General features: G+C 33.2%; 2 protein-coding genes across 2 annotated transcripts; both read left to right on the top strand.

Moving 5' to 3' along the window:
* The first annotated feature begins 16,698 nt into the window (after nt 1–16,698).
* Nucleotides 16,699–32,313, top strand: LOC123920169 (sucrose transport protein SUC4-like). The gene is made up of 5 exons (XM_045972361.1): nt 16,699–17,479; nt 22,585–23,318; nt 23,634–23,697; nt 23,784–23,827; nt 31,738–32,313. Exons 1-5 carry the CDS (start codon nt 16,915–16,917, stop codon nt 31,894–31,896), a joined length of 1,566 nt encoding a protein of 521 aa, XP_045828317.1. The 5' UTR covers nt 16,699–16,914; the 3' UTR covers nt 31,897–32,313.
* A 5,802-nt stretch (nt 32,314–38,115) lies between these two features.
* LOC123920168 (protein DETOXIFICATION 48) lies at nt 38,116–40,521 on the top strand. The gene is made up of 2 exons (XM_045972360.1): nt 38,116–38,516; nt 38,720–40,521. The coding sequence occupies exons 1-2, from the start codon at nt 38,361–38,363 to the stop codon at nt 40,244–40,246; spliced, it is 1,683 nt and encodes a 560-aa protein (XP_045828316.1). The 5' UTR covers nt 38,116–38,360; the 3' UTR covers nt 40,247–40,521.
* The last annotated feature ends 21,506 nt before the right edge of the window (nt 40,522–62,027 follow it).

Raw genomic sequence — 62,027 nt, 5'->3', positions numbered from 1 at the left:
ATATCGGTGACTTTTAAATTTCAAACGAGAAATTACTTTAAATTTTAAAAAAATTTGTTCGTAGTAAGTTTAAATTTCAATTAAGAACCGATAACCCTAATAGTGGACTTAGATGTATGATCCCGGTTCCGATTAACGAATAATGGCCTTATCTATTGATCCAACATATATCGGTGACTTTTAAATTTCAAACGAGAAATTACTTTAAATTTTAAAAAAATTTGTTCGTAGTAAGTTTAAATTTCAATTAAGAACCGATAACCCTAATAGTGGACTTAGATGTATGATCTCGGTTTCGATTAAGGACTAATGGCCTTATCTATTGATCCAACATATATCGGTGACTTTTAAATTTCAAACGAGTAATAACTTTAAATTTAAAAATTTGTTCGTATTATATTTCAATTAATAACCGATAACCCTAATAGTAGACTTAGATGTATGATCCCGGTTCCGATTAACGAATAATGGCCTTATCTATTGATCCAACATATATCGGTGACTTTTAAATTTCAAACGAGAAATTACTTTAAATTTTAAAAAAATTTGTTCGTAGTAAGTTTAAATTTCAATTAAGAACCGATAACCCTAATAGTGGACTTAGATGTATGATCTCGGTTTCGATTAAGGACTAATGGCCTTATCTATTGATCCAACATATATCGGTGACTTTTAAATTTCAAACGAGTAATAACTTTAAATTTAAAAATTTGTTCGTATTATATTTCAATTAATAACCGATAACCCTAATAGTAGACTTAGATGTATGATCCCGGTTCCGATTAACGAATAATGGCCTTATCTATTGATCCAACATATATCGGTGACTTTTAAATTTCAAACGAGTAATTACTTTAAATTTTAAAAAAATTTGTTCGTAGTAAGTTTAAATTTCAATTAAGAACCGATAACCCTAATAGTAGACTTAGATGTATGATCCCGGTTTTGATTAAGGATTAATGGTTTTAAAAAATAAAACATCAACAAATATTAATTTTAAGATTAATAGCTAAAAAACGAGTGATGTATCCAATGCAACAACTGCTAACGTGTTTACATCATCCAAGGTTCCATGTCGATTCGTTTTAATCGGACGGTGATTATTTTAGGAAGTCAGAAAGTAAACTTGTTAATGTCAACCATTAGATGACAAACGATGTTGATCCTACGATCCAAAACATGTGTTGCATGACACTGTAAATGTTTGTAGTCTCAAACCAATTAAACGATTCAAATTACAACTTGATACAGTGTTACTTCCCACTTTCCAGTACCAATTGTTTCATCGCGCCTTACCAATAACACAACAATTAATTTTGCTAACCAACAATCATCATTACAAACCATTACATTTCTTCTCCCAAGAAAGATCATTAACCAAAAATCTTTTCTTCCTCTCACCAAGACTGAACCAGTCCCTTCATATCTCCACTCTGTCACACGCCATTTTTCTTCTTTTTCCCTTCCTTCACCTTCAACTTTCGGCCGTCTTTCAAACTTCCTGCGACGATAATCAATCAAAAAAAATGGTGGAAACTCTTGCCGATGTTCTTCGAAAGCCAGCAAGGGATTATTTTTTGACTGTTCATGTTGCAGGAGAGGTAAGTTTGATAGTATGTTTTGTTGATTTCGTTGTTGATTTTTTTGACTGTTCATGTCGCCAAATATGATTTTTAAAAAATCGCATGATGTTCAAACCATAGATTAGAAAACAGAGCATGTTATATGTTGATTTATTTATTTATTTTTATTTCGTTTTGAAACTGGATCTAGATCTTTCACTGATTTAGACAAGTTAAAGTAAAAAAATTGTCCTGTGTCTGTTTTCGTCAATTATGCTTAGTTTCGGTTTGTTTTTTTTTTAGGTCCAGGGCGAGGTTGAACGAAGTTTTTACGAAAACTGCAAGGCTGAGTTGGGACAATTTTGGTACCTGTTTGATTCCAAAGGTCTTCAACTCTGCGTAGAGTTCAACAATGATGATGATGTCCTTAGAATTACGGACGGTTGGATGACTATACGAGAACATTACCAATTTCAAGGTCATCATCCAATTCTCTTCAAATATTTGGGGAACGATCGTTCCAGATCATTCCCAAAGAGGACCCAATTACTCCTGATAAATTCCCTACTTGGCATACCCGATCACGAGCCCTCCGGAAAGCTGTTACCTTCGAAATTACTATGAAGGATGATCCAGAAATTGTTCCATATTTGGTTGGTATCTCAATCCAATTGTTTTTGTTAATGTTTAAATTGATTATCCGAATTTAAGACAAATTGATGCTTATCAAATTTTCTTTGATCTGTTGCAGATATTGCCAAACGATATGGGGGAGTATTTGTGTGACACGATGTTGGATGAGATCTACATTATTGGAACAATCAGAGAAAAGCATAAGTGTGAGCTAGAGTATCAAATGGATCCGTTCGTGGTATCGATCTTTAGGGGATGGAGGGAAGTTGTTGCCATTAACGGATTTAAAGTTGGAGACCGCCTACTGTTCAACACATCTAGCATATATGATGACCATACCTTTTATGTGAGGAGCTTAAGTTGATTTCAAAGTTTGTAACCATTAGTATTTTGATTATATTTTGGAAAACTTGATGTTTGCCGCCGATGTTGTATGTATTTTGGCTCCCATGTATTTTAGTAGTTTGTTCGTAGTTTGTCATTATAATGACAATTAAAAACTTGTAAAACCAAGTTTTCTAATTTAATGATTACTATTTATAATTATTAATTTTTTTTTAATGATATTTGATATATTAATTACGAAGCACCGACACTCCTCAAATTAGGCGTGTCCGTGTCAGATACGTGTCGGTGTCCTCGTCCGAAACCGACACCGACACTTATGAAATCATACAAATATAACTCAGTGTATAATCACATACGACCAATAGCCCAACATAAGGCCATAGGTTAGTAACTTATTTAAAAATAAAAATAAAAATTTAATATTCTTTTTATTTGAAAAAAATTAATTACGAAAAAAAAATGATTACTATTTATTATTAATTTAAAAAAAACAAGGTTCCATGTCGATATTTTAAAACTAAATTAAATAACGAATTCAAAATTTAATAATTTTTTATAATTATTATTTTTTTTTTTATGATATTTGAGTTATGAATTAGGAAGCACCGACACTCCTCAAATTAGGCGTGTCCGTGTCAGATACGTGTTGGTGTCCTCGTCTGAAACCGACACCGACACTTATGAAATCATACAAATATAACTCAGTGTATAATCACATACGACCAATAGCCCAACAAAAGGCCATAGGTTAGTAACTTATTTAAAAATAAAAATAAAAATTTAATATTCTTTTTATTTGAAAAAAATTAATTACGAAAAAAAAATGATTACTATTTATTATTAATTTAAAAAAAACAAGGTTCCATGTCGATATTTTAAAACTAAATTAAATAACGAATTCAAAATTTAATAATTTTTTTATAATTATTATTTTTTTTTTATGATATTTGAGTTATGAATTAGGAAGCACCGACACTCCTCAAATTAGGCGTGTCCGTGTTAGACACGTGTCGGTGTCCTCGTCCGAAACCGACACCGACACTTATGAACTCATACAAATATAACTCAGTGTATAATCACATACGACCAATGGCCCAACATAAGGCCATAGGTTAGTAACTTATTTAAAAATAAAAATAAAAATTTAATATTCTTTTTATTTGAAAAAAATTAATTACGAAAAAAAAAATGATTACTATTTATTATTAATTTAAAAAAAACAAGGTTCCATGTCGATATTTTAAAACTAAATTAAATAACGAATTCAAAATTTAATAATTTTTTTATAATTATTAATTTTTTTTTTATGATATTTGAGTTATGAATTACGAAGCACCGACACTCCTCAAATTAGGCGTGTCCGTGTTAGACACGTGTCGGTGTCCTCGTCCGAAACCGACACCGACACTTATGAACTCATACAAATATAAGGCCATAGGTTAGTATTCTTTTTATTTGAAAAAAATCAATTACGAAATAAATCATGCTTACAATTTATTATTATGGACAACACATTAATTCATGTTGGTTAGCTTACATTGAGCACATAAAAACGTGATGCTTGGCCTTCTACTTACACACATTGCACTTGCTAATTATTACAACTAAAAAAGCCTATTGAAACTAATACCTAGGTAGCTACAACTTCCAATACTTATCAACCTTCCAAATTGTCCAACTCTTAACTTTACTCATGCATAATACTCTTTTGCTTTTCTGAACACAAAAACCGTCCAACTCTAAGCAAACTTCATCATCCAGCAAACAAAACACAATGATAAACACTGATCCACCAAGTCCAAGCACAAAACGCGCCATGCCTGAAAGAAAATCAAAAACCAGTAAGAGAGGAAAAGAAGCTACAAACACTACTTCAAACACTACCACAAACACTACAACTCTAAAGACAAAAACTCAGAACACTAAGACTGAGAAGACTGAAACTCAGCAGCATTCTGAGACTACAAAAAAGAAATTCAAAGCTGAGATTGTTTACATATCATCCAGGTATTGACTCATTTCTTATTGTGAACACGCATGAAATATATATGATGTGTGTTTGTGTCTGAATCTAATATTTATATGATGTGTGTTTGTGACTGAAACTTATATGAGGTGTGTTTGTGTGTCTGAATCTAATATTTGATTCATAACCAATCAGATTTGTAGTACCTTATATGTTGTGTGTTTGTGTCTGAATCTAATTTTTTAATCTAATAATTGATTCATAAGCAGTCTGTGTGTGTGTGTGTGTGAATCTATGATGATTCTAAACAAATTTATACGAAAAGTACCATCAACATTCATAAAGAAACAGTCTTTGGATTTGTATGTGTATGTGTGTGTTTGAATCTATCATGATTTTCAACAAAAATATAATAAAGTTTACTGTTTTATTTAATAATTTATATTTCAGCTACTACATATGACTTAATGGTTGTATATACCAGTAGGTAATTTTAATTTATTTTGTTAAATGGTTTGAACAGTCACCACACTACCACCCAAGGGTGGAATGACCAGGAAGATTCAAAAGATTGTGACTCAACAGCATCAACCCCTGTAAAACCAAAAGCAAAGGAGAAAAAAAAATAATACCCTGCCACAGAAACAAAAGCAGCCAACAAAAAAATCTGTCACAATTTGGGATCAACATCGGCACCTTCGAGATTGAAGGATATCAAGGAGTGGACTGCATTGCTTGAAGCTAAGCAATATAAGAAGATTAACAAAATTCTGTTCTGTCAGCCAGAAGAGGAGGATGACAATGATTTCCACATTAACTACCATCCATCGACACCGATGGGATATGAATTTTTCGACACCGGAGTCCCTATTCCTGAGGTAAGTTATTTAATGGTCTTATATTTAAACCTAATACAACACTTTCATTTAGTACTAATAAAAATATTTATTCCACGTTTGTTTTATTATAGTGGATGCCTGTCACATTTAGGCCATCCCCAAAAATGAATCTGAATGATATTTGCGCTTACACTATTGCATACGCCTTTATGGGCGATGATGAGCAGAAACATGGGTATGTGTTTTTAATATATCTTGCTAAACCTAACTGTAAATTTATTTAGCCCATTTAATTTGAATACATCTAACAATTCATACATCTACCTGTTGCAGTGGTGAGGTTCTGATTAAATCTACATCAGGTGTTCATGGGGACAGGAAAGCAATTAAGTCGTTGATGCCTAGGTGTAATGTGGACCAAGAGGTTATATTTTGACCTAACATTGTAATTATTTGGCTATGACAGATGAAAGTGAACTAAAATTTTACATAACGTTGTTTTCATTTGGCTATATAGGTTATCAACTTGGTTGTTGCACGAAGCAATTGGCTGGTTGAATCGTTAGGAAAAATGAAATCTGTTTGGTATTTGCCTACATATTTTGCGGTAATTACCTAACTAACATTGATTTATTTTACATTTACATTTACATTAGTTGAGTAATAACCACTGACTTAAACTACATTACTTTTTAAGCAATATGCTCTGGATGACAAATACACAGCTGACTATATCCGGAAAATATAAAAGGATAAGTTCATGCCAACAAACTCTGTGGTTTCAAAGGTGAGTTTTCTATAAATTCTGCTTAGTGTGTGATTTAAACCTGAAAATCAGTTCATGCCACTAAAAATGATTTCTATAACTACAGATTTTTATTCCTATGAATGATGGGGGTGCACATTGGTTTTTGGTGGTTGTTGAGTTTACTGAAAGAAAAGTTTATTGGTTGGACTCTTTACCTTCAGATGAAAGATATCATCCTAGGCGTCATTCAATTATTAGATTGGTATGCATGTGATCTATAGTTTGTTTTACATTCAAATTTATTGTTCGATTTTTTAATTCAAATTTTATATTTACTTTATATTTACTATTGTGGCAGATTGTCAAGCTTGAGGAAATCCTGCTTCTTCCTTGTTTTGTTAATGTTGCTAATCTAATTGGTCATGATAACCTAATCACAAACTTCACCAGGATTGAACCTACGTGTCTCCCGCATCAGCGACCTGGATCGTAAGTATTGTTAACCCCTATCTCTATTAATGATTTTACTTAAACTACATATTAGTGTCGTACTAATGCAATTTTATGAATAATCATAGGAATGATTGTGGAGTGTGGGTTGCTAAATGGATGATTGAATGTCCATACAATAGTAACTATGGAGGCATAACTTTAAGTTGAATTAATGTCATGGTTTTTTGTAAAACATTTTTCAATCTAAGCAAATTTCTAATTCATCCACTGTTTTTTCATTATATGTAGGTTAACACTGCCACAAGGATGAAGCTTGCTTTATATCTCTATCATTCATCTAATAATATGTTGTTACAATCACTATTGGCAAATGCTGCAAAGTATTGGGATGATATGCACAAGAAAAGGAAGGCTTTGGTTGATATCTGAAGTTTCAAGTTTGGTTCTTAGACTATGGGATGGGTGCTTGAAGATTGAATTTTTATTTTGGATATTTTGGTTTATTTTCTCTGTTTTGATTTTTGGTACTGTTGATTGTTAACCAGTGGGTTGTATTTTGCACAATATGGTCTTATATTTTGGATATGCTGTTTTATTCGGTTTGAAGTTTTATTTTGGATATTCTGTTGAATTTAGTTGACAGTGTTCTATTCTGGTGGATATTTTGGAGATTGTGGTTTATTCGGTTTTAAGATTTATTATATGTTTGTCTTAAGCTGTAGGTATCTCATGCTATTATCCAATTTCATGCTATGTTTTTGACTTAAATACATGAGATAACTATTTGATTTATTTGTTTGTTTCATACAATTTTCAAAACATTATATATATATATATATGTTGGGAACATACCTCTTAGTTCTATGTCTATGTAAAATTGATATGAATCACCTTTCCTTCTTAACATTTTTGACTTCAAGTCTAATCACCATGTTGCATGCATATTCATGTAACCTGTTTCAAATTGCAATAAAACATAAGTTGCTGTAATTATCACCTAATAAACATACATTTGGCATTGTAACAAAAGTTGGTATTGGAAATAGACATTTTTCATGTATTTAATCAAAACTATTTAAAAATTGGATAATCAATATCAAAAATGTTATTGTCCAAAATTACACAACATTGTTCTGTAAAAGTTGGATCATCTTCGTTAAAGTTACCAAAACTTATTAAAGTTACACCTTTCTCATGATAACTTACAAAACTTATACATCTTTCACATCAGGTACATTCAACAACCTTTAATGGGACTTGTGTGATCAGTTAATGTACATTGAACAGATTAAAAAAGTTGCATGTTTCTCATTACATGACATAAATAATAGCTTATGAATAGTTAGGTAACTTAAGCTTGGAGCAACCTTTAAAAGTTAATTGGAATTGTTTAAAAAGTTTCATCTTTCTCATTACATTGCATAAATCATAGCTTATCAAAAATTAAGTAACATTGAATAGCCTCCAAAAGTTAATGTACCATGTTTTACTCAAGTAAAAAAGATTACAATATTCAATTTGAAAATTGTTACTGTACTACAGCTTAATTTGGTATATATTATTCAACTATAACACTGAGCATTAGCTAAAATATAGCAATGACTTCATATCATTAACTAGTGCTTATTCAACTCAAATACATATCACTAACTATAAACTTAACATTACAAAACTTGATTTGTTTACCCTTCAAGCCCTTCTACATTGTCTGTTTTCCAGTTCAAACCTCGTAAACACAGGATTCCTTAATTGGGATCAGAGTGGAATATTGCCATCCATTATTTATCTGCATGATATGTGAACAATAACTGATCAAATAATTCAGAATAGCACACTAATATCACATTCAAATTAACATAAGCACACTAATTAAGTGTGAATAATATCACAGTCCAATTTCAACCCTAATCACCAGCTCAAATGACATCAAATTCAGAATTTTAAGATTTTGATAACACAGTATTCCTCAATTGGGATCAGAGTGAATAGATTGTCATCCATTACTTAACTGCAGTATATATGAACAATAATTGATGCAATAAGTCAGGAAATACCACACTAATATCACAGTCAAATTCACAATACCATACTTATTTTTTCTATGAATAATGTAACGACCCAAATTTACTATTCACTATTTAAGTGTTTAATTATTTGGTGATGTGGTTTTTAAGTAAGATAGTAACTTTAAGTTATTTATCGAGAGTTTTAGTTAACGCGCGAGTTAGTGAGAGTTATCGCGAGTTGGACGTGTTAGTGGGCTTTAGGCCCAATGGGCCTTGGACTTATGGAAGGGGCGCTATTTAAGCCCATTAGAGAGAGAAAGTCACATTTTTATCTTTGTTCTTGAGAAAAAAGAGAGAAGGAGGAGAAGAGGAGAGCTTGAGCAAGAGAGATCAAGAGAAATCGTTGAGCTTTCGTCGGATCTAAGGTAAGAGAGTAGATTTCATATTCGTGGGTGACTCGAGGAAGGGGAGAATGTCGATTTCTCCTCACCCGAACTTCCTCCACCCCATTTTCGTTTTAGTTTGAATGGATTTTCTTAAAGGAAATCGATTATTATGTTCATAACATGTTTGATATACTCTTGGTATGATGTATGAACGAATTTAACAAGTAAAAACATAAATTGTAGATGTTTGATCTAAGAACTTTATGTTTTTATGAGTTTTGAGTAAAATACATAAATCTCTTACTTTATGGCATGTGTTGAAGTAGATCTGTGAATCAATATGTTCTTTTATGTTTATGTATGTGTAGTAGACATGAAAACAAACATATTTGGGTTTTATAACATGTAAAATGGGGTTTTTGGGCCAAATAAGTGAGTTTTGGACCATTTTTCGTATGAACATGAAGAACATCAGATCTATCACGCCCAGCGTGACTTTTCACGCCACCAGCGTGACTGTTCCTCAGCAATCACGCGCAGCGTGATCCCCATCACGCGCAGCGTGATCCTTTTGGAAATGTTGCTGGTCGTCTCGGGTAGCATGATTCTTATCACGCGCAGCGTGATCATTTCCACGCGCGGCGTAGCCTTGTGTCACGCGCAGCGTGAACCTTTCACGCCCAGCGTAGTTGAACTTGAACTGTGTTGACTGTTGACTTTTGGGTTGACCATTGACTTTTGACCTATTGACGGTTTATGCAACCGGAACCTATTTTACTCGATTTTTCGCGTAGATTCCGATTCCGGAGTTTGTTTTATGATAAGATGCATGATTAATACACTTTACTTATATTATTAGTATTGTGTTAAAAATGTGAGTAAATGCATTGTATGTGTTGATGATTGTTGATGATGTTTTTTTAAATATCAAAGAAGTATATTAAGGTGTTAATTAACTTAATAAAGAAGGATATTAGGATTATGTTATTCTAATAAAGAAGTATATCGAATTATGTTATTCGATAAAGACGGATATTAAGGTATTGATTATCTTAATAAAGACGGACGTTGGATAGTATTCCACGTTATTGTTGATGGGCTATATGCCAAAATTGTTGATGTATATATTCATGAGTTTTGAGTGCATGCATCATGAATATTTAGGGATATTGGCTTGTCCAATAAAGAAGGATATCGAACTATATTTGTTTGATAAAGAAGGATATCAGAGGTGAAATACCCTAATAAAGACGATGGTACCACATGCATTAGAGGTGTCTAGAGGACATAACATGAATGTGAAGCATTAGATTGCATTAGGAATTATGTGTGCATTTTATAATAAATGATGTTTGACACATACTTGATAAATGTTGATTCTTAATCCGTATGTGAGGAGCAGAGTCCGTCATGACTATAAAATGAACAACGCAGAGTCCGTCATGACTATAAAATGAACAACGCATGGTCCGTCATGACCATAATCTGAACAATGTATTTGTGGTGTTAGATTACATTAGGAACTTTATGTATATCCCTATTTGTGATTGAGTTATGTGATATTTGTTGATGTTTTGGTATTGTCCGAGACGACGTGAAACTATATGTTTGGTGTATTTTGTGAATGATTGATTATGTGATAGATGAAGTATATGCATGATATATGAATATGCATGAATGATGGTGATGTATATGTATAATGTATGATTATGCATGTTTTTATGAAGGAGTGTTTAAGTACCATTTACTTACACTTATATTTTGAGTATGTTGTCTAACTCTCTTTTATGTGTTATGTGCTGGACCGTTGGGAGTCCAGATTTTACAGGATTTTGTGGTATTCGATGTCGAGTCGTCGGTGAAGCTCTGCTCTGATTGTGACACGGGAAAGGGTTTTATATTGTATATAAAGTCTATTGTCTAGGTTGTTTTGTATAATCAATAAATACATTATTTGATTCAAAGATTTGTATAAACACTACTTTTACTAATTAATTACATTAGTATTATTTTGATAGAGGAGTGTAATACTCGAACCGATATTCAATAAATTAAATATGATTTTCCGTTGCGTGTTTTGAAAAAGATTTTACTAAAGGTAGAAATAAATAAATAATGGGTTTGGGTGTTACAAATAATATCATAGTCTAATTTCACAATTAAAATGGCTTACAAATCGTAATCCCCAATTCAAATGAAACCATAATTCCCAACCCATAAATAACAGTATCAGCATATATACATTCAAAAATCAAATGAATTCAAATAAAATTGACAAACAGAATTTAACAATTTGATAAATACAAAACCAAATCCCCAATTCCAAACTTTATGGTTGAGAATTGAAATCAACTACAATATATATAACGACCCTAATCCCCAAATGGATGGTTTATGTAGTAAGAATTCAAAGCAACTTCAATTAAAAATGCAACCCTAATCCCCAATTCGATCGATACAGGGTAACAATTTGAATCAACTTCAATTAACGATGTAAATCCTAAATTGATAATTTCTGAGGCTAAAATATACGAACAATTACCTGTGAAGTACACTACGATGCTTGGAACCATAGAACAATCTTGCACTGAAAATAGTTGTTGGGTGAAGACAGATACGAATTACGCTTTAGTTTTTGGCGAATTACAAACGACCAGGAACCCAGATACGACATTGGGTGAGAAGTCGATAATGCTTTAGTTGGATATCAATGAAATAAAACGAATAAGACGAAGTCTGAGAGAGGCCAGAATAAAACGATGGATGACGAAGAAGAAGAAAGGAATGAACAATCGAAGAAGGAGAAGGACGAAGAAGGATGAACAATCGAAGAAGGAGAAGGACGAAGAAGGATGAACAAAATGGAGAACAGGTGGGAATTTGGGATTTAGGGTTTTCACTTTCAATTTTAATTTGTTCAAATAATAATGTTAAAAATGATAAATAAAAAAGTGTAAATGATTTATGATTTTAAATTGAAATTAAAAATGTTTTTGATTTGTATTTTTCATTTGATGGAGGACTCATATGCAATAAACAAAAGTTTATTAAGGAAAAAGAGACTCACCATGGACCTTAGTTGATGTGGCAATTAAATTGAATTCTATTGGTTAAAAGTTTGGAATGCACCCATACATTCCAAAGCTGGAATGCACCATAGAAGCTCCCATTATTTTTTATACAGACAAAAAATAAAATTTAATAATTTTACAAAGATAAAAAACATATTTAACCTATTATAAAAAAAATATTTAACCCAAATATTTAAATCAATTAGCAGATTTTCAAACAAAATGTAATTACTTAATTAACCCTAAAAGAGAAGAAAAAGTTAGCCGACCATGGCCAACTCATCGTCACCTTTTTTATTTTAAAACATTATAGGACAAAACTACATATCAACTACCTATCATATTAACCTATAATAAATGCATCCTAGAATTTTAAAACAAATTCGTTCTCATCTGATTCTGTTGTCGTTTTACCCATAAGCCACAATCAAAGTTGATTTCTAATTGCATCAGTCCCCACAACCTCTTTGGAATACCGATATTTTTTGTGGAAGATATATTTTGTATTCAATATGTAATTATGCTAATTATTTCAACTTTTTAATAAATTATTTATCTATGATGATGTGTCAGTATAGTATTTGATGACGGTAATGGTGTCTCAACGCTTCATAGTTCAGAATTTTTCACTTAAAATGCTTTTTAACTCTATCTACAAAATGTTAAAATAATTGACAAATTATGATAGAGGAACCAATCAAACATTGCACTTGCTTTCACACACATGGTGTTTAAATTAAATATATGCAAGTGAGCATGGATTGTAGGTCCGAAAGTATAATTATATGTTGTTTGTTTACACATGAACCATGTGTTAAGGGAGGCAAATTTAAGTAGCAGATTCTTTATCTTAATTTGCTCATTCTTTAGACTCGTTTGGTAATATCATATGAGAATAATATTTGTATGTGAGAATGATAAGATCGAATGAATAAAAGTCATTAAATTAAAAATAAAGGGTTAAAACATTCACTAAAAATATGACAAAATCTCAGTGTATTACTTTCTCTCGTAAATTTTAATGCATGGGCAGAGCTAAGGCCTAGGAAGCCTGGGCAGTTGTTCGGGTTCAGGCAAAAAAATTTAATTCTAGGGTTAGTTTAAGGCAAAATTGAAATTTTTATTAGTTAGCTTAGGGCAAAATTGAGATTCTTTTTTCAGAACTAATATTTTTAGGAGTTAGTTTAAGACAAAAAAATTTTTGTTGACTATTTATATATTAAGCACATGTGAAATTTTGTCCATACTCTATAATTGTACTCTCTCTGCCACTGTTTTAATGTACTTTCTCCATTTTGCCCCTATTCATAAAAATTGAAATAAAATAAATGAGGCGTAATATTTGAGGATCCAGATTTCTTGTAGTAAATATTTGATACAGTTTTTTTTATAGTAACGAATCTTGTCCGTTTATTTACTATCAAATGGTATATATTTCATACACGGTTTCATTCATTAAAACAATTTGAACTACCAATTTGAGATCAGACCATCCAAATATGTTAGAATAGGATGTTGTAACAGTGTCAAATCTTATACCCATATTTGAGTCCAAATGGATTATGGATGATCAATCTAGGGAAATTCCAACCAATCGGCCCTAATACAAAGACATTAGGAATCAAATGATTGTTTCGCTATTCGGTTGATAATGTTACAAACATGTTATTGCTTCCCCAATGTTGAGCATTTGCTTGTGAAATGTAGCCTCCACCAGTACGATACACCATTGATCACTACTAGGATATTATTAGAGGGACTGAGATTCAAACTCGAATTTTTCATTTTTCCACGCTTATACTGCGTGAGTGTAGCCAATAGACCAGTGAACAAAAACATATAGATGTATATATAAATTTTAATATACCAGTGTGCCACCTAATCTATTTTTTATAGAAAATTAAATAGGTCTTTACTCTATTTTAATGTAAGCAAATTTTGTTTTACCCTCTGTAATATTTTTTTCGATTACCTCACTGTAATATCAAGATTTTGTCCTTTTATCCCCTCATTAAATATGTTGGCTTAATATTCTGTCATTTTGCCCCCATGTCATGTAAGCGAATTTTGATTTACCCCCCTCACTAAGCATGTCACATCATCATTTTTGATGAATCTTAAGACATCATATTCCATGAGTGGCTAAAAGGACAAAATATTGACATTACACAGGATAATTGAAAAAATATATTACAGGGAGTAAATCAAAATTCGCTAATATTGTAAGGGTAAACACTATTTTACCCAAAAATATATGCTATTACAAAAAAGTTAAGCACAAGATACTATAAAGAGTAGTTTACAAGAGGTTAAAAAAAACGCAAAAATATCAACACCTTGAAAATCAAATTAAAATCCTAAACAATATACAATGAATTTAACCACCACCACTATAGTCTTTTCACCTTGTTAATTAAACAACATATGCACAAAAAAAAAATTTATGAGCAAAAATCTTACTATTTTCTTTCCTTCTAGAGAATCCAACAACAAGTAAACCAAACAACTTGTAAACATGATCGAACTGTTTTACGTAAAGCATAAGCATTACAAAAGTTGTGAAGCGTGATCGCAAACAACATTTGATAAAAGACCATATACACACCTAACCAATGAAGAATTTTATTCCAAAAAAAATGAGAAAAATTGCAACAAAAGAACAAATGGATGGAAGTTTAAGGGACTCTGCAACCACCTGCTCATAATATCGAGTTCAAATGAGTCATTCATGATTCATTGACGAAGTAAATTATCTCTTGTAAGAAGAATGTTATTTAATAACCTAAAAAAAAAACACTTTGATTACTAAATTACTAAATTAATCTTTGATTTTGCAGGACATTTTTAAATAGGTCCCTGATAATATACGTATTTTCAGAAAGATCCATCATCTATATATAGATCCTTTAATATCAATTAAGTCATATATATATATATTAACAACTTACATTTTTTTATTTAGCAATAGAGTTTTCAAAAAACTCTCTAATTTTTTTTAGAGAGTTTTCTTCTTGTTCAAAAATGGGTGGTTTTGGGTTGTTCTTTGACCCGTAATCACCCATGTGCATCTGTTTTCCTCTACTTTAATCTAAATAAGTGGTTTTCACACAGATTAGAGTTTTCTTGTTTTATTTTGTGATTTATTTGCCTTAGTGTGTCCCGTCTTCGTGCGGTGTTTGTTTGCTTTCTTGTTTTTTTACGGTGTTCGTTTGGTTTAGATTGACAGATATACTTTGATCAACTACAGATTCAATCAATGACATGGTCATCAACGATGAAGATCCGAAGACATGAATATTTCGGTAACTTTTATTTTGTCACATTATTTGTAGGCCTGAGTATGCCGTCATTAACTTGGAAGCTGTGAGTTTGTTTGCAGATTCATCCTTTTCGTTTTTAGTTCTATTGAATTTGTGGTTGTATCTGATGTATCTATCTATTTGAATAATGAATGTTATGTTTTACTCAAAAAAAAAAAAAAAAACTTACATAAATTTAGCCTCTAACTTTATTCATTTATCGGCAATTCAATAACAATTTTTTTCAAGGACTATTTGAGTGAGTCTTATAAAATAAATAACATCAAGTGGTTTACCCAAAACTATAAAAGAGTGTTTATATTTTTTTTTGTTGGTTAAAAGAGTGTTTATAATAAGTGAAGGAGGTACGTAGCTTCATTATTTTGAACAAAAGCTATATATTATTTGGTTGTTTTAATGAACAAAAACGTGTTAAAATTAGTTCTACTTTGTTCCCACCAATAATTTAATTACATGAAAAACCCAGTAAATTAGTTATTGACTTTTTAAGACAATCTCAAATAAGTTACTGATTTAATAAGTATTTTATAAGAGTTTTTGAATTTTTTTATTTTTACAATGAGCGGGAGTTCGAATCCAGGACTTCTACCATACTAACCAAATATTTTAAACTATCAAATTAGTCCTAATATTTAAGTAGTTACTATAAATTCATTATTTATATTTAACTACTTAGTATTAATTTAGTCTTTAAATTTATCCGCTTATACACAGTTTAGTTCGAGTCGAGATCCACTCCATTTTCTTATCCTCCATTTCCTCCAGTTTTTTAACTGATGAATGACACATGGCAACTAAAAATTTCAATGGTTGAAATTAAAAATCCTATGAACAAACAACAGCAGCATAACAAACAACAACAGTCGTGTTCTGTCGACTGTCGCTTCACCATCTCTCTTTGCCTTGATCGCCGCCGTTGTAGCGCCGCCATCCTTCTTCATGCAATGAAATCCCACCGCCATGTCTGTCAGACAATCTCGCCACCATTGCACTTCCTTCTTGCATCGTTCATATGTAGTTATTTTGGATATATGTTTTAATCAATTTTTAGGATTCAATTGAGGTTGATTAATCAGAAGAAAACAAAAGTAAATTTAGGCTTTTGGCCGTGTGATTCTAAGCTTCATCAACAAAATTTAATAAAAACAAATACCTTTTTATTTTTTATTTTAAAATAAATGAATATTTGAGCGTGTCTTACGTAATCAAATTCATCAGTTATTCAATAAATTTAAAAATTAATTTTTTATATATTTAAGAACTGACGGAGTAGTTTACTTCAAATGACAATTTAGTTGATATTAATATGAAATTTTTATCTTAATACTTCATATATTTAATAATTAAAAAATATAAAATGTTATTTAAATTAAACTTCTCACACAAGGTCAATTTCGTCACACACACCACACCACCTTTACAGAAGAATCAATCACACTGAAGTCTTCCTTTCTTCCTCACACACACCACACCACACCACCTTTACTTCCACCTTACTCAAAAAACCCACACCCCCCTTTCCTCTACTACACCTCACAAAACCATTTTCATTTCACAACCAACACAACACAGTAACTAACCGATGCCGAATCCCAATACAAATCAAAATCATCCTCATCCACACCGTTCCAAAACTCGACCGCCCACGTCATCATCTCGACCATCCACGTCATCATCCCGACAACAACAACAACCACCACCACCAGTTCAACCACGAGTTCCGTTACGGCAGTTACTCCGAGTAGCATCAGTAGCAAGCGGAATTCAATTCGGTTGGGCTTTACAGCTTTCACTATTAACACCATATGTTCAACAATTAGGTATCCCTCATCAATGGGCGAGTATAATCTGGCTATGTGGACCGGTTTCCGGTTTATTTGTTCAACCGTTAGTCGGTCATTTAAGTGACCGATGTACGAGTAAATTCGGTCGCCGGAGACCGTTTATTGTCTTCGGCGCCGCTTCGATAGTTATTGCTGTTATTATTATTGGTTATGCTGCTGATATTGGTGGATTGATTGGTGATGATGTTGAACAAAGCTATCGTCCTTTTGCTATAACTGTTTTTGTTATTGGATTTTGGATTCTTGATGTTGCTAATAATGTTACTCAAGGTCCTTGTAGAGCTTTACTTGCAGATCTCACAAGTAAGCACTTTTCTCTTCATCTTCATCCCTAATTTCATGATGCTTAATTTTTAGTTTATTGTAATATTTTATATTACTATTATTATTATTATTGGTAAAGTTGGTGATTCGGTTTGAATTGGCTAATTATAATTTTGTTGTATTTATATTAAAATAAAATATTGAATTTGGTGTTTGATTTGGGAAGTTGGTAATTGGTATGTGTGCTTTCGGTGTAGATTAGGTAGTAGGTAGGTAGTACTCGTTAGTCGCTAGTTGTACGTAGATATATAGTACCAGTCCCAGACTACTAGTACAAGATTTAATTATATAAAAAAACAAAATAATGCCATGTGGAAAGTGATAGGCTAATATTTGCATTCTACTATGTTTTTTCATTTAGTTTTTTTTTTTTTTGGAAATATTTTCATTTCATTCTGCATTAGCTATTGTAGCAAGATTTTTTTTTTTGGAAATATTTCATTTCATTCTGTATAAAATTAATTTTCATAGTTGCCCTTGCATTATGTTAGAGTTTCTTAGTTTTTTTAGTAGTTTTATCTTAGATTCTCTTTTAAAATTAATTTTCATATTTTTGGATACATTTTAATTGGCATATGTGTCTGGACCAAAAAAAAAAGACTTTTTATTATAAAAAAAAAAATAGAGAGTGGAATTTATTGAAAGCTACATTTAAAATGTAACCAAAAAAAGAAAGCTACATTTAATCACTAATAATCTAACTGAAGTGGAATTTAATGAACTCTCTTAAGGAATTATAAAAAAAAACCTCATCTAAGGACGAATTATTCTAGAGAACTCAGGTTCGATTCCTGAGAAGAACAATTAATCCTAGATGCATGTAGGAATATGAGTAAAAATGTGGAAACTAACTAGCAAAGTGGCCACTCTAGCAAGATTCTGAGCAACCTCATTTGTTTGTCTTCTAATAAACTCAACATGATAGTTTGTGAAATAAGAGGAAAATACACTCTAACACTTCTTTAATAATGTCACCAAACTCAGAGTCATTGATAGCATTATTATTGAAACTATTGATAGCATCATTAGTGAATAGTATTTTGTTTGCCTGAAATTGTTTGATTTTTCTTTTTTAGATTATGATCTGCTGGATTAAGTTGTTAATATTAATCATTTATGAGTTTCAAATTTGCAATCTCTTTGTTGAGTATTTGGAATAGTGTTAGATTTGAAAATTTTGCGTAAAAAAACTCGCATTTCATCCTCTATCCATCACAATGGTTCACTTCAAGAGACTTACATCTTCTTAATAGCAAGTTAAAATGAAGTAATGAACATATATATTTTAGAAAATAAAAATAGAAAATATTTTCACAAAGTAAACATGGCCTTAGTTTTCTATTTTGGGAAGTCGTGCTACTCCAAATATATTTTGGAGCAGATATGGAAGGTATATTATCAAATTGGAAGATGAGGGAATTCAATTCATTTAAGCATGTTTCTCCCTCATCCATCATCATGAAGAGTTAACTTTGTTCAGTGTGATATTTATTAAATACTGACTTTGGTATTTGATTTGGAAAGTTGGTATGTGCTTTTGGTGTAGATTAGGAACTTGTTAAACGAAATGATTAAGCTCAAGTGGTTAATGAATTTCCCTTAAGGACGAACCACTCGGGAGAGCCCAAGTTCGATTCTTGGAAGGAACAATTCTTGGTTAGACTTTAGTTACCTCCAGGCCGAACTCCGGGGAACCAGGGAGTTAACACAAAAAAGAGATTAGGAATTTGTTTATTTTCATTTAGGTCATAGTATATTAGATATAAAATACAATGATTAATTAAGTGACAAAAAATAGTTATGCGACGTGTCAAGGGATATGGCTAACATTTGCATTCTAAAAATTTTATATTCATATATGCTATTCCACCAAGATTTGTTGAATGGCTTTTTACTTTAGTTGTGGCCTTGCATTTTTTAGAAATATATAGAGGATGCATAAAATTTAGAATTTTTTTAATTCACAAATAGTTTGTGACATTTGTTTGTAAGCCTAAAGGAGACAAGGGTTAGGTCTCATTAAGTTTTAGACCAAAATAGTTTGGTTTTGTTAAGTTATGCATTATTAGTATGTATGGTTTATAACAGAATGAGATGGTAACCTAGCAATCGTTGCTTCTGATGAGTCTTTGGAAATTCATTTTTCCTTCACAAGTTTATACTTTGCATTACTATCCATTTTAAGTTTATACTGTTCTTAGGTTTCAAAGGTACGTCTATTGGAAATATAAATTTGATAGTTATACATTTGTTAATGCATTGCCCTGCAGCCAATTACATCTAGTATTTGAAATTTTTAGGTGTTTAGATTATTTGTTATGGCTAACTGCTTAGATGACATAGGATTGGACAGGACTAGTGTGCCAAATATATTTTCTTATACTTGCTAAGGGGCAAGTTTTAAAGCCTCTCTGTTCAGGACACTTCTGTTACATGGAGTCTCAAGGTAGTTTGTTGAATTGCAGAAGAGTGGAGAGCGGTTTTGCTTTATTGTTTGTTATTTTATATTTTATTTTATTTAGGAGCGTATCTTGTCATCCTTTTACTTCATAATTCTACTTCCATAAAATAGAAACTGTTGCGAAAATATTTTTTTTAAAAAACTTGCTCTCTTTTCCATTTAGGCTGACTCTTCATAGTCAAGATTAGTCAGTGTCTAATTTTAGCATGAGATTTCTCTAGAAGGTTTTAGAAGCAATGGAGCAGAGAATAGAGATGAATAGAGGAGGCTTGGGGATAGAATTGGCACTTTTGAATCTATTGGTAACAATCTTGAAAGATTAATATGATAGTGATTGATGGAGTCCATAGTTGATAGTTTGGCGTGCACTCTTCAGGAATTGAGAACTCAAAGTCAGCTATGGATGAATGTGCTAAAATAGCTTTTGCAAGGGAGAGCTTGCACTCGAGGTTGACCTTGACGTTGATGAACTATGGATGAATGTGCCAAACTTGGGTGTTGCATTCACAATCTAGACGAATGGAGGAAGATTGATCTTGTTTATATGATGTCTGAGGAAGCTCAGGATTCTGGTATAACCCTTCGGACCTTTGTTGAGCAGCAAAGTGTGTATAGGGCAAAAAGATCTGAAGATCCAGACAAAACTGAAATTGCCGGACTATGAATTTTGACATGAGTTAGGGGACCAGGCAGTCCTGCTGGAAGGCAATGGATTCTGAGTTGTGAAGGCAAGAAACAATTGTGGAAGAGAAGGAAAGGGGTAACATTTCTTGCATGGGCGGATTAATCCGTGCAAGCTGGACACCTATTTACAAATTACAACCGATGAGCCAGACCAAACTCATGCCTAGTGACGAGCAAGTTAAAAAACTTCTCAAAACCCACTTCAGTATTTTGTTCTATGATAGATATTGTGAAGGGCTGTACAATTTCAATTGTCACCCACATATTCCTCAACATTTTCCTATTAACCAAGATAGTGTTAGATTGAGAGTTATACAAACAAACCATGCTTTTAAGGAATTACAAAGTCACTCAGTGTGCATTGAGCATGGTCAAGTGCTTGAAGCTAGATGTCATTCAAGCATGAAGGGAAACAACACCTAAAGACGATATGCAACTTTATCTCAGAATTGTGATGCTTCTGCTATTTCCCAGAAGCTGAATATTGCAAAATTTGCAAGAAAAGGAAGGGAAATCGAATGCTTTGTTGAGGCTAGATTAGTTGAGATTTAACTCCAAAATCATGTTTGAGATCAAGGAATGGAGTTTCCAGCTAGCACACTACAAGCCATTGGATTCTAGTAGAAATGGCTATACTCCTACATAAGTTGGTGCTTTTGTTTCCAGCAGTGGGATCCTGAGGGAACACATTGCTGGCTGCTTCCTGTACATTCACCCAGGGAACAAGGTGAATTTTGAAGAGGGGTGATTTGATGCGGACCAAAGGTTGAAAGCCACTGAAGTCTATGTGAAGAGGTCCAAAAGAGTGGGGTACCTAACCTGATGATTAGGAGGGAATGTTCTTACGAAATCCCTGGTTTGCAGTAGTCAGTTGGGGAAAGCATGTGTGAGAGTTGTCAAATTGAGATATAGTATATGTTAAGCAAGGGGGGATAAGGAAGGAGTAGGGTTGGCTGGAATTAATTAAGGCTTGGTAATGAATTGGGCATTGTCAAATATGCCCTGAAATATAGTTTGTCTTGCTTTCTGCATTTCTTAAATCTATATTTTGGTACCTATCACCAAGCTTGCTAGAAAATAAGATGTCTTTATTAGATCTGGTGGCATGTTTTGTTCCAAAACACAGGATAAAATGATCCCCTTCAAAAGGTGGGTATTTGACAAACTTAATTGAAAATGGATTAGTTCTGCATTGATCGCTATCAGAGGTCCTCTGTCCAGATGATCTTTGATATTGACTGTTGACCACAGTTCTCAATTAAATTTGAATTTTTAAAGGATATAATAATTATCATTTCACTTTCATCATATCTTTACCTGAATTGCTTTGCAAAGGTAACCAAAATGCGAGAATAAATAATTCAATCCTAATGCTCATTTCCTCCTGGTCTGTGTGAATTACATGTGCTATGTCAACACGTCACCCCTCACAAATAAAAGCACATTAAATGTATTGTTTTTATGTTGGTCATACTTATTATGCAAATGGATGTGATCAATTTGGAAAGAAAAACAAGACATGGATTCCCCTCTTCTTTCTTTTCTATGAGCATCTCCAATAAGGGTATTTAAGAGAGTTTCATATACTAATGATACGGTGCCTTATTTTTTTTATCATTGGAGTTCCATGATGTGGCACGTAGGGTATCAAAGTTGATGATACCGGTACCTTAAATAAGGTACCGTATCATCAATTTAATGTTATTATTAGCTTCCATATATGTCAAAATATTACTGTTGACATTCAATGACCAGATCTTCTTTATCTTTTTTTACTATAGGAAAGTTTTATTTCTTTGTTATTAATGTATGATACTCAAAAAGTGGTATCACCATTGAAGCAAAATATGCATGAGGGACCACTTGTTAGTAATGTATGATACCCAAAATGGTATCACCATTGGAGATGCTCTAATATTTTTCTTCATATAAATGTTAGGAAATGATGCTCGAAGGACACGTGTTGCAAATGCTTATTTCTCCCTGTTTATGGCCATTGGTAACATTCTTGGCTATGCAACCGGGTCATACAGTGGCTGGTACAAGATTTTTAAATTCACACTTACCCCTGCTTGCTCTATTAGTTGTGCAAATCTCAAGTCTGCTTTCTTTCTCGACGTTGCTTTCATTGCGGTAACGACATATCTCAGCATTGTGTCAGCTCATGAAGTGCCTCTAAGTTCAAGTGGAGCAGTACATGCTGGAGAAGGAGCAGGAGAGACAGAAGAAGCTTTCATGTGGGAATTGTTTGGGACATTCAAATATTTTTCAACACCTATATGGATAGTACTGTCTGTAACTGCTCTGACATGGATTGGGTGGTTCCCATTTATTCTCTTTGATACTGATTGGATGGGTCGGGAAATTTACGGTGGTGATCCAAATGGAGGCCTTATTTATGATACTGGAGTTAGAATGGGAGCACTTGGTTTGTTGCTTAATTCAGTTGTTCTTGGAGTAACATCATTGCTTATGGAAAGGCTATGCAGGAAGCGAGGGGCTGGTTTTGTGTGGGGAATCTCAAATATATTTATGGCTCTTTGCTTTATAGCAATGTTAGTATTAACCTATGCGGCAAATAGCATTGGCTACGTAAGTAAAGGTCAACCACCACCAACAGGCATTGTGATTGCAGCGTTAGCAATCTTTACCATTCTTGGGTTTCCACTGGCAGTAAGTTACTCTGTTCTACACTAAATGCAGATTGTTCATTGAAACAGAATCTCAAATTCTATTCTTCAATTCTTTTTTGAAATTATAGTGGGCAATACACATGAGTTCTGTTAATTAACTTGTACATTTGCTGCATAATCTCCTTAGCTCAAACTGATTTGTCTGCTTTAACTTTCTTTCGGGTACAACTCTCAGTGACTCGTTTCTATGAGTTAACATGATATGCCTGAAATGGAAAGGAAGTTGAAATCATATAGTCTATTTATCATCTTGACTTTGATTTATATTATTTATTTAATCATTTATTTATTGCAGATCACTTACAGTGTTCCATATGCCTTAATTTCTACGCATATCGAACCATTGGGACTTGGCCAAGGTGGGTTTCTATATTAACGGCCTTTGTTTATTCTTTCTCAAAGATTTGACTACAAGACTAATTATTTGGATTCTTGGTACTTACAGGGTTATCAATGGGTGTCCTAAATCTGGCTATAGTGGTCCCACAGGTATTTCTTCGTTTGTATTCCTTTTATTTTTTTGGGATTGTGTATTCCTTTTATTTTATATAGGAAAAATTACACTCGCCTCCCCTAACGTCTCTTTAAACAACACAGACACCCCCTCTATTTTAAAGTAGACACTTACTTCCCCTAAGGTCTCTTAAAATAGATAAAAATCTCCCTTATCAACTTAACACCGACTTAAACACCTTTTTATTTTTTACTTGACATTAACCTCCGCTAAGTTCTCTTAAAATAAATAAAATCCTCCCTTATCAACTTAATTATTTTATTAATTCATTAAAACTAAAAACCTCCTTCAGTAAGCTAGAGTTAGACGACTTAGAAATTACAATCACAGTTTTAATTACAACAAAATATCAGACCACTCCTTAGCATATCTTGCCATCAATAGCTCAAATTGATCTCTAATAAGGATGCATCAAACAACTCATCTTATAAATGTACTAGCAAAGGCACAAATTCTGGGTTAGGTTTATCACATTCACTGTTTTCTATTTTCTATCCCAAATATCTGAAACACGAACACAAAAAAGAAAAGAAAAAAATTGAGTAAATAAGAGGTATCAACCATTGTTCAAAAGAAGAGGCATCAACCAACCATAAGAATGAACAACATAAAAACAAAACGATGTTACCAAGAGTGCGGCGACTGTTGGTGGTATTCTAGAGGTGGTATATGTTGCATAATTTAGAGTAGGATAGTATTTTTGGGACTGAATATTCATGTATATTTCTTCTTATAAAATGCATCTCATACACTTGAATATATATAGCATGAGTAGTGATGGTTACAACTATCAAAGAGTCACCACTACTAGGTGCTTAATCAATGATTAAACACTCCACTAAGCACTAAGTGCTTCCACTAATAACAACGACAATTCACTCATGTAACTCTTCACTTACATTAGATAATTTCCACTACTTTATCATATTCCACTAACATAAAATCAAATCAGCACATTAACTAACAGCGACAATGAAATAGACGAAAACATGATGTTACCAATAGCAGCTCAGCGAGAGCAAACCAGATGAAAACGGCGTTACGAGAACACGGCGAGAACAAAAGCCACGAGAACAAAATTGACGATGATGAATTATACCCAAAGGTTTATGCCATGCTTTCATGGTGACAACAATGCATCACGAGCGTATTTTCTTGGAGGGAATTGAATAAACATGTTAAAAGGAGTTAAGGATATGAGGCGTGAAACATGGGTTTTAAAGGTTTATATTCTGACGGTACTTTGACTGATGTTAACAGAGGGGAGGTTTGTGTCATGTGAGAAAATAGAGGGGGTGTTAGTTACATACTAATAGAGTTCAGTACTTTTATTTTGTAGTTTGTTTAAACCTAGTGGAAGTACAATCCTATTAGATTTCCATTTGAGCATAGTCAACTTGTATAATTTAAAATGTTGCCATGCAAATAAGCTCAGCTTCATATCAGTTGATAAAACGGTATAATTTACATAAGATAGTTTACATAAAACATCGAGAGGTTGAATGCATTCCTATTGATGGAATGACTGGCAAGAGGCAGTAAGATGTTCTAAACTGTGATCCCTTACAGTGCATTTGGCGCAATTAAAATGGGACTTTTAGGTCTCATGCAATTTTGTTGAATAAATAATCAGTTCCACATTTTTCATGTTGTGGTATTGAAAGAAAGAATAACAGAAAAAAGAAAAATTAAAATTGTGTTTTAGAGAATGGAGATTACCATTTACAATTCCCTGATGTAGCTGTTTCTGTTATTAGCTTTATACTGCTGACTAGGACTGTTCATGGTTCGGTTTAGGCAGGAAATCTGAACCGTTACAACAGTTTGGTAAAACTGAACCGAATTGATATGAAGGTTTGGTGCTCCGGTTCTGTCTTTCCGAGTCGAACGTGAAGTACATTCAAACAAAATTGAACTGATTATTTGTGAGCCAAACTGTACTAAATTACTATTATTTAAGGGGGGGCAAGCAGGGGCTTCAACCCCCCCCCCCCTCCCACATACATATAGTTGCTAATGACACCTCTTAAATAAATTATTGTGATTTTATTTAATAATTTTGAGTTAAATATATTTTTAGTCTTTATAAAATTATGAGTTTTTAAGTTTTGTCCTTCAAAAAATTTACTTTTAGTCCATATTTGTATTTTATAGGACTATTTTGAGGACTAAAAGTATCAATTTTTTGTAAGAATATTTCAAAATGGGGACTATTCTTAACAAACTGCAATATTTTAAAGGATATTTTAAGTTAAAATTTAATAGGACTAAACATAAAAACTCGTTATTTTATAAGGATAAAAAATATATTTAACTCTATTATCTATTGTTAAAAAAGAAATTCGGCCCCCCGTGTGATTGATTTCTAGATCCGTCCCTAGAGTAGTCACCATGCGCATGCATTCGCACGGGACAATAATTATAGATCAATAATATTATATCTATTTTGACTAATAAACAAAGTAATTCATACGCGTAGAAATTGAAAATATTTATTGTCTAATTTATTTCTACCAACTTACATAAATATAAAAGTACAAACAATCCTACAAATTACGGAAAATTTCTTTATAAACGACATTTGAAGTGGTATTTGTAAGGTTTCCGTCATCATCAATGACTAAAATCTTCAAACCATTTCTCGATGTGACTCTTGACACAGCAACATATAACTGACCATGTGAAAATACTGATTGCGGAAGATACACTCCAACATTTTTCAGTGACTGACCCTGACTCTTGTTAATAGTCATGGCAAATCAAACAGCGATAGGAAACTGCCGACATTGAAATTTGAAAGGGATTCTGATGTCAGATGGTGTTAAGGATAATCTGGGAATAAAAACTTTGTCGCCTATATTGCTTCATGATATTATCTTTCTTCTATAATAAATTGTCTCATCTTTGTAACAATAAACCGAGTTCCATTGCACAACCCATAACAGGAACTCCAACTTTCAATTTTAACTTGTGATTTGGAAGGCCCGAACAGGTAATTGTATTTAAAAATTCAGGAGTGTGTATATCATCCGGCCTGTCGAAACTAGAGTTATCATTTTCTGGAGAATCGTAGTTCAAATATACTTTCTCTTCACCGTCTATCAATGACAACATGCACTCATTAATCAAGTCAACAATTAAGTTTTTTGGAGTCAATATGGCTCTATTCTGAAAAAATGTAGGATCTTTCATATTATCAATTATAGGTGGATATATGGTGGATATATGGCAGTAACAATCGAGGCAATTGGATCACCTAAGCTTGATATCAGAATATCATCTAGAATACACAGGTTAATGTCAACAAATACTTCAAATCGATTTTTTCAAAACGGCCATGTATTAAATAAATATTCTTGTTAATTGTTTCGACTAATACTTCAAATTGATTCCTAAATGGATCAACCAATTTTGCAAAACGGTAAATTTCATCTCGAAAATCAGCAGAAAACATATTCAGAAGTGTCACTACACCCTATAAAAACAACACACAATAGAAATTTTAGCAAAAGAGAATTTTTAGTTTCAGCTGAAATTCTCGTTAAATTCATATAAGCAAAACCTAATTTATAGTAATGAACTGGTAAAGTGCAACTGGATAAATAACAATATCAATATGTAGCAACAAAAGTTTTTCAAAGTTTGTGTTTCTTCAATATGAAAGTACACATAAATCAAAAGTCAACTGATATAGAACACCGGGTTTTGCATTGCTAAAATCTGATTTTGCCAAGCAAGAGTCAGCTAATATAGAACACCGTTTTTTTTATTTTTTAAATTAGGTTAAACAACCCCCTAATAAATAGTTTTTTTTTTCAAGATTTGTGTTTTTTTCTTAGTGGCTGATAAAAAAATAAATCTACATGGACTTGTTGATGTGATATATTCATGTAGCCTTTTATAGGTTTGTGTTTTTTTCAACATTTGTGCTTATTTTGTAGTGGCTGATAAAAAAATAAATCTACATAGGCTTATTTTTTGAAATCATTAATGTCTAATTTCATGTACCGAAAAAAAACTATAATAATTCTAACAGCTAAGAATTCCCATTTTATTTTTTTATTCTCATATATGTATACTAAATACATAATTCCGATATAAAAAATAAAATAAAATCAAGTTAATTAAAATTCATTCCATGGTGCTTAATTGACATATGAAATATTTCCTATTTTGCTATGAACAAATTAATTCCGCAAGATTTATTCTCAATTGTAAAGTTTTGATATGGTTAACACCTGGTGGACGTAATTTTAATTACAATTTGTTTACATGCCATAGTGGTTGAAAGACTTTATTCTTAGCAAGTGATCCCGGGTTCGAATCCCATGGTAGACACATTTCAAAACTGCAATGCAAATTAGGGTTAAACTAGTTGCATATTAGAACCATTATATATAAGAAGGATTACTTTGACTTTTGAAAAGAAAACAAAAATAAATACTGAACTGAAACCGCACAGAAAAGTAAAATGGGTACTCGGCAAAATATACCAGATCGTTGCAAGTAATAAAACTGTCAATTACTTTCGTCAAAAAAAAAACCTGTCAATTACCTGATGCCGAACTCAAGGATTGCATGTCCAATATTAATTCACAAATCAAAAGGCAAAATTGACCTAGGAACAAGTTTGATTTGATTGACAAGGAAAATTAAAGCAAGAACACATAATCTAGAATTGAAATAAAAAGCGTTAGGATCGAGTTTCAACTGATTTCAACCTTAAATAAACGGCTAAAACTATTTATGAATTTATACCGAGTTGTTACCGAATTATGTAAACAGTTCTCTTACCTAATTAGTACGTAGGTAAGAGAACTTATAATCTTGCTTAAATTCTTAATTCCTTAGGTAACCTAAATTAAGAATATGCATAAGAATCAAAATTCGATATTGGTTCCAAACATCAATGACTATTTCTAGACTGAAGACACAAGGGTTCTTAATCTCAAGCATTCAAGGATCAAGTTTCCATTCAACCAATGAATCATAAATCATTCTAAAAGTGATCAAGCCGTAGAAAGAATTAACCGAATATATAAGAACAAAACTCACAAAGATTAATTCAAATAAACATGATTCAAATGAAATACACAGGATTTTCATCAACATTTCACTCATCCCCAACAAAAGGTGTTTAGCATAGCAATACATGAAAAATAAAAAAGGAATGAAAAGAGTTATCCATGGATGATTCTTGAAGAAACAACTTCCGCTGTAATCAAATCGAGCCTCCACTCATTGATCTCTTATAAGGCACAAATGTATAGGTCCAAAACTGATCAAATATGCCCCCAAAACTTTAAACCTTGGGGCTCTTGGACCTGCCCGGGGTGCCTAGCGCTTGCCAAAATGCTAGAACAACTCGGGAAGATAGCGCTGGATATATGGCTCTAGGTGCTGGATAAGACACAGAAATACCTTCAGCAGGCTCCCACGGGTGATCTGGGGCTTGCCACCCTTCTGCACTTATCGCTTCATGTTGCTATGCTTTTTGGTCCTTTTTAGAGTCTGAACTAGCTTCATATGTTTTCATGAAAGTTTTGAAGTTATGGATCTTAGCTTTCATATAAAGGTCAAGCTGGTCAGGTACAAGGTATGACATCATGTTGTCAACTTGTAGTAGATATTCCACCAACATAGAGATTGATTCAGGTCTCGTCTCATAATTTTTTTTACATAAGTCCTATCTTTTTCCAACAAGACCAAGATCATTGCATATGGATGTGTGTAGCTGTATCTATGATCGTAGAATGCTTGTGCACCATTGTTAGAAATCTTCCCTTTGTCACCAATTCTTATCAAATGATTCCAAAACTTCTTTGAGCCATCGGGGAACATCATACTGTTGTTTCGCTGCTACAGAACTGGCCTGAAAAATTAATAAATTACCTTCCCCTGCTGCTTGTAAGGCTTTGTACATGCTTTTGAGAGAGGAAACCGCTCTTGACAACATGGGATCCCTTTTTAAGACATGTATACCTGCTTGTGTGGGAACTTTGAGAATTAAATCTCCAAATTTGCTCGAATTTCTCCACATTCCATTCCTAAGAACAATATCCACATTTCCTGACTCAAAGATATAAAAGATCTTGTTGTATGTATTGGCCTTGGATGTTGAGACCCAGTTGTTGACACACTCCTCCGCATGGAATTTTCCTTCCATCTCCCACCTCGACCGTGAAGGAAGGTGTGGCCTGCAATGCTGAACCCATCTCATTCACACCAATACGGACGATATGAAATTGTGGCTATCACATCAAAGCTTGAGGGTTTTCTTTGATACTATACGTGGATAATTGGAGGTTGTTGAGGGCTGAATCTGATTCTGGATTTTGTTGTAGCTTCGCTATCCTCGTCCTCTTCTTTCATGATCAACACCTTGAACTGCTTATTGGGGCATACATGGCCCGGAGAAAATCTCTCATCACAACAGAAACACAAACCTTTGGTGAATTTGTCTTGTAATTCTTCATCAATCAGTCTCCTAAAAGGCCTGCCACAAAATGAACGGGTATTTTTGGTGCCACTTGTTTGTTGCAGATTTGGTGTGATTTCCTTAGTTGGTTGCGTGCACTGTAACAGTCTGGTTGGATGGATAACTATTGTTAAAGTTTGCTGATTTCTGGCCGTGTGCAGTCCCTTGGTTTAAAAGAACATTCCCTTGGCGTTGTACATAATCCATCACACAAAAGCAATATTAATTGAAACAAAACAGGTCTACACACAGAACCTAAATCTAATGGTGAATTTGCAACGACGTGAACACATAACTAAAATTATGCCCTTTACTAATGGTGAACTGACATATTTTCCAATCCATTTGTTCTTTTCATCTTGCAATGATCAGGTCACAGGACCTTCCAACATGTCTTTCTTTACAATTTTTCCCCTCCTGGATTTTGTTTTCAAGAGAGTTGTTATTACCTTGTCCTTGATGGGGAAATCAAGAAATTCTCCCTCGAGTAATTCATTATCCTCTCAGTTTCTTTTTTTAGGTCGATCATGCCATTGATGTAAGAGTTCAAGAGGTTAGCTCCCAATCTGAATTAATAGGTGAAGTGAAGGTGGTGCGGTATTGGCCTTACGTAAATAGGTCTAAGTAAGGTTGTCAAACTCGAGAGTCCACATAAATTTTAGGTAGCTTCCATAGAATTGATTTGTAGACTCGTAGAAAATTACCTAGAGTAAAAAAATACTAAAAACCTATAAATGGCTTACACACATGATATAATACAATTGGCACAATACAGCAAAGAAGAGGAACAGAATCTTTCTAAGAACTGGTGATTCAGATTAAATGGTGAAACTGACAGAATAAAATGTTAAATGGAGATTCAAATTAAAAGGTGAAATTAAAAGAATAAAATGACAGTATAAAGAAGAAATTGTTAAATGTTTAAACCAAATACCAATAGACAACAGATTCAGGTTCACAACATCTTGCTCTGTTAAGAGATGGAATCCAAGTGAATATCAAAAGATGGAAGGATATTTCTTTATTTTACCCTGCGATGACTACAACAACTTTGCCCAATCATCGTAGGGTAAAATAAAAATATTAAACCAACATTGGCAAAGTTCCAATTTAATTAAACAAATAGTGAATCAATTGAATCCAACCAAATTTGGGTGAACTTTTGCTTGCATACACAGTTAACAAAAAGGGTTTTGAAATAACCATGCTTCATGTTTCATAATTCCCCAAACACATTTTTCTTTATATATCAAATCAGTTCCTGTTGTTTATTGTTCCAAAGTATTGTATTTTGTTCCAAGTTAATGATGGTTTCTGTTATAAAGGAAAACTCTGAAGAGACTCTAATTTTGAGCAGGATTTGGGTTTTTGGAGTTACTGAGTTGCATATTTATATGTTTTAAACAGATTGTGGTGTCCTTGGGAAGTGGACCGTGGGATCAGTTATTTGGTGGAGGAAACTCTCCAGCCTTTGCTGTGGCAGCTGTTGCAGCCCTTTTCAGTGGACTCTTGGCTCTATTAGCTATTCCCCGAACTCGAACCCAAAAGCCTCGAAGCCGTGTATGAGGTATCATATGCTGTTTTTTTTGTCACTTATTTCTTTCAAAGAGGGATGGTGAAAATGAACAGGTAGCAAGAATTTGTAAATAGTTATTGTTTTTGTATCCTTATTCTTGAGTTTTCTTCTCCTCAAGATTCCAACCTCCCACTCGATTTCTAATAATAAATGAAACTTCGGTTGTGTATTTATCTTATTGGTCATTATTAAAACCAATGACCAGATTCTTTTGTCTTACTATTCTCTGATGCAAAGAAAGCTTCAGGAACAAATTTTGTTGAGTTGTCTGTTTAAAATATAGAGGTTGGTTGGCTATGTAAAACTCTGAGCGACAATTACTGTCCGTAAGGAAGAGGGAATAAATACTCTTGATGTCTAGGGAACAATGTAAAACAAGAAATTCATATATCATTGCTTTTCCCAAATATCTTGGAATTATTTTGTAATAAAAAAAGTTGTCACCAAATACTGATTGACATTGTGTGCAATCAAAGCCGAAAGGAGATCTTCGTCATTGTAAACCTGTCTTGCTTGTATCAGGTGTTTCTATTAAGGCTAGATGTCACAGGAATGCATCTTGGGGCATTTTGCATATGTTCCAAAGTTTTGCATATGTTCCAAAGTTAATATGAGTTACTCTGAGTTGGAACCCATATCACATGGCAAATTCATTTTGAGGCAATGCCAATTGTCTATTAGTGCTCCAATCATGATGGTTAAAAACCTTATTCATTAGTGTGTTGTGTTTGGATTTTTGGGATGAACTGTTTAGTGGCCAATGCCGAACAGTGGCTGTGATTTGATGTATGTAAACCTTGATTGAGACCTTGCTTACCTGTTTCTTCCTCCTTATTTGGTACAAGAGTGTTTTTTTTCCCTTTTTTTAATATACATATATCTTGAATGACAGGTTTGGTTTATGCTTGTCATTCTTTGTTCACACCTAATTTGTGGGTCTTGCTATGAAGTGTCTAACTGGCATTATTCAATTATTTAATACTCCTTATTGAAGTATAGGATTCTGCTAAGCAGCACCTTAGAATCAATGCCCTAAGACACTGATTAAGGAATCATGAAATATAAAGTGTTTATTACAAACACAATATTATTTGTATTGATCATTTAAAATGCATTTCAAGAAATATTTATTATTTTCTTGAAATTTTACCAAATGCTTAATTGGTGGAAAAAGGTTAGGAGATGAGAGATCGAGTCTATTGTTTAGTTCAATATTTTGGAAGAAAAGCAGATAAATGGAGGAAAGCAAAATTTCTCACTCAATTTTGACTCTTCCAAGAAGAGAGTACTATACATGGGGTCCTTTTTGGTCCATTAGAACCCCTCTCGAACATTAAAGTTTTAAATGCTTTACTTCCCATATAATAGTTTCGGTTTTAATCACTTAATATACGCAGAGGGACAAATTGGTCAATTTATTTTACTGCTTTTGAACCATGGAATAAATTCCTGTTTTAACAAGTTTCCTATTAACGAAAGGCTGATATATTGATCATTGGTTGCTTCAAGCCTTTTGCACATTACCCTTTAACTTGGACTGTTTCTTATGACAGGAAATGTTACTAATTATTGACAGTTAAGTTATTGGAGGATGAATAGGTAAATTTAGTTAAATTGGTATGGTAATTGATTGATAAGGTTCTATCTATGATATGAAAGTAGGAGCAAATAGTGTTATGCAACTAACTTTTAACATCAGGTTAGATTTCTTCTGTTGTTATTTGTTTTTCCTGATATATGATGACAGAAGATGCTTACTGGTTCTGGTCCATGAAATTCTTAGCACATGCCTCCCTAATTTATTACTTTTGGCACCAAGTGGTGTAATAGTAATAATAATAATAATAATAATAATAATAGTTCAATAATGTAATGTCAGCAACATATCCATTTAGCCAAAACAAAGTAATTTGATTCGTGTAGATAAAGGAAAAGAGTGGTAATGTGATTTGGCAGAACAGTTGCCCCGTTCATGAATGAATTTCTACATAACCATTCACCTATCTATAAACAGGAAAAAGTTTTGGTTTCATGGTAAGAAGCATAGAATATATTCTACCTTATAGTGAAGCATAATCTTTTATTATGTCAAAATTAAACTATGATAAGTTTTGTCAGTCTTTTTGCCAAACTTGTGCTGTAGTTGAAATTGTATTAAAATTCTGTCTGATCTCCACTTAGCCAACTTGTCTTAAGATGCTAGATTCATGATGCCAGACTTGTGTCTCTTTCAAGTTATTAAATTAAATTCCTTAGGTTGGAGGGAATTAGGCACTGCACTTGCCCATTCAAGATGCCAGATTCCAAATGTGTTTCCATTTCATGTCCATCCTTTGGAAACCAACTGTATTGTTTTGCTATTTTCTGCACTGTTGTTTCTGTTGCTGCTTACTTTATTAAGTTCCCTACAATTGATTCTGCACCACATACGTATCTTTCGGCCCTCAATTTCCTGTAGTTGACAATCTAGGCAACCTCGCTGTCAGGGGAATCGACACCATTCATTAAAAATCAGATGTATTCACATCATACATTTAACAAATTGTTCTCAATCATCAATCACCGGTTTGATGACTGCTTACATACTGCTGCAGTCAGTATACATCTGATCGTTAGATGGAGATTAGATGGTTTGTGTTTTCAATACTCGCTGTTGTAAGGGAAATCAATACCGTTCAGACGTATTTACATCATACATTTAACAAATTTTTCTCAATCATCGGTCCCGAATGACTGCAGTCACATACTGCTGCAGTCAGTATGCGTCTGATCGTTAGGTACGGTTTCAATACTGAAATCTGATTTACAGTGCCGCTTAAAATGATTATCATCCGATTTTCAAGATATGGTCGAGATTAAAACTGCAGAAAATACAGACTACATGCAATGCATTTCACATTTTACCAAATTGTCAGGCTTGTCCTTACAATCATTTTTGACTGCATTATATCCAAATTTATGTCTTTTTCATTCACAATAACTGGTTGAGTAAAAAACACGTGTGATCTGACTTCATTTATCATGGATTTCAGAGAAGTTCAATTATGTACTAATATATCATATACTCTTATACTAAAAAACAAACTGAAATCGATTGGTATAGAGTGTGTTGCACATTGTAAAAGATAACAAAAGAGTGAGTTTTTTTCTTGTGTCTTTGAGATAATGATAAATGAAGAGAACTGTTTCAAAATAAATAAATAAATAAATAAATAAATGAATAGATGTACTTTTGTTCCCTTCCTTCTGCCAAAGCTTTTCTATATAAGCACAGACTCATCAATGATGAAATAAATTAAATGGTTGTGATTGGGAGCTAGTAATTCTCTCTCCAATGTTTCCCATTTTCCATCTGTCTCTTCTAAATACAGCCAGTAACGTTGCTAGTGGTCCCATCCATGACAATAACACTTATCGATCTCTCTTTCTTTTCTATGGATATTATTATATCAATGAAGATAACCTCAACAAGAGGGAAAGTGGTAAAAATGTGCGAATCAGATTTCTCGTTGACGCAGTTATAGATTTGAGCTGTTTGATTTTAAATTAATGATCAAAATTGTTTAAATTAATTTTTTGATTGTGTAATTTGAATTGTTCGATCTCAAATTAATGACTGATGTAAATGCACGAATACTTGTCTGAGTCCAAAAATGTGTAATGTGAGTTTTTTTTTTTTTGAAGACATGTGTAATGTGAGTTATTAATATATATAATATAATATTCTCTCTTTTATTTTGGTACATTATAATATAATATTCTCTAGCTACAAACAATTATAACCTAAACACAAATTTATCAACCAACTTGCCATTGGTAAACCGGAATTTAAGGAGACTATTGACATCAAGAAATTATTCAAATAATGAGATTGGTTGATTACATTAATTATTTGATTGCCTCGACCAAAAATTGGCTGCACGTGATGAAACATCAACTAGCAATAACATAAAAGAGAAAATGAGCAAGAGGGAAAGAAATGTGGGACCTAAAAATTGGATATTAGTGAAGACTTGCCATTTTTTGAGTGATGAGAGCATGTAGTGAAGGGAATGTTTTAGGCTTTGGGTTGTTCTTTTATATCAATCTTAGACAGAAGGACTTGTTTTGGGAATGGGTTTCTATGACATGAGTTGGGAAAGAATGGAACATGCATGGTTTGGCTAGGCCAAAACCAAACATGTTTGCTTTGTCCAAAATAAGAAACAAACTAGTTAATGTTGAAAACAAAACAAACCATGTTATATGTGTATTAATAAATTCTTAAATATAGGACAAATACAAACCACTTGAGTTTGTGTATGTATGCCCTTGTCTTTTTTATTTTATAAATTAAGATTTAGGTAAGTTGAAATTAATAATGATGTTCATCAGGGTCATAACAGAAAATTTTAATGCTCAGAAAACATTAACAAAAATACTTATAAATTATCTACTAATGAAATTGAAATCCAAGTTATCAATCGTCAGTTGGTTCAGTGGTGATTGACGCCGAACTTGGTAGGGAGGACTGCGGTTCGATCCCCCGCAATTGCGATTGGGAGGGAGCTGGAATCACTTGATGCCAAAACTGACCCCCGAACCAGATTAAACTGGTGGTGAACAAAAAATGAAATCCAAGTTCATTTATTGATTTCCGTGTTTTTCTCTATTTCCTATTTTTTTCTCTCAAATCAAACGCACCTCTAAAATCTGAGTCACCGGTTATCCTTGATTTTAAAAAGTTCAAAGTGTTTCATGCCCCAAAAAGCAACAATAATATTGATTAATATGAAATATAAAACTGTTTAATCAGTTATGCCAACATATTATTTAACAAGTACTCCCTCCGGTCCTTTATATAAGGAACATTTTGGAAATTTTATTTGGTCCTTTTTATAAGAAACACTCTTTAAATTTATTCTTTCTTAAATGCATAATTCCATTTGTACCCTTATTAAATGAAATCAAATACTTCATTCCAATGCACTAGCATTAATTAGAGAGATATATTCCCCATGTTAGTCCAAGGTTAATTTTGGAATACAATATAAAACTCTAGAATTATTAATGAGAAAATTAGCTTCCTTGATTCGTGTGTTTTTTTCAAAGTGTTTCTTATAAAAAGGACCGGAGGGGTACTATATAACTACGAGTCAACCGCTAGTGATAAGTTAAACTTTTATGATTAACTTACTAAACATGATATGATAGTGGTATTAAAAAATAGAAAAATGCTAACCCAAAACCAAATTTATTCTTAAAATTCGTTTTTTTCCCAATAAAGGTAACCAATACACGGTTTTGATAAGATTATCCATTGCCATTAACAAAGGAAGCTAGTTAAAGCAACTATTTAGTGCCATAATTATCAAACGAAACTTGTCGTCGTTTTGACGGCTTAAAAAAAATCATTAAAGACAATAAATGCTTTATTATTCATTCTTTCTTATCTATATTCTTGAGTTTCACCGTTTTGAAGACAACTTTTGACTTATTTTTCTCTCTAAACTTAAAAGTAAAGAAACCTTTTTAATTATCCACTATTTTTAGATACCATATCCCTAAGTGTTTCTTTCATATTTTTTTACTTCCTAAAATAATAAACAATGCCTATAGGATATATCATGACCACTAACTTTCATAGTTATAGGTCGGTTACCATGCACCTCCATAAGCATTTCTTCCGTTCAAGTTTAATCTTTCTTTGACTTTTGTTTCAAAAACGTAAAACAAGAATTCAATCTAGAGGAAAAATAACTCATATTTTATCTATTTAAAATAATTTTAATAAAAAGTTTATAAGTTCTAGTTTAACTACTAAAAAATTGTCTAAACTATTAGATCAAATATTATGACCGTGATTCAAAACCTGACTCCTCCAATTATGTACACGAACTTATAATGTTTTATCGTTTTGTCTATCTATTAAAAATATATTTTTAATAGAGAGTACTCATAAATAAATATCGATGAAAAAATTGTTACTATAATATATTGAAAAAAAAAAAAAGTAAACAATATATATTATAGCTAGTATTATCGGATGAAAATGTATTATTTTGTCATATATCTCATCTAACTTTTGTAACTATATTTTAAATTTTAATAATATGAGTGATAAAATGAAGAGCTCATATTAAATGTCATGTCATAACTAATTAAGCTTATTAAATATTATCCCACCTTTTTATTAACTTAAATACAAATTTAACACTATAAATTTGAGCATTTGCATCTATTCTAAGACACGTTTCAAAAGTGCCCCTTAGCATTTTTCATGCATAAAAACCCACTCCCCTTCCCTTCATTCCCTTCACCTCATATGCAAAAGCCTTTCAATTTTCCTTCAAACAAAACCATCTTTATAACTCTCTGTTATCACCATAGAAAATCCTACACATTTTTCTAACTTTGCCATTCAAATATTAATCTCTTTTAACACAAAAAACACTTTGTGTTTCTATTGTTAGCCATGTGCAATCCAAAGCCATCTTCACCAACATCACCATTTCTTTCTCCAACAAAAACTCACCTCATAAATCCTCATACCAAATCTGTTTATTCCAATCCTACCCTTGATGATGATCTTGTTCAAGATGAACTTCAAAGATGGCCTACTCTTAAAGAGGTAATTTAACAAAACAGAACAGAACATATTCAACACAAGAAGAAAAATAAAAATATATATTTTTTTTCCTTGAAAGTAATAATTAAGTTTAATAAAGTACCAAGTTAGTATCTTTTTAGTGACATAAAAAAAGGGTATTAAACTAAATTTAGTAATATTGAGTTTATAATTAATAAAACTAATATTTGTTTTTCTCTATTCAGGCCTTAACAGAAATCAAAGAAATAGGAAAAATATCTGGTCCAACAACAATAACAGGTTTATTGCTATATTCAAGAGCTATGATCTCAATGATTTTTCTTGGATACCTTGGTGAGATGGAACTAGCAGGAGGTTCACTTTCAATAGGTTTTGCAAACATCACTGGTTACTCAGTGATATCAGGATTAGCCATGGGAATGGAACCAATTTGTGGACAAGCTTATGGAGCAAAACAATGGAAAATACTTGGATTAACACTTCAAAGAACAGTTCTTCTTCTTCTTTCAACTTCAATCCCTATCTCATTCATTTGGTTCAACATGAAAAGAATCCTTTTGTTTTCAGGTCAAGACCAAGAAATTTCATCAATGGCACAAACTTTTATACTTTTTTCAATACCTGATCTTTTTCTACTATCAATTCTTCATCCTTTGAGAATCTATTTAAGGACTCAAGGAATAACATTGCCATTAACATATTGTTCAGCTGTTTCTGTTTTGCTTCATGTACCTCTTAATTTTCTTTTAGTGGTTCATTTTCAAATGGGAATTGCAGGGGTGTCAATAGCAATGGTTTTGACTAATTTAAACCTTGTTATTTTACTTTCATCTTTTTTGTACTTCTCTAGAGTTTATAAAGACTCTTGGATTTCACCAAGCTTAGAATGCATTAAAGGGTGGTCATCATTGCTTTCGCTCGCTATTCCAACTTGTGTTTCGGTTTGTCTGGAATGGTGGTGGTATGAGTTCATGATAATGATGTGTGGACTTTTGGTTAATCCTAAAGCAACTATTGCTTCAATGGGAATTCTCATTCAAACAACATCTTTGGTTTATGTTTTTCCATCATCACTTAGTCTTGGTGTTTCAACTAGAATAGGGAATGAGTTAGGTGCAAATAGGCCACAAAAAGCAAGAATTTCAATGATAGTTTCACTATTTTGTGCAATAATTTTAGGACTTGGAGCTATGCTATTTACAACATTGATGAGAAACCAATGGGGGAAATTCTTCACAAATGACAAAGAAATTCTTGAACTAACATCTATTGTGTTACCAATTGTTGGACTCTGTGAGCTCGGAAATTGTCCGCAAACAACAGGTTGTGGTGTTCTTAGAGGAAGTGCAAGACCAACAATCGGCGCTAACATAAATTTGGGGTCATTTTACCTTGTTGGTATGCCGGTTGCAATCTTTTTAGGATTTGTTGCTAAATTTGGGTTTGCAGGGTTATGGATTGGGTTACTTGCAGCTCAAGGCTCATGTGCTATGCTTATGTTAGTTGTTCTTTGTAGAACTGATTGGAATTTGCAAGTTCAAAGAGCTAAAGAACTCACAAAAGATTCAACAATAACTACTACTTGTGATGATGATGTTGATGCTAAATTACCTACATTTATGGAAGGTAATAATAATATGAACAAGAATAAGGTTCATGGTTGTCTTGAAGAAATTGTGATCACTCATGATGAAAAAGATCCACTTATCATAACAACTACTACCACCAAATCCAATTACATTGAAGATTAGTTAACAAGAGTTTTCTTTTTCTTTTTTGTAACCATTTTTTTTACCTTCATTATAATGGAGTGTATTGTAGGACAAATTATCCCTCTCCCTCTCCTCCCATTTTTTTTGTTTTTCATTTCTTGGTTTCTTTAGGTTGTATTATTACTAATAATAATAGCCATTGAGGGAGAGAGAAAAAAAAATCTGAATGTACTTTCAATTTTTAGATAAATTAAGTATCATTTGTGGTAAATAAAATTCATTTTAAGGATAATTGAGATCTATTTTATCGTTGATATTTTCAAACATATTTATATTTATACGCATCGACCAAAGATCTCTAATCAAATAATTAAAAGTGTAAGAAGTTATCACTTATGCCCAAATTTTTTAATTATTATTTTTTCTTTAGACGCAAGCTTAGAAAGAGGAAAGTTTGGGAGACAGCAAAAGGGATCTCTACCTTACTTTGGTATTGATCCTTTCCATAAAAGGCCAAATTACCTAAAAATGGTAAATTAACCGCTCATTCCATTAAAAATAGACCTAGTGTTATAAACTGGGATTTTTTTTAAAAAAAACGGCAACGAAAACAGATTATTGGCTGAGTCGCGTACTAGGTCGCTTTCTTTAAGACGTTTCGCGGAACTACTTGAGAAGTGCACTGTAGTATATCAACCGCGAAGTCCCAAGGATAAAACAGCCGTTTTCAATTAAATACCGATGAACTACTGCACAGTAGTATCGGCCAGAAATACACCAAATTATGGTTCGAACTCCGAACCACTCTAATTGATATACGAATATCAATTCTACGGCCACAACCGTTCAATATTGAAACAACAATAATTTAATGCGAAGAAGGAAAATAGAGAGAAGGAAATAAACGGTTTTCTCAGAATGCAGAGAAAAAGAAGTGATTTTGAAGACTGAAGAATGAAGGTATTTATAGGCAAGCAGGGAGCTGGAATCAGAGGAATTCGTGGAGCAGAAATTGCTCAGTCAAAATTCAAACGTGGGCTAAAGAATAGGGCCACGTATTTTTGACCGTTAACAGATGAAAATCTGTTTCAGACTTGGTCTAAAAGCACATTTAAAATGTGCGAATTAAGGGGACACGCATAAAGAAAATTTATTTCAAAATTTTCTTAGTATTAAAAAATTAATATATCTCCCAAGCCCAAGCCCGGCCCGTCCCGGCCAGACGGCGGCAGCGCGCGTGTGATATTCGATATTGTGTGCGGTCTCCCTTTCTTACAAAAGTGGGTACCCCAAGGGCACACCCTTGGTTGCCACTTTGTGGTATATAAACACTACCAACAAGTGTGATCTTAGCAATGTGGGACTTAAAGAGTCTTTTTTCCAATTCACACATGGTTCTAACACTATGTGTTTACTTCAATACCAAGTTTCCTCCAATTCTCATCATGTTCCAACACATATACATCTCACTCTTGTAAATAAATTATCTCTATGACTATGAGCATCTTATTCTTCTTCTTGTTCTACTACTCCTCACCGTTTTTTAGGTTCAAAAGCGCTTAGATAAGATGACATGAGTCTTTTCTAGTTTAACCAAAATTCTGAGTTTGATATTTGACTTAAACATGCATTAGCGTTAAAATTTTTAGGGAGAGTTTGCCGCCTATTTGGATCCTACAAGACTCGATGATTAGTACTGCAATTGCATACGGAGAATATCCAATTTACAAAAAAAAAAAAAAAAGTGTACATGTGTATCGTTTTTACTAATACTTTTTTTTTTACTAATTTTTACTAATACTTGTAATGTGCATATTTTTTTTTACTAATTAATATTATTAAAAGTATAATTTATATATTTTAAAAGATTTCAATGCTTTTATTTTCTTTTGCCAAAACTAATTATATTATTAGTTAACATTCCATGAGTGGAATAGGTATATTTACTTTTAAGTTTTTTTTACCACCTTCTCTATTATTTTTTTTGTAAGCACCTTGGTTAACCACCTTTTCTCTAATCAAGGTTCTGAGTGGACTGAGAATTAAAAACATATTTAACTGTATGCATAACAACTTTATAGGAACCAAACCATGTCAATTTTTTTTATAAGAACCAAAAACAAAATTTTATAAATTCTAAAAAACATAAATTAATACTATTAATATGATTTCTTGATAAAATATCAGTTAAATTCACATCCTTAAGCAATACAAACTTAATTTATAGTTTATTATGTACCTACCACATGCAATACAATGATTAGTGTTCTAACTCAGAGAGACATGTCTCTCACCATTCCCATGGACAATTATAGTGTCATCACTTTGAGAACATGATTAAATTGCATTTGCAATTACACTTAAAGTAATTCTCAACATTACAGATAAATACTACAGTTAAGTGTGGTAGGTGTTGTCTATATCACGGTCGTAAAGACTTGCAAAACCATGATGTCTCTGTCTACATTGCAGTTGCAGACATTTTTTTATAATAATCCTAATTAAAAAAAAAATGTTAGAACAATAACTTGTTAAATTTGGTCAATTAATTATGTCTACATTTTAGACTCCATATAATTTCCTTGTATTATTTCTTATTTAGTTAGGGCAATAACGCAAGCCAACTCGTGAGTAGTTTAAAGTTCGATTTGATAATTGACTTATAAACTTGGATCATGAACCAAATAAACCGTACTTTGTAGATTAAATTATGATATGAAAGTATATTATAGTTCATTTCGTTCGAGCGACGTCCATTTATCAATAGGAATATAACTTATGAGGTTTTTCTTTTTTGATAAGTCAATGTAGCTATGAGTTATACACCCAACATAAAAGAATAAGCTTGAAAACAACCAAACACACATAAATGCACACACCAACATAGAGAGGCTTTGGCAAAGAATGATAACAATAATTGGCTTAGGAGAATATGATCAACAAAAAGGAAGAAGGGTATTGGAGGAATGAGGGGGGGGTCCCTGTTTCTAACTTAAGATACAAATCCCCTTACTGTTGCCTTTTGTCTACTTTCCATATGACAACAAAATTATAGAGTGGTGCCTCTGCATTGCCACTTACCCTCCACTTTATATAGGCTACCCTCTATTTCTTTCCTTTTTTTCTTTCTTCAAAATTATATCACAAATCATATTTGGATTCCACACATTATATGTTTGTCACAATTACTAATTATAGTTCGGTCTCCAATAAGTTAAATATATTACTTAAAATTGATTTGGTCTTAGAATTTTAATTAAGTTCGGATATAATTAACTTGACTTTACAAAATTAACTTGTAATAAAGTAAGGATTACATATACTTATAAATTTATATTTAGACTATCGTACATTCGATGTAAGACTCTTAATATTTGGTGAATATGCAACATAAGTCAACCTAGTAAATTAATGGTTGAGATTGATTAATTTGTGCAAATGCGTCTATTTTCTACATGGTTCATATCCTTAATTTATAAAGAAAAAACAAAAGTTATTTAATATGCATGTCTTTGAATTTTGTAAGGATACAAATAGTTAATATCATTAATTAATATATCTTAATTTTTTAAAAGAACTAAAATGTTGGTGTGAAAATAAAAAATTAAAAGGTTCAAAGATTAAAGGTGTACATCCTTAAGATGAATAAGTGAGAAGATGGGGATTGAACCCGGCCCCTTGCATATATAATGCATTGTCCCTACTAACTGAGCTAAGTTCACGAGACCGGTGATGTATTGATTTCTATAGTAAAGAAAAGAAAAACAAAATAGTACTATGGCTAATGAGTTGTGTCTTTTGTATTTCTTTGATTCTTCATGTGCACATTTTCTCCAACAAAATGTAGTACATGGCCGGACCATTTTATTTGTACATTAGACTTTTATATATATAAGTCTATGTTTTGTCATTTTCCTCTCTATTAACAAATAGTGCTTGAATTAATTGAAACCACTTCTTGTTTCACCTTATCTTCTACTTTTCAACTTTGTACAAATAATATCTCTCTCCACATTCATGCACTCGTGGTACCAAATTCTCACAATGGGTGGTATGGCATCAACATTTCCTAGATTTAATGGACTGTGTACACTTTTTGGGGTTTTCAGTGTTGGGAATAATGCCTAAATATTTTTTTTTGGAAGATTTTATTTTTAAATATAGTTTTATATTTATATTTAAAATATGATAATATTAGGGTTTATGATTTATATTTCTGTTTAGAATATTTAAGATTTGTTTACAATTTATTATAGGATTAGTTTTGTTTTAAAAATATATGATTTGTTTTTATGTAGCTCTATATATAGAGCCATAAGCATGATGAATAAAACAAGAACTTTAGTATTCTTCATATAACCCTATATTTGATGAGAGTTTTCTCCCTAAATTTATATCTCACCAAATTCCGCAATACAAAAACACAAAAAACCATATCAGTGGCATCAGAGCGCTAAGGTTCAGATCTGTGAAGATGGAAGAAGATGATGAAGACGAAGAAAAAGAAGAAACCATGAAATCAACAACCCATAACCTTGACTGCATCTTTATTATGAAGATGTGAAAAAGAAGAGAAAAACAATACATAGCCAAAAACCATAACCATAACCTACACATTTCATACGTTATATGCGAGATGGTTTCATGTATTATATAACCCATAACCATAACAAATACATGAAAAAAGCTCAAGTATCATATGAAGTTGTAGAAAAACCATAACCATAACCTGCATCTTTCATATGTTATATGCGAGATAGTTTCATGTATTATATAACCCATAACCATAACAAATACATTGAAAAAGCTCAAGTCTCATATGAAGATGTAGAAAATAACAACATCCATGGGTAACATCCTATTGTTACAAGAAACATACTCATTCGTAAAGAATGTAGATGAATAAAAGAAGACAACAACAAAAACAAAAATCAACGGTCGAGGATGAGTGTTCAAAAAAAAAGGTTTTTTCAACTCAAATCTCAGGTCGGATATAACACAAAGATATTCGATCAAAGAGGAGGCTTGAGAAACAAAAAATAAATTAAAATTTCAGCGCAAATCTCAGATCGGATACAACAAAAAGATATTCAGTCAAGGAGGAGTGTTGGGAATAATGCCTAAATATTTTTTTTGGAAGATTTTATTTTTAAATATAGTTTTATATTTATATTTAAAATATGATAATATTAGGGTTTATGATTTATATTTCTGTTTAGAATATTTAAGATTTGTTTAGAATTTATTATAGGATTAATTTTGTTTTAAAAATATATGATTTGTTTTTATGTAGCTCTATATATAGAGCCATAAGCATGATGAATAAAACAAGAACTTTAGTATTCTTCATATAACCCTATATTTGATGAGAGTTTTCTCCCTAAATTTATATCTCACCAAATTCCGCAATACAAAAACACAAAAAACCATATCATTCTGATCAGATTTTATGGATAAGCAAGATAAATATACAGGCATGATAAGCTACAGAGGAAAAAAAAACCAACATTTAATTACTTTTCCAATTTTTGCTTTAAAGAAATAGTTAAACAATGTAGTCTTAGTTAAGAAAATTGGTGGTTAAAGCTGTAGGGGACAATTTTCAAGTGTTACCTATTGAAGCATTTTTATACTTTTGAGTAAAATTTAGTGTTACATTAAGTATACATTTTCGCAACAATCTTAAAATGCTGTCTTATGTATTTTTAAGCAACATTTTTATAAGCCCGTTGGAAAATCTAATGGCATAAAAAAATTGTTGTAGTGTGTGCACACTAGACATATCCTAGTTTTTTAGTGTTCTCATTGTGGTGTGTAACAATCTAGCATGCAATTTCACTATTAGCATAACCCCACAACCACAAACAATGGACTTCTTTAAATTTATTAAGGCCATGTTTGAGAATTTAGTAGCTAGGGGAGGAGGAGGAAGACCCTAAGGAAAAGGAAAAAGAAATGAATGAAGTATAGTCTAGGAGTTCATTTTTCTTTATAAAAGAATTGTTTTTAATGTGAAAACTCCAAATTTTATTGGAGAAATAGTGCGCAATTAACAAATTTATTCTCATTCTCTAAAGAAAATACTATATAAATTTCGTCAATTTAAGTTTTGCTATAAATTAAGATATTATGAACTAAATTGATAAATTAAATGTCGGAGATTTTTCAAAATATATTTGAAAGGTTGTGATGGAATTTTTTTGCAAGTGCACAAAATCGCTACCAAATAATAAATTGATAAATTATCGTCTTCACGGGGATTGTGCCAAAATTACTAGTTTCGCTTAGGAATTTAGAAAATAAATGTTTTGCATTCGCTTTGTTTGTTTGACAGAGTTTTGCTATTAAAAGTAAATAATAATTAAAGTAAAGGCAAACAAATAAATAACAATTAAAATAAATAAATGTGCGAGTAGACACACGGGGTGGTTAAGTGTTTCGAATCTCACTCTTATTTCTGTTTGGTAACTGGCATTATACTTTTCTTCATTACGGAGTTATAATCTACCAGATTAATTACTATTAAAATAAGTTTAGTTTTACTATCCTTATTTCTATTGCAATTTGTATAAAGTCTAATCAATGGTTGTTAGGGTTCCGTTGGTTTTATAATATCATCACCTTTAACTGGTTCAACCTTTAAAAGGGCGTCCTTACCTTTAGAAGTTCAATGTTTGACAAGTTCTCTCTACATGATTGATTTACCAAAACAATGCATAATTTAACTATGTGTGATTCTTAATCCTATCCCCTTCCTCAGATACTGAATTTAATGGTCTCATGGTTGGTCGGTTGAATTGTCTTTAGATTCAGGCCTATTAGTCTGTTGCACGGGATCAGCTAATTTCTATGGGTTTGTTCTATAACGTGATCAAGATTAAGAACAAAGAATTAAAGCAAGACAATTATAAAAAATAACTGAATAACAATCGAATATAAACTTTTTCGAACCAAAATTACATGTCTCAAGCATTCATAAGGGATTTCATTTACTCGACCAAACCTGAGAAAATAAAATTACAAAGACAATAAAAGAAAGGAACCTGTTGTCTCGGAGTTTCTTGGCCCTCCTTGCCTCCATCTTAGAGTTCTCCTAACTCTACTTGAATATTGGAGTAGCTCTCAATATTTAGGAATGAATAATTGTTAAGGAGGAAGACTCTAGTTATAGTTTTTTAGCTGGATTTGGACTTTTTCTTGCGCTCCATCATATCCATCGTGGCCACGATACTGTTCAGAATCGTCTCATCGTGACTGTTGGAACAAAATTGATTTAAAAATATTTGCCCCTAAATCTATTAAGGTTTTGATGATAACAAAGTATTAATAAACAATTGGAAGGACTAAAAAATTAATTTAAGTGTGCAGAACTTAGCTTCAGATAAGCTCTGAATAAAGCTCAGAAGATAGGTAATTCAGAAGTTCGCAAGTTCTCAGAAGTTACAACCTTCAGAAGATGAAGACATCAGAACTTCTTAAGTGTCTAAGGCTTCATCAAACTCTGAAGATCTTCTTGAAGTTGGTGAAGATTCTCTTTTGTTAGTCAACTCTTCTACCAATAAAGAAAAGGACCTTTCAAGCTTGATCAGAACAGCTACCCTCATTTTGTCTGTCCACTCTTGAGAACGTGGGACATCAGACTTATTAGCTGAATAAGGAAAGTCTTCTCTGCACATGGTCAAAGTGTCTGAAACTCTTACTCAGTTTTAGAAACAACCAAACTGCATCAAGACAAGCTGCTTGAGGACAAAAGGTTATCTACTTCAACGGTCATCTTTGCAACGACTCTTTTCTAGCTATATATACTAGAAGAATCAGTTGTAAAAATATAAATAAATTAATCAAGGATTACACACGCGATCGAATACAAGCTCTGAACCTTTGAACTAGTGTTTTTGCACTCTTAGTCCAAATACTTTGTATTCATTGTATTTGCTCTTTAAGGTTCTCTTAAGAGAAGTTGTATTCTTCTATCTAATTCATTATCTCTAGTACTTGAGAAATCTTAAGCTTGTGTGCTTAAGTGAGAAGTCTTAAGCTTGTGTGCTTGAGCATTGTTGTGAAGTCTCTTGCTTGTGTGCTTGAGCATTTGTAATCTTGTGTGATTATAGTGAAATCCCTTGGAAGTGCAAGGGGACTGGACTACTCTCGTTTTGTGAGAGGAACCAGTATAAATTGCTTGTGTGCTTTCTCTCTCTCTTTCTCTTAACTTGTTATTATTTGTGTTACTTATCCGCTGCTAACTTAGTTAAGTTAAGAACTTGGGAAAAGTTTTAACTTGGCTAAAACACAATTCAACCCCCCCCCCCTTCTTGTGTTTTCACACCTTCAATTGGTATCAGAGCACTGGTCTGTTACTTTCACCTAACAGTGAGACAGTAAAGATCTTGTGAGAACACTATGTCTGGAGGAGACGATAGTAGCACTAGAACAACCGGTGAAGCCGGTGATGCTAGTGGTGCTGGTGGTGGTCCTAGAAATGCTTTTGGTTTTGACTACTTAAGTAATGAATCACATGAACATAGTGGCAATAGAAAAGCCCCTATATTCAATGGTGATGCATCATTATTTGAGTGGTGGAAGGAAAGACTGTATAGCAATATTACTGCTATTGATCATGAGTTGTGGGATTTGGCTGAGCTGGGAGTAACTTTTGAAAACCTAAATGAACATGGAAGATTGTCCATTGAGCACAGAAAGTTACTCTCACCAGCTAACTTAAAAATCTACACTAAGCATCACAGAGTAAAGGACATTGTTGTTGGTGCTATAAGACATGGAGATTATGTCAGAATAGAAAACAAGTCCACTACTAAATCTATCTTTGACTCTATGTGTGCTACCTATGATGGTAATGAAAAGGTTCAAGAGGCTAAGGCTAGTCTCTTGATAAGGCAATATGAACTATTCACTATGCAACAAGATGAAAGCATTGAGACTATGTTTACAAGGTTTCAAATCCTTGTATCTGGTCTTAAAGCTCTTAAGAGGAGTTATTCCACCTATGACCATGTTCAGAAGATTCTGAGGAGTCTTCCTATTGCTTGGAGACCTAAGGTCACGACAATAGAAGAAGCTCAAAATCTCAAGACTCTGAGCCTTGAGGCTCTGATAAGCAATCTCAGAAGCCATGAGATGGTTCTGAATGCTGATTCAGAAGCTAAGAAGAAGTCCAAGTCTGTGGCTTTACAGTCAACTAGGACTCCTTCTAAAGCTCTTAAGACTCAGCTTCTTGACATTGAAGAGGAATCTTCTGCAGATGGTCAAGAGGAGGAAATGAGTGAAGATGAGTTTGCTTTATTCACCAAGTTTCAGCAATGGAACAGGTTTAACAAAAGAAACTTCAGAGGAAACAGCTCCAGAAATTTTGTCAGCAAAAAGGATGATCAGAAGAATTGCTTTAACTATAAGAAGCCAGGACACTTTATTGCTGACTGTCCAGAAATGTCTGCCAAAGACAAAAGCAAAAGATACAGCTCAAAGAAGCAACAATTTAAGAGCAAATTGAAAAAGAGTCTGATGGCTACTTTTGAAGAGCTATCATCTGAGGAAGAGGCAAATCTAGCCCTAATGGCTTCAACTGACTCAGATGCAGACTTAGAGGATGAATCAGAATCAGATTCAGAAGTTACAGATGAGGTATTCTCTGACTGTTCTAAATCTCAACTTATAACTGCACTTAACAAGGTCATTGAGAAACATCTCAGAGTGTTAAGTAAACAAAAAGCTTTACAAGAAAAGCTTAACACTCTGACTGAACAGGCAGACCATTTTCAAGGTCTATATCAAGAAACTCTGAACAGAGTGAATGATTTTGAAAAGGGCTGTGCTGTGTGTCACAAACCTATTGATGAGCAGGAAATGACTCTTCAACAGTTTGTGCATCTCAACCTTGGGAAGAGCAAAGCTGCAAATAGGATTTATAATGTTTTGAGACATAGAGGAGAAGGACTTGGCTATGAATATGGTAGAACATATTCAAAGCTAAAGACCTTTGCCAAAAAGGTTGGAAAATGAGGATGATGATCTGAGAAAATTAGAAGCTGACAGCTCAGAGGAACCAAGTTTCTCAGGATCTGGGAAGAAAAGTTCAGAAGATAGAAGTTATTCAGAACCTGAAAATATTAGTTCAGATGTTCTGAAAGCTTCAAAATCCGAGACTTCAAATTCTGGAACCCAAGGAACTTCAGTACCTGAGGCAAGTCAATCTAAAGACTCATAAGTTTTTAAAAGAAAAAAATCAAACTTCAAACCTCAGATGAAATACAGGACTCAGATTATTTATGATTCTAGAGTCAGTAGATATAACCAATCAGAACAAAGGATTGGTGATAAATACAAACTCTGGAGTCATAAACAATCCAGATCCTGGAATAATAACAAATCTCAAACAAAGAAAAAGTTTCAAAAAGGTCATTATTCCAAACCAAGATCTTTCTCTAACACTCAACAACATAGTAAGCATTTGTGGACTAACAAGCGTGGACCCAGAAGATGGGTACCAAAAGCTGAAATAATGTACCATTCAGATTTACCAACTAGGAAAGGATATGTCCTACCTAGAGCATGGAAACAAGTCCAATGCAAAGGAAGAATGGCTTATGTCCTAGACAAATGGCTGACAGGTTCTCAAGTTAATAATCAGAACTTGAGAAGTGAAGAGGAAGAATACTGGAATGACTTTATCATTAACTGTGATGAAGAATTCTATCGCAATGATTAAAGTTGTTTATCATACAGCCTACCACTCAAGGAAGTATCATGAATCATTCATCGTATCTGGATAGTGGATGTTCAAGGCATATGACTGGTGACAAACAACTATTTTCTAAGTTGACTCTGAAAGAGGGAGGCTCTGTTGGCTTTGGAGGCAATCAAAAAGGAAAAATAATAGGTACATGTACAGTAGGTAACTCTTCTCTTTCTATTAATGATGTTTGGTTAGTTGATGGACTCAAACATAACCTATTGAGCATAAGTCAATTTTACGACAATGGTTATGTAGTTGTCTTTAATAAGGAATCATGTACTGTAACTAAACAATCTGATAACTCCATTGTATTCAAAGGTCTGAGAAAGAACAATGTTTATAAAATAAATCTTTCTGATTTGAATGAACAAAAAGTTGTGTGTCTTCTGACCTTGAGTGAAGAAAAATGGATCTGGCATAAGAGGTTAGGCCATGCTAACTGGAGGTTAATCTCTAAGCTTAGCAAGCTTGACCTTGTCAGAGGTTTACCAAAAATTAAATATCACTCAAACACACTTTGTGGTTCTTGTCAAAAAGGAAAGATTACTAAATCATCTTTTAAACCTAAAAACTTTGTTTCTACCTCAAGACCATTGGAACTTCTTCACATTGATTTGTTTGGGCCAGTTAACACTGCCTCTATCAATGGAAAGAAGTATGGATTAGTAATTGTTGATGATTACAGTAGATGGACTTGGGTAAAATTCCTAAGAACAAAAGATGAAGCTTATGATGAGTTTAGCATCTTCTGCAAACAAATTCAAAATGAAAAAGGCTACACTATTTTAAAAGTTAGAAGTGATCATGGTGGAGAATTTGAAAATGAACCTTTTGAAAATTTCTGTGAAAAATATGGCATTCTGCATGAATTCTCTTCTCCTAGAACTCCTCAACAAAATGGGGTTGTAGAAAGAAAGAATAGAACTCTGCAAGAGATGGCCAGAACCATGATGCATGAAACTAATGTAGCAAAGTTTTTATGGGCAGAAGCTGTAAACACAGCATGTTATGTTCAAAATAGAATCTATATCAGATCTAAGTTGAACAAAACTGCTTATGAATTGTTCAAAGGAAGAAAACCTGACATTTCTTATTTTCATCAGTTTGGATGTACTTGTTACATTTTAAACAACAAAGTCCATCTAAAGAAATTTGATCAAACTAATAAATGATTTTTTAATAAAATATTAAGGATAGAAAATCGTCGCAAATTCCGTCCCAATTTAATTATTTTGGGACAGAAAAACTTTCCGTCACAAAATTCCGTCCTAATTCGATTTTTTTCTAGTAGTGTGATGCTAGAGGTTATAAGGGTATCTTTATAGGATACTCTGAACGCTCAAAAGCATACAGACTGTATATTTCAGAAACACACACTGTGGAAGAAACTATGCATGTCAAGTTTGATGACAAAGAGCCTGACCAAGTGTCAGAGCTTGTGGAAGGTTTGTCTAGATTTCAGGTATCAGAGGATCAGTATTCAGATATTCCAAACTACTCAGAACATCCATTCTATGAAGAACCTCTGAACATGACAATTCCTACAGACTCTGAACATCAGAGGAATGAAGCAGCTACTGAACCTGCTGTTGATGAGTCTGAAGATGATGAACCCCCTAGAAACACTTTCAAATACAAACCATCACATCCAGAGGAACTGATCTTAGGCAACAAGGATAGTCCAAGAAAGACAAGATCTCAACTGAGAAATGAGGAAACTTTAGTTGGTCTTATTTCAATGATGGAACCTTCAAAGGTTGATGAAGCTCTGAAAGATGATGCTTGGATAGTAGCAATGCAAGAAGAGCTGAATCAATTTCAAAGGAATGATGTATGGACTCTAGTGCCCAAACCTTCACACAAGAACATTATTGGAACAAAATGGGTATTCAGAAACAAGCTGAATGAACAAGGTGAAGTGGTAAGAAACAAGGCTAGATTGGTTGCACAAGGTTATAGTCAGCAAGAGGGGATTGACTATACTGAAACCTTTGCACCAGTTGCTAGACTTGAGGCTATCAGGTTACTTCTATCTTATGCTGTTAATCATGGAATAACCTTGTATCAGATGGATGTTAAAAGTGCCTTCTTAAATGGTTTTATTTCTGAAGAAGTGTATGTTAAGCAACCTCTTGGTTTTGAAGATATCTCAAACCCAGAACATGTTTTCAGATTGAAGAAATCACTGTATGGTCTGAAACAAGCTCCAATAGCTTAGTATGATAGACTCAGTAATTTCCTTCTTGAAAAGGGTTTTGAGAAAGGGAAGGTTGACTGCACACTCTTTAGAAAAACAACCAAAGAAGACATTTTAATCATTCAAATTTATGTTGATGATATTATTTTTGGTTCAACTAATGCTTCCTTTTGCAAGAATTTCTCTAAGATTATGCAGGATGAATTTGAAATGAGCATGATGGGAGAACTGAAGTTCTTCCTTGGAATTCAAATTAATCAGAAGAAGGAAGGAACTTATGTTCATCAATCTAAATACACCAAAGAACTTCTGAAGAAATTCAACCTAGATGGTTGCAAGATAATGAACACTCCCATGCATTCAACTACCAACATGAGTAAGACAGAAGATGAAGGAAAAGTAGACCAAAAGGTCTACAGAGGTATGATTGGTTCCTTACTCTATCTGACAGCCTCTAGGCCATATATTTTATTCAGTGTTTGCTTATGTGCAAGATTCTAGTCAGATCCTAGAGAATATCATCTTACTGCTGTAAAGAGAATCTTTAGGTATCTGAAAGGAACAACTAATCTTGGACTTCTCTATAAGAAATCCAATGATTATGTGCTAAATGGATTCTGTGATGCTGACTATGCTGGAGATAAAATTGAAAGAAAATCCACAAGTGGCAATTGTCAATTTGTTGGTGAAAACCTTATCTCCTGGGCTAGTAAGAGACAAACTACTATAGCTTTGTCTACAGCAGAAGCATAATACATTTCAGCAGCTAAATGTTGCACACAACTACTCTGGTTAAAATATCAGCTAGAAGATTATCAGGTAAGCAGTCACAATATTCCTTTATACTGTGATAACACTGCAGCCATTAATTTATCTAAAAATCCTATCCTACACTCTAGAGCCAAACACATTGAAATTAAACACCATTTTATCAGAGATTATGTTCAGAGAGGCATTATAGATATTAAGTTTGTTGATACTGAAAATCAATGGGCTGACATATTTACTAAAGCCTTACCTGTTGAAAGATTTGATTTTATAAAGAAACATCTGAACATGTTTTCAATCTCTGAATGATAATTTGTTTTTGGCAATTAATGTGTAAGAAGTTATGTATGTCAGAACTTATGATTCAGAACATTTGAAACACAAGCTCTGAAATACTTAACTCTGATAGATTTTTTTAAACTCAGAGGCTCTGAACTATTTAAGTGGAAAACGTTTAGTATTCGCTGCTGAACAGTTGTCCATTAAAATAGCAGTTACCAAGTAAACTTCTGCACGTGGTCTACGTGTGTCAGGTAGTGGGTGGTTAATGATGACTTTTAGTATTCAAATTTTTGTCAATAAGCGTAACTTCCCAAATTTGCCATTTTTGTGTTAACTGTACGCATTTAAATAAACTTACACAATACACTTGCACACTTTTCACTTTCACAACCTACACTTTCTTTTCTCTCTAAACCTTCAACCAAAATCTTCTTTCTCTCTCATTAGTTCCTACCCTTACCTAAACTTCATCATGGTTGGTTCTTCTTCAACTTCAACAACCAAGATCTCTCCGTTTATGTTCAAACATCTTCAGATTGTTGGGAACGAGATGGAATTCCCAGAATCTCAACTAACGTTACTTCCTGAGAAGATGGTCGATTTTGCTAGTCTGAAGGCTAATGAGTTTGATGTGAAGCCGTACTTCTCTGCTCAGGGTTGGGATAAGTATTTTGACATGTTGAATGGTCCTATCTACCTAGATCTTTTGAAGAAATTCTGGATGAAAGCAAGAGTTTTTACTAAGTACGAAGCTAAGCTAGAAGAACGTGCTGCTATTGAAAGGGATCCTAGTCTGAAGGGAAAAACTAGGAAGGAGATGGGTTTATTGGAGTTCACCGGTACACAGATTAGGTCTAACATCTGTGGTATCAATCTTACTTTCTCTCCAATTCACTTTAATGCCTTGCTTGGTGCTTGATGACTTTGAGAAGGATACAAGATTCAGAGAAGAACTTCTGCATAGGATGTGCATTGATATGAAGCTGAAGGGAAAGGTTAAAGGTCTGACAGAAGAATGTAGGGTTCTATTCAAGATTATTCTATCAGCTATCAGTCCAAGAGTTGGTGGTACTGATACTATCTCATGGCCCCATCGCCATCTGATATACTTTCTTCTGACTGAAAGGAAAGTCAATCTAGGAAAATACTTCTTTAAGAGGATCTGTGAAGCCATCTTCTTAAGCAAGTCTCAGAGGAAAACAACCATTGTTTATCCTAGACTGCTTTCAGATCTTCTCTTCCAAGGTCACATCATTCAGAACTTGAAGAAGTTCTATCCAGAACTTGTGGCTCAGAAGTTCTCTCCAGAAGTTCTGAGTGCAGGCTTTCTGACAAAGATGCATCTCATTAACACCAAGCTGGTTCAACCTAAACAAGAGTTTGAAGTACGTCTTGAAGACCGTCTGTATGTGAATGGTTATCCTATTATTTCTGAACTGGATGCTGAAGAAGTCATTCAAGATTATCTGAAGGTTCTTCAAGATGAAGGTTTTATTGTTGATAGGAGTATGGTTCCAAAGGCTCCAGTAAACATGTATAGACCTAAGAGGAAACCCAAGAGGAAAGCTGATACTCAAGAAGATCAAGTTAAGCCAGATCTTCTTGCTCAAAAGAAAGTTAAAGTTGAGCAATCTTTGGCTGAACAAAGGACCAAGAGGAAACATGAAGATGCTGCTGACAAGGTTGCTGAAGCATCATATAAAAGGCCAATCATTATTGATGAGGAGGAAAGCTCCTCAATCTGATGATGAAATTGAGTCTGATGAAGAAACTCTTGGTGCCAGGCTGCGTAAGAAACAAGTTCCTGACCCCAAAGGTAAGACTCCTAAGTATATCTTTAATGAAGCTGAAATTGGAATAGGTTTTACCAAACCTCTTAGAACTATCCATCCCAAACCCATCAATATTTCACCTTCTGATAACCCCCTTTATGAACTGGAAAAACATCTTAGCCCTGACCCCCTAAATAATCAATCTTTCACTCCTGAAACAAACAAACCTTCACACCTTCAATTGGTAAAATCACCTCAACCTCAACCACAAACAGAATCACCTGACATTCCATCATCTGAACCTCAACCAGATATTCCTACTACTGAACAAACCTCTCCCACCAAACAACCTTCTCCTAGCAAATCTCCTGAACCAACCTCTGAACCAAAATCTCCTGAACCAACCTCTGAACCAAAATCTCCTGAACCTACTTCTGAACCTAACCCTAACTCAAGTGCTGAGCATGTCTCTCCTGAACGTATTCACACTTGTGCTCCAAGACCTTCAGAAGCAGATGTTGTTATCATTGACAACCCTGCTCCTGAATCACCAAAACATTCAAACTCTTCCTATATCTCACCCTCACCTTCTGACCTATTTGGTAACCTCTCCAATCAGCTTTATGATGATTTACTTAGGTTGTTAAATATTAAGAACAAGTTCTTGGCTTGTCCCTCTGATGTGGATGTGGAGGTATCACTTCTCAAGGCCAAAATCTGTAATGTTGTGGATGCAGTTGCTGAGGATATAAAGTCTGTTATTGGTAAACGGGATATGGAGGTTGTTCATCTGATGAAGGAAGGTTTAGCACGGGCTGGTTTGAAGAGGTTAACTATGTATAGTCATGAAGAAAATGAGCGTGCTAAGTTTGCTGCTGTGTTTGCTGTTGTGATGCGTCTGAATGCTTTCAAGGATTGCTGGGTAGATTCCAAACTGTTTAAGAGTCTTGAAGATCAGAGGATTGAAACTGAACGTTTGGCTGAAGCTGCTGCAAGACTTGCTCAAAAAGCTGATGAGCTGCACCAAGAGGATGCTCCAGAAGCTGATGTTCTTATGATTGATTATCAAGAGGATGGTGAACCCTCCTCTGATAAAGGCAAAGCTCCTATGGATACAGATCAGCTAAGGGTTCTTCAGGAAGCATTGAGGCAACAACAAGAAGCTCTTGAGAGGTAAAGATCAAATCATCAGAATCTAGAGTCCAAGGTGGATAAGCTAGATTCCAAAGTGGACTCCTTGAACGACAAATTTGACATTCTCTTAGCCTTTCTTCAGAAACCCTAGGATTCTCTGCACCTTTATGTTATGTTTTTTTTTGTTTTGTTTATCTTCTGAACAATTTTACTGTTTCTTTGGATTTTAACTTGGATATTTGGTTCGTTATTTCTTATTTTGTGTGGTTTATCTTTGTTTATTCTATACGATTTAAACAAGAAAATAAGAGCACAAGCACATTTTAAAAGAAATTTTTTTATTGATGATCTGAATATGCTGAGTACATTGGTAAAAAGAAAAGACAACCTAAACCTACTCAGATTGATCCTTAGAAGAAATCTCAGATTTCTCCTCAGCATCATCTGATGATATTTCTATAGGATCTGGGTTCTGCTGTTCTTCTTCTTCGTCTTGTTCTTCTTCTGGAACATAGCCAGCCAAGAATTCAGCATAGTAAGCGTCAATCTCATCTTCCTCAGCCTCAGAATCTGACGAGAGGATGATGATTTCAGCTTCTTGTGGCTTCCTATTTTCTTCCTTATCTCGCTCTTCTCTTTCGCGTTCTTCCTCCTTCTTCCTGCGAAATTCAGCAATACGAGCACTAAACCTTTTCATTCTTCTTACTTCTTTCTTGATATTTTTTTTTCCTGTTTTGTTATGAAGAATGTCTGTCACAAAGTTCTCCTTTTTATAACCTGTTTTGGCGCATTGGTTTTTGTTTTGAAATAAATTCATCTTTGTAACAACCAACTTTTATCTTTGACTATCTTGGTTTTCTAACCTTTTGCTTTTTGATAATGACAAAAGGGGGAGTAGTTACGCATTAATTGATATGTTTCCAAAACTGAAACCAAGATTTATACGCTTTATATTTGTTATGCAAATAAATTTGTTTTATTATGGAGACTAAGTATTTTAAACTAAAAATAAATTTCATCAGTAAGGATAAGTTAAGAGTGCAATTTTAACTTAACCTTATGAGACTCAGGGGGAGAGCTTGCAAACCTCTCGTTCTGAAGAAAAATATGAAATTTAATTTTACTTTAATTACTTAAATCTTATACTAAATTAAAATATCATGGATAAATCCTAAAGCTAAGACTTTAAGAAGTATCAATCTTAGGGGGAGCTTGCAAACCTCATAAACCTAAGAGAAACATGATAAGTTAATTTAACAACAATTGTCAATTAATACTTATGTTTGTCATCATCAAAAAGGGGGAGATTGTTGGAACAAAATTGATTTAAAAATGTTTGCCCCTAAATCTATTAAGGTTTTGATGATAACAAAGTATTAATAAACAATTGGAAGGACTAAAAATTTAATTTAAGTGTGCAGAACTTAGCTTCAGATAAGCTCTGAATAAAGCTCAGAAGATAGGTAATTCAGAAGTTCGCAAGTTCTCAGAAGTTACAACCTTCAGAAGATGAAGACATCAGAACTTCTTAAGTGTCTAAGGCTTCATCAAACTCTGAAGATCTTCTTGAATTTGGTGAAGATTCTCTTTTGTTAGTCAACTCTTCTACCAATAAAGAAAAGGACCTTTCAAGCTTGATCAGAACAGCTACCCTCATTTTGTCTGTCCACTCTTGAGAACGTGGGACATCAGACTTATTAGCTGAATAAGGAAAGTCTTCTCTGCACATGGTCAAAGTGTAAAAATATAAATAAATTAATCAAGGATTACACACGCGATCGAATACAAGCTCTGAACCTTTGAACTAGTGTTTTTGCACTCTTAGTCCAAATACTTTGTATTCATTGTATTTGCTCTTTAAGGTTCTCTTAAGAGAAGTTGTATTCTTCTATCTAATTCATTATCTCTAGTACTTGAGAAATCTTAAGCTTGTGTGCTTAAGTGAGAAGTCTTAAGCTTGTGTGCTTGAGCATTGTTGTGAAGTCTCTTGCTTGTGTGCTTGAGCATTTGTAATCTTGTGTGATTATAGTGAAATCCCTTGGAAGTGCAAGGGGACTGGACTACTCTCGTTTTGTGAGAGGAACCAGTATAAATTGCTTGTGTGCTTTCTCTCTCTCTTTCTCTTAACTTGTTATTATTTGTGTTACTTATCCGCTGCTAACTTAGTTAAGTTAAGAACTTGGGAAAAGTTTTAACTTGGCTAAAACACAATTCAACCCCCCCCCCCCCCTTCTTGTGTTTTCACACCTTCAGTGGCCACGATGGATCATATCGTGGTACGATGGAAAGATTTGTTGCAGATATTCTTCAGTGTAAACCGCCTTTTATCGTGCCGCGTTGGATCTCATCGTGGGTACGATGGTGCGCGCATTTTGTTACGTTTTTTGCCATTTTTTATGCTTTTTCCACTTTTCTTGTTTCTTGGCCAAGTAACTTCATTTTTCTAGGTATTTGCTTGGTTTTGGTCTTCAATTGCTACTTAAACTACCCTAAAATAGTACTAAAAACATCATATAATTAACTGTCATCAGGTTGCAATGGTTAATTTGAAATTAAAATTTATATTTTTGAAAGTCTTTCAAAGGTTGTTAAGGAGGAGGACTCTATTTATAGTTTTTCAACTGGATTTGAGTTTTTCCTGCGCTCCATCGTGGCCACGATACTGTTTAGAATCATCTTATCGTGGCCACGATGGATCATACCGTGGTACGATGGAAAGATTTGTTGCAGATATTCTTCAGTTTAACCTTTCATCGTGCCGTGTTGGATCTCATCGTGGGTACGATGGTACGCGCGTTTTGTTACATTTTTGCCCTTTTTATGCTTTTTCCACTTTTTTTGTTTCTTGGCCAAGTAACTTCATTTTTCTAAATATTTGCTTGCTTTTGGTCTTCAATTGCTACTAAAACTATCCTAAAATAGTATTAAAAACATCATATAATTGACTGTCATCAGGTTGCAATGGTTAATTTGAAATTCAAATTTATATTTTTGAAAGTCTTTCAAAGGTTGTGTTCCTTCATCATTTGACATAAGTTTCTCTATAAACAGAGACACTTAGGAGGCAGAAAACACACATAAAAAAATCAGGAGTTTCATGAGTCAGAATTCTGCTAAAAATATTTCTAAATCATTTCTTCATTTCTCTAGTGCACGAGAGTATTTGAGGGAACTTTATTCTGTAAAATATTATTGATTGATATGCTTGATATGTATGTGCAATCCATGTCATTGTTTCCAAAGTATCCTGAAAGAGATTCGTCGGTGAACTCATTTGCATCCGGTTAAATTTACATAAATGGATGGGACGAATCAAACCTAAAACTTAGTATGTCCACACACATTTTAAAATTTATGTGCACCATCGTCTTCATCTTTTTCTTGTTCATGTAACAAAAGTTCTAACATTAAAAACTACTATAAAGTGACGATTTCATATAAGTCAAAGACTACACATTTAAGGTATGTTTGAAACAAGTTTATTCCAATCCATCAAATTCAAGACATGCTTATTTCAGTTGGAATCGAATATATATATTCCAAAGCCGTGTTCTTTAATGCTGCCGTTGAGAAGATTACATGTGTCTTACATTAATTTAGTTCCTAAGTTAAGTACACAATGATCCACTAATTACATAAACAATTTATTTATGCAAAAGTGTCACTTTTTCATTGAATTCAAAAAAAGAAAACACACACGAAAAAAAAAATTAAGGAGAAAAAAAGTGTGCCACAATAGGGGAAGGAAAGTTTGACACCCAAATGGCATCCAAAAGACTTTTTCAATAATAAGAGACCAATAAAATCAAAGAATCATCATGAACATCTTTAGTATGAATTTTCAATATATTTCCAAAGTGATTATTTCCAATTCTAGTAATAATGGTTATATGTGTGCCTGCTCCATTCCCTCTAAATGTCTTGTCAAAATAATCTCTATAGTGTGAGTGAGTGGCCAATGGCCATAATGCTTCAATTTATCTTGTTTTCACATCCAAAGATTGTGTGTGAATGGAGAAGTTTGTGGGCTGCGTGGCCACTTCTCATGCATGATTTTAACCATAGCATTTTGTTGACCTGCACGTTCCCCCATTGGCAAAGCAAAGTTCCATTTTTTCGGTGTCAAGAAAGAATGTTTGCAATTTTTATGTTAATAATAATTTATTATTACTGTTCCATAAGTGTAGCTCAAATGATAGCTACCAGAGATATTATTGGAGTGGTTGGGGTTCGAACCTCGGATTCCACATTTCTCCACATTTAAATGTGTGAGAGTATAGCCACTAGACTACTTAACAAATTTTTTTTTTTTTATTATTATTTGTCCAAAATCGAAAGATATATTACTTCTTTTACTTTTATATTTGTATACATATACTACTCTCTTCGATCTTAATTATAAATAAACATTCTTTTTTAGCCTTTAAAATAGATAAGGAGTTCGATTCATGGCTCAAGCGTATGAAAAAAATTCGGTTGAAAGGGAGAACCAACCTTGTGTACCCCATAGGTTCCTCGAAGACGATTAATCATCGCTAGCGGCCGGCGGTGAAAACATGGTAACAATATCATGGTAACAAAAAAAAGACAAACATATAAATTATTTAATGAATCTAAAAAATGAATATTTATTTATATTTAAAGTCGAAGAGGTAATAATTATGTCTTCCTAATACTCACTTTTCGATATTTAAATTCGAAGAGCCCTTAGATTGGATAATATGTGTCTCTTTTATCTTAACTATATATGGTTCTTAGTTTGATCTCAAATTTGGGCATGGAACTTATATGGAGAGTTTGCTTTTCATATGAGTTCATTAGGGCAAATTTGGGCATGGAACTTATATGGAGAGTTTGCCCTTAGATTGGATAATATGTGTCTCTTTTATCTTAACTATATATGGTTCTTAGTTTGAT

The sequence above is a fragment of the Trifolium pratense genome, linkage group LG4, assembly GCF_020283565.1.
Source record: "Trifolium pratense cultivar HEN17-A07 linkage group LG4, ARS_RC_1.1, whole genome shotgun sequence".
NCBI classification, from domain to species: Eukaryota; Viridiplantae; Streptophyta; class Magnoliopsida; order Fabales; family Fabaceae; genus Trifolium; species Trifolium pratense.
The sequence above is the reverse complement of the archived record's forward strand: the minus strand, read 5'-3'. Positions and strand labels throughout refer to the sequence as shown.

Bases quoted from the DNA above. Each gene is read 5' to 3' on its own strand.
- LOC123920169 (XM_045972361.1), top strand. From the start codon at position 16,915: ATGCCGAATCCCAATACAAATCAAAATCATCCTCATCCACACCGTTCC. The intron at 23,698-23,783 runs GTGGGTTTCTAT...TGGTACTTACAG, and splicing joins ACCATTGGGACTTGGCCAAG to GGTTATCAATGGGTGTCCTA. The intron at 23,828-31,737 runs GTATTTCTTCGT...TGTTTTAAACAG, and splicing joins TGGCTATAGTGGTCCCACAG to ATTGTGGTGTCCTTGGGAAG.
- LOC123920168 (XM_045972360.1), top strand. From the start codon at position 38,361: ATGTGCAATCCAAAGCCATCTTCACCAACATCACCATTTCTTTCTCCA. The intron at 38,517-38,719 runs GTAATTTAACAA...TTCTCTATTCAG, and splicing joins GATGGCCTACTCTTAAAGAG to GCCTTAACAGAAATCAAAGA.